We start from the raw sequence: 72,089 nt of genomic DNA, 5'->3' as shown, positions 1-72,089 counted from the left end.
TAAGAAACTACAGAGGTTTTCAGGAAATTAAGGAAAACTATAGCTTAATCTGGATTAACCTTTGTACTCAAAGATTTTATTTGTCAGATGAAGTTAATCCTCATTTTTATATTCTCTGTCACAGAGCTAAGGAAATTAAATGCAAATCTGTATGTGACACTGAGTGTGGGAGTGAATCTGTGTCAAATGAACTAAATAAGGTGACATAAAGAAGCATTTAGCACAATAACTGGAACTATCGTAAATACTATTTCACTTTCTAGCTGACCATATAAAACCTTGACTCAAAATTAGCATTCATTATATTCAGTGAAATCATGTGTATCTGGCTTATGAAACTTATGATTCAAGGCATAATTAATCAAGCATATCAAATTAGCACATGGATGCTTTCTGAGCTTGTACAGCACAGGAGGCTCTGAGTTAGATGTTAGATCACATCTGTTGGGAAACCTTAGTATGGCTGAGGAGTATGGTAAAGTGCTTTGGTAGTCAAAGCATAAATGGAGATATATGCTAGCTATTGTTTCTACTTGAGGGTAGATAAATATTGACCATTCATACATAGAATAAAACCTGGCCCTGGTATAAAAATTATTCCCAGAAATATATGGATAGTAATGTTTTTCACCCATTTCAAATAGAAGTTAAAATTAGGGAAACAACTTTTTATGTTACTTTCTAGTTAGTTCATATTCTTCACTCTGTACACTTTACAAAGCTAATTTTAAAAATGATATCTTCACAGAACTAAGGTACTGTGATAGTTAATATTAATTGCCGATTTGACAGGACCTATAATCACCCAGGAGACATACCTCTGAATTATGTTTTGAAGAAGTTTCTAAATTGAGTTACTTGGTATTGGAAGACCCACTTTACATATAAATATCTCATGAGCAGTGTTCTACACCAAATAAAAATTGGATGGGTAGATTTTATCTCTCTCTGCTTCCTTTTTGTATATGTAATGTGACCAACTGCCTCACCTTCAGAACCCTGGTGATAAAGTGAATCTCCTTGAATTATAAGCCAAAATAACCCTGCCTCCATTAAGTATTTGATCACAAAACAATAAAAAATGGTATACAGATAGCAAGAGAAAAGGTGTGAGCTTTTAAAACATTGTTTTACTGGCTAATGTTTGCATTAGATGCCATATATATTCCGAGTTAGTTTGCAAGGATTTCCCTAACAAAATATTTGAGAAATGGCTTCAGTAATAGACATTTCATTCTCTCAGTTCCCGAGACTGCAATTCCAAGACCAATTAGTTAGCTGGTTTGACTTTTTATAAGGCCTCTGTCTTTGGCTTGAGGATGGCCACCTTCACAGTGAATCTTCCTTTGGTCTTCTTGCTGTGTACCAGTACACCTAAGGCATCTCTATGTTTCTAACTTTTCTGTTTGTAAGTGAGAAAGTTGGATTGTACTATGGCAAATCCTAATAACCTTGTTTATTTTCATGAAGCACCTATCAAACACCCTGCCCTCAAATACAGTAACATTCTTTGGTTCTGGAGTCAACAGGACCATCATGTATCTCAGACCATAAAATTTTCATTACATTTATTTTTTGCAACAGTACAATAGTAAACTGCTTTATATCATCTTTAAAAAACACACTATATGCCCATCTTTAAATTTCTAAACATTTTATACTCATCAGTTTGATTATAGTGATCACTATCACTGTTCTTCATTATTTATGTACTGATCACTGCTTTCCGGCTGTGGCACTAAATACTTTACATGAATTAAGGTATCTAAAGGGTGGCAATCAAGTGAGCTAGCTACTGCTATAGTTTCTGTGCTGCTGAGGAAAGAGATTAAGATTTGTCCTGATGGGTTGGCGGAGGAAGCCACAGTACAAACCAAGCTCTTGGTTTGCTTAAGAGCCTCCTGGAATTTGATCATAAGTGCTACAAACTGCACTAGGAACAGGAGAAGGCTTCACTCCCTCTTCATACTTGGATCTCAGACATGCCAGGGCCATGCACTCATCTTGTTTCTACCATTGTTGCTTTTGGTACAGCAGAGATTTGAAGGGCACTTTTAGCAAATGGATGATGTGAAGTTTGTCCATTTTAATAGTTATTATGCGGGGAGGAATAAGGAGATATTAGATAAATAACTTGGTGGTGTGTCTATTAAACAACAATTCAGAGTAGGTAGAGGAAGCACATAACCTATCAGTAACAGTTTTCTTGATCTTGAAACCAGGGTGCTTGAGATGTGTTTAAATCAACCTGAGTTAAGAGAGTGAACACATGAACACAGTGCTCAAAGCTTTCTGGTGAACTGATGATAAATTCAAAAACAAAAATGAAACTAAGAATGCATTCCATTTCTGGTCTAGTTACTTTTGTATGTATCTATCTCAGTTTAGAGTGAAATGACCCACGGGAGTTTATCTGCTAGACATACATGGTATTGCATATTTCTTTTAAAATGGTTCTGAGGGTTTCCTCAAAAAACAAAACCACAACACACATCTTTTCTTTTCTGGCAGTTGGATGTTTATTCAAAACAGGCAGTTTAAAAGCAATTGGGATAATTTCAGAAAGGCCACAGCAGGGTCTTTAACTTATAAGAAGTAGAGTATACTGGGCAAGCTGCTTGCCTGCTATCATCTGCTCAGATGTTGGAGAAGAACTCTGTGCATCATTCCCCTAGCACTTACTCTCATACTTTGACAACTTTCAGATTTAACTCTCAATGGAAAGTCCTGAGGTCTTGGTGTACCTTCCTATTACAATCCATTCCCTCTTTGTGTCCTTCCCTAGGCCATCTGGTTGCCACTGTGCATAAATGGGTTTCTAGATGCTTTATCAAAGCACAGATAAAAGTAGTCTTGAGAATCACAAATGGTTTCTGGTGTTGCCAATTAAAAATCAGGTACATCCTGGTGAAATATTTTGCTCCTGTTTTTATTATAACTGTGTTACATATTGCATTAACAGGCTTTCCTTCCATACTTAAAAAATAGGTAAGAGATTTTAAAGGTATTTTTTAAGATACTTTTTATATGATAATAGTCAAAGAATTCTCAATAGGTATTTTCAAAATGCATATACATTAGATTTATATTTTTATTTCCTATTTATTTTTTTCTGTGTGTAATACTGAGTCTGTTACTCTATATATTATTATCTATATACATTAATATGTATTTCATTTTATTATCAACAACATAGAAACACTAATTCCAAATTATTTCAATGGTTGTCTGGAAAACACATTACTTTGGAAAGAAATTTGAGGTTTTCTGCTGAAAGATCTTATAATTGATATTATTTTGTTTCCAGCAAGAGAATATGAAAAGAAAATTATTTTCAAAGAGTATGCTCTACTCCTCAAGTATAATTGTGTTTCCAGGAACGTGTCTCTAGTTCAGTTCTATATGTAAAAGAATCTACAAAAGACTGAGCTGCTCTTGTCTAAGGTCAAAATAACCAATTATGAGCATTTTTTCATCTTTGAAATGGGGTAATGTGGAAGCCCTGGCAAGATATTATGTCTTGGCAGACTGGATGATGGAGTGTACATATGCTCAAAGGGTCCCTGAGGGCAAGGTGAGCAGCTAGAAACCAGGGCAGCACACTCTCCATACTTAGGGAAGCCGCTGCTCTCCATTCTTCCTTGAGCTTTGCAATCTGAATAGTTATGATAATATGTGGTTCATCTCTGTGGTAAAGGATGGAGAACTCTTCTCATTTTGATAAGAGAACACCAAAGGAATCTCTTCTTTTAATTTCATGTTTCTCTGATGATGAAGTCCAGGGAAGTGTTCAGTGCTACTCTGTGCTTTCATTCAGGCAAAGCTCCTCTTATCCAGGCTGGGTAGGTAATAGATTTTGCACTATCAGTGGGAAACTATGTGGAGATAATTACGTAAATAAATACATGCCACCCTAAAGCAAGGCATTGAACAACATCTCTTAATTATTGGAAAATTTCCCTACAAATAAATTGGATACTAGACTGCCATATTGTTTTCAGCAGAACCCTTGTAGAAATAGCTATGGTCCCTACCATTTGACACAAAACTAGATGGCTAATAGGGGATATTCCTGCTCCAAATTGTATGACTATATAGGATGGCATGGTAGGCTATGTATGTAGAATGTCCACAAAGAATGATCAAATGGCATTTATTCATATTAAAAAGATACTTCCAGTAGAGATTTTATGAAATACTTTGTGTAAGAACCAAACTCAGCAAGTGAGTGGAAAGTTGAACAGAATTAAAGAGCTCTGAAATATGTCTGATTATCATTATTATTATTATTATTATTATTACTATTATTATTATTATTGTGCCACTGAGGATTGATCCCACAGTTTTGTACAAGCTAGATATATGCTCTGACTGAACTGTGTCCTCAGCCCTAAAAAGATATCAAGAAATGATAGCAAATTTTGGTGTATGTATGTGAATTTGTGTGTCTGTGAGCATGTGTACATATAGCCTTCTTACTTCCAAGGCCTATTTCAATATGTATAATACACACTGAAACTTACAAGATATATATTTTAAATTCATAGGCCAAGCCCCAAGACATTATTCCTTAAGGATGTTATGTATATTATGTGGTTCACTTTCCCTCTGGTAAAATTAGTGTAATTATTTCATTTGTCTTAACACCCAAATCTCTCTGCTCTCTGGTAGTTAGACCCATGAAGGCATAATTACTAACTGGGACAGTCACAGTCCTGATACAGTTGTCCAGTGAAGATGCAGTAAAACTGCCCTGCAAACCACTCTTCAGCACTGTCTCCCATATAGTCCCTTTAAAGAAAAGAAAAAAGAAAATCATAAATACTTTCTCATTCATCAAATCATCAAATAAGTTGGTTGAAGACTATTTTTCTTGGGAATGAATATTATCTCTTTTTGCACATTACTTCTTCCAAGTATTATCTCTTCACATCTCCAAAATCCAGTTCCCAATGCCATTCTCAGCCTTAATGCAGTGGGGAGGGGCTTAGTCCTGCCTCAACTTAATGGGCCAAGCTTTGTTAACTCCCCATGGGAGCCCTTACCTTTTGGGAGGAGTGGATGTGGGGTGGGCTGCGGGGGAGTTAAGGGGATGCAGGAGGAGGGGTGGGAGGGAGAACTGTGATTGGAATGTAAAATAAACTTTTAAAAAAGGGGAAAAAGACTAGCAACCATTTATAGGGATCAATCAGATCCCACATTCTCTGCTTTATAAAGTCTGATGTAGAAACATTTAAAGCATGTTGACAGGAAAATGAATAGTAGTGCATTGAAATTGTTTTTCAATTACAAAAAAAGTTTCCTTTCAAATAATTCAAATTTATTTATGTAATTAAACTTCGGGGTTGAGTATGAAAATTAAAAAAAAATAAATTAACCCATAGTAGACAATCTACACAGAAGATTTGAACTTTGATCCCTGTTGCAAAGCTCCCTGAAGTTCAAAAGTCTGTTTTACACTCAGACTGTGTTCTGGTCCCTCAGCAAAGGCTCTGCCCTTCGATTGCTTTCTGATGTCAAGCACTAAGAATGGAAAGGAAGGAACACCAAGCAAAATGTTCCCACAAGGGCTGAGTTTTCTACTGCTTTTACCATGTGGCCTTAGGTATTGATTTACAGTCCACTGTAGTACCCCAGAGCAAAAGGGAACACTGGTGATTAAGTCAATAGTTGCACATCCTAAAATAGTGCTGCCTGGCTACAAAGGAGGCCCCTTTCATTTTCCTCTGTCTCCCTGCAAATGCAGATGCAGACACTGACCTCTGACCTTTCTTCAAATTTTCTAGCTACAGCTGTTATTTTTCTTTCTCTGGGCCTTTAGCTGTTGATAGACTGATAAGATTCATTAAATTGTGTGTGCAAGTTTCCTTTAAACAAACATGAAATGATTTATACCCCAAGCCTTACTTATAAAAGTTTTTATTGAGGCCAGAATGAAAGGGAATGTTCTCATTAGGGCCTTCCCAGTAAGGACCTAGGCAATTGACCACACTAATAAGGCAAAGCCATGTTTTTGAAGGATTTTATATTCAAGTGTAGAATTTTCCATTGTATAGCTCTCAAGAATATAAGCAAATTGAGTCAGAAATCTCCTCTTTGTATTCCATTAGAGTCATTACTGAAATGGGGCCACAAAAGGTAATAGCAATAAAACCAAATACCTTGAGGAGTGTATGCAAATTCTATGCTAATATATGGTAATTCAAGTACTGTGTTCAGTGGCCATAAAAATACTAAATACAGCTAATTAAGGGTAGGTAAGTTGCTGTGCTTTCTACTCCAGAGCTACATGTGAGAGGTAGTATATTACTATAATTACAGCAGTCCCGCCTTCGGCAGCACATCCAGCATTTTAACAGAATTTCTCATTCTGTCATTATTTGTCCATTTCACCCAATATAATCACTGCTTCTTTTCTCTACCTCAGGCCTCGGGTCCAGGAAGTTACTGAGAAACTAAAAGAGAAATTAAATCCTTAGCCTCAAAGAAAACAAACACTTTCCTCTCTAGAAACCTTAGACATGTCATGCCCACTTAAAACTCCTCTTAGGATAAGTGCCCCCCACTGGGAGAACTGGGCTCAGCAATCAGCCACATGGAAAACCGCATTGGTAAAGGAGCCAGAAATAACCTACAAGATGCATTGAATTCTCCCTGATAGTTCAATGTAGAGGTTCACTGTTTGAGTGCAACAACATTTGGGTATGAGCACTATAGAAGTCTATCTGACTATAAAAAAAAATATTTGGTATTCCTTATCTAAGTAAAGTTATATGCATATATTTACTATTGGAATGGTACTTTAAAGAATACACTTTTTGATATATCTATATCTATATATATATAGATAGATAGATAGATATATATACATATGTGTGTGTGTGTGTGTGTGTGTGTGTGTGTGTGTGTGTGTGTGTGTGTGTAACCCCTATGAGACTTAAAAGTTAATCAAATTCAGCTGAAAATCCCCCTCAAGCTACTCTGTATTTTGTTCTTGATGTTGATATACTAGTTTGAGTCATTTACTGTGGATGCTATAACAAATTGCCACAAAGTGAGTGGCTTCAAACAAAGATTTCTTGCTTCATAGCTCTAAGGGTCAGAAGTGTAACATAGACCTCAATGGCAAGAATGAAAGTTTCACAGAGCTACCTTCCCCTTAGAGCTCCTGAAAGGGAACCTGTCTGTTTCTTCTACTTCTCTAATTCTAGACCCCGCCTACTGTCCTGGGCTTCTGCTGCTTTCTCCCATGTTGCAAGTCAGCAAGAGTGAGCTCAATACTACCTACATGGCAGTAGAACTTATCTTTGACCTTATCTTCCACCTACCTCTTTCTTTCATGAAGGAAATTAGGATTACACTAAGTACACCACAATGGTACAGAAATTTCCCTTCCTTACAATCACATGTTGAACAACTTTATTGTCATCAGCAACTTTAATTCCCTTTGCTTGAAGCATAACAAAACAACATTAGGAGAGGGAACCATTGATCTGCCGATTTTTCTGGCACAGGTATGGTATGTGGAAAACAAATTTAGATATGGACAAACCATGGGCATATCTTTAATTATTTGCTAGTTTGTCTCAGGAAATGAATACTTGTCAAAGAGTTTAATGAGTGGTAAAATAAAAACAAAATCTTTGTGAACCATTTATAGCGAAAGGGAGGAGAACCAAATTCAACAATGAACAATCAGTAAAACATTGTAAAGAAAACAGGAATGTATTAGAATGTTGAAGAATAAGTATATTTCTGCAAGAACAGTAGCAAATTGGAATTGAAGGAAATGTCAAAGTATGGGGTGCATGGTAGGAGTCACAGAGAATCTAATGTTCTAAAGTTAAGTAGGTGTAAGGCCAATCAGGCTCTGATAAGAACATGAAAGTGTCAGGAGCTCAGTGAGAAATGATCTATAAATTTTGAACAGTGTGAGAAGTGACGTGTATATGGAAGCTAGGATAACTATAACATGGAAGAGAGTTTAAGATGGAGTCATCAATAATTATCCAGGATATATAGCAGATGACAAACAGGTCTCAAAGACAGAGAATTCTGAAATTTGAACTAACCTCACTACAGTAAGGGGAGAGAGGAAAAGATGTAACTGAAGGCCATGGAGAGATGGAACTAAATAGATTTGCCTAGTGACTGAATGGCGAGTCTCAGGAGAAAATGAGTCAAAAGTCCTTCGGGGTTTCTGCCTTGGAAAAGTGGTTCAACTGTGGTGCCATGAAGAAGAATTAATGTTACAGGAAAGTAAGTACTAGTGGACAAAGTAGAACATTGTTTCTTCCCTGACTGCATTAATTTTGAGTTCTTAGGAAAGAATATTGAGGGTACACTTCATAAAAACCAAATTGAAAAGAAAAGACATAGAGAACTGGTTTTATTTTAAGCTTAAAATTACTTCACCTGCTTTACAATATTAGCTTGATTAGGTGGGCAGTTTCTTCTCAGCAGGGTCGTGCGCACAGCCTTCTGTGGCTGTAGACAGATGGTGGACATGAGCACAATGGCACAGGACGAACTGATCCATGTCTAGAAGCAAAAAGCTGAGGGATGCACTAAATAGCAAGGGCAAATAGAAGTGCCTGTGTTGTCTGTGTGGAGCAGAGAGGAGCTGCCAAAGATATGCACAAGAGTATTACAAATTACTCTGAAAGGACAGAGTTTGTAGATATTTCCCCATTTCTTTGTAACACATGGTCTTCAGGTTGAAAGTGGTCATTACAAGACTACAAACAAGGTAAAGATTCAGGACCAGAAGACAGCTCAGCCTATTAAAGCACATGCCACTAAACCTGATCACCTGAGTTTAATCCCTTTTCTCACATGGTGGAAGGAGATAACACATTTCCTTGGGCTGTTCTCTGACTTCCCTATGCATGCCTGATGTAGCATGCCTCACCATGTGTGGACACACACACACAAAAAAAAAAAATGAAAAAAGAATCTCCATGTAAAACACAAGTGGGAGGTGTTTGAAAACTCTCCTTACTTTAAATGTGTTCTACTTTTCCAGTACAATATTAACTTCCAGGTCTCATCACAGAACCACCAGGGAACAGCCGGTGAAGTCTTGGAAGAATGGCATCTTCCAATGCCAAAGATTTGAAGGTGAAAAGATAACAGTTTCATTATTTTCCATTTGAACCCTCTCAAAGTAATTTCATTGATGTTTTAATTTCAGGGAACAGATGATTTAGAGAAAGATAATAAATTGAAACTAGATAGAATTGAATAGATATTTCGATTTTGAGACAGTAAACAAAGTAAACTGTACAGCAGGCAAAGTCAAATCCTACACTGAGGTTCACAACACCCAGAGAGGAAGGAATTGAAGGAACAACTTTACTGAAAAGTTTCAAGATGGACTCTGTTTCAATACAAGTTACCAGCTAGTATTTTTCATCACCTTAAGCCAAGAAATGTGCTTGCAGATGTCCTAATTTGAGTATCCAAATGACCTCATAGAATTGAAGAACATTGACAACTCTGGAGAGCTGTGAGCAGGAAATCAGGTGGATCCCCAAGACTCACTAGCCAGCCACTCTAGCTGACCTAATTCTAGGTTCAGTGAGAGAGACCTGGCCCCTCCCTAGTGTACATATATATATATATATATATATATGTATATATATATTTATATATATACATATATATATATATATATATATATATATATATATATATATGTGTGTGTGTGTGTGTGTGTGTGTGTGTGTGTGTGTGTGTGTGTTGATATATAATACATTAATACATCATGGAAAACAATAGAGAAAGTTACCTGACATAGATCTTTGGCCTTATATGAATGTGCTCTGGGAGGAACACCTGCACAATCAGAGAGAGAGAGAGAGAGAAAGAGAGAAAGAGAGAGAGAGAGAGATCAGAGAGAGAGACAGAGACAGAGAGACAGACAGACAGACAGACAGAGACAGAGACAGAGAAACAGAGATGACGGAGATACTGGCAATCCTGTGGTGTGAGTGAGTGAAATTTGAAATTACTGGGGTTGACATTAAAATGGACAAGTAGTGGGAAGGCAAAGTAACCCAAGTTAAAGGCCAACAGTCTGGTCCAGGCCTTCATACCTCTCCACACACAAATGAACAAGTTGTAGTTGTAGCATTTGAACTGAATCTTTTCCTTTCCTCCTGATATTTTTCATCTGTCCTGGTTTGGGGTTATGGAGATGGAAAGAAACAGATGAGCCTGTTCACCTCTACATTTCACTGATATCATTTCCAGAGTAAAGTCACAGTACTATGGTAGTTGGAATAATATAGGCCCCCATAGACTTATAGGGAGTGGAACTATTATGAGGGGGGCCTTGTTGGAGGAGGTGTGGCTTTGTTGGAGGAGGTGTATCACCAAGGGGTAGGCTTTGAGTTCTCAGATGCTGAGAACTCAGTAGCTCACAGTTTCACTTCCTGCTGCCTAAATATCTAAATTTAGAACTCTGAACTCCTTCTCCAGCACCATGTTTGCCTGCATGCCACCTTGCTTCACACCATGATGATAATAGACTAAACCTCTGAAACTGTAAGCCAGCCCCAGTGAAATGTTTTCCTTTATAAGAGTTGCTGTGGTCATGGTGTTTCTTCACAGAAATAAAACCGTAAGACAGAAGTTGGTACCAGGGACTGGGGGATTTCTGTGATGGGCCTGACCATGCTTGTGTTTGGAAAAATGTGGACTTTGGGACTTTAGATCAGGAAAGTAGTTGACTACTTTAAATGTGGCTTAATAGGTCATGCTAGTAGGAACAAACAGTGGTGCTGATTTGAACTGTGGGAGCCTAGCGCAAGACATTTTAGAGGATAAGAAAGTTAATATACGGCCTAGAGACTCTTCTTGTGATATTTTGGTGAAGAATATGGCTGCTTTCTGCTCTTGTCCACAAAATATGCCTGAGGCTAAATTGAAGAGTTAGGCATTAATAGCATTGGCAAAGGAAATTTCAAAACTGCCTAGTATTGATTCTGTCATGTGATCATTAGTGTTCACTCTTATGAAGATATATAAGGAAAAGAGGAAAGTAAGCAAGGAAAAATACAGTTCAAGGAGAAAAGGGGCACCAGCAAATGAAATGGAGCTAAAACCAGTAGTCAAGCAGATAAACAGATTAATGAAAATCCTGAGGTTAAATGAAATAAAAGGAATGGTGACATCAGGGTAAGATCCCCCAGCTAAGCTTCCATCTTGTGAAAAGGAATTAAAGAAAGTTCATTGCTGGTCATGATGGTACCTATTTTTAATCCCAGCCCTCCAGAGGCAAAGGCATGTGGATTTCTGTCTTCATGGCCAGCCTGGTCTACAAAGTAAGTTCCAGGACAGCCAAGCTTAGGCAGTGAGGAAAACCATCAAAAACAAAAGGCTAATGGAGATGTAATTACAGAGGGAGCCATATTCCAGGTGTAGCAAGCTGCAGAACTTGGCAGCTTCACCCATGTGGTTCTAGCTTTAGGTCAAAGATAGAAGAAAGGGGCTATAGAATCTCCCTCTGACCAAGGAGAGCTGCTGAGGCCAGGCATGTGTAAGGGGTGTCCCTCAGTGAAGGCCTAGGGACGCTATTGTGTGAAGCGGTGAAGGTGAAGAATTGCCTTAGAGACCCCAAAATGTTGGGAGACCCGAACGTGTTGGAGATGCGAGAGCTATGGGACACCCACCAAAGAGGGATTGGAACCATCCCAGGATATGGAAGTATGCTGCAGATAACAGAATTGAAAGGAATTGGTGATGTGAAGAGTGCTTTGACATCAAACATGGAGGTACAGAGCTTGAAGTTTGCCCAGCTGGTTTCCATCTTGCTTTAGTCCAATACTTCCTCACTATGCTCAGTTTCTTCCGTTTTGGAATGTTAATGTATATCCTGTGCCATTGTATGTGGGAAATACGTGATCTGCTTTTTCATTTTGATTTTACAGGGGATTACACTTAAGAGTTTGCATGAGTCTCAGAAGAAACCTTGAATGACTTTTAAATAAGTTTGAGACTGTTATAGACTATTGGGACATTTGAATTTGGATTAAATGTCTTTTGCATTATAATATGGCTATAAGCCTGTAGGGGCCACGGAGTGGAATGTGATGGTTTGAATAAAAATGGTCTACCTAGGCCCATAGGGAGGGACACTATTAGAAGGTATGGTCTTGTTGCAGTAGGTCTGACTTTGTTCCAGAAAGTTCACCACAGGGGGCTGGGATTTGAGGTCTCAGATACTCAAGCCAGGCCAGTGGCTTACAATTTCACTTTCTGGTGACTGCAGATCAAGATGTAGAATTCTCAGCTCTTTCTCTAGTGCCTTGTCTGCTTGCATGCCACCATACTTTACACCATGATGATAATGGACTAAACCTTTGAACTGCAAGCTAGCCTCAGTTAAATCTTTTCCTTTATAAGAGTTGCAGTGGTCATGGTGTCTCTTCACAGCAATAGAAACCCTAACTAAGACACCAGAGTATAGCTATAGTACTAATTTCCCTTATGAAACCCAAAGTACAGTAGGACAGGACTCATGCTGCTCTGTAGTCTGCACCTACCCTGAAAGGCAGTAAAAAGGAACAATCCTGTTAAGCTTGTGGGATTTTCCAATGTCCATGTTTTTGTTTCCCATCGAAACAAGTAACATCAAGCTGTCTAAAATAAAAAACAAGCCACTTATTAGACATCATCATTTAGTTTGTGACCATTGTTTTCTACTGATCTAATCTTATTTCTATCCCTTTGATGTCATATGAGTTTACATTCTTCCTGAGCAAGGTCTGTGTGACAGTGTGACATTTCTTGGTGCCCAAGCCTCTCCCCACAGTGCTGTTATTCTTCCTGTCTTTCTGATATGTCATGTCCTCCCATCTTTCTAAACTCTACCTGAAAAGGTAGATCCCTCCCTCTTGCTCCATAGAAGTGGCCTTTTCTACCTTCATTCTGCCACTGTGCCTTGATTGCTGCATTTATATGGTTGTAATTATCCTCGTGTCTATCATTGTCTTTCTGGGTCTTTTAGAGTCAATTGAGTATGAGAAAAATCAGTGGAAGAACTTGACATTGAGCTGTGTATTGGTGATGCCTGTAATATGACAGAACAGGTGAATGGTTTTGAAGGGATCAGCTCCCCTTTTCAGCAGCCACGACAGTAACACGTGCTTGTCATAACCTTGCCTTGGTCACTTAGAGGTCAGATGCCTGCCTCATGACAAGGAACCAATCAGAAGTTAGCTGGTGGTGCTATGTATTACGACCCTGGGTTTACTTTACGACAAGCACACAGCAATGACGCACAGAGCATAGCAACCACCCTGGAAGGGTCTATGGGCCATAACAACCAGTTGGCCAATCAACACAGGGCAAGCCCTCCAAGCCTGGAGGGCACACCAATCCTGAGCCTGTGCGTACCCCTAGACACTCCCCTTACGCTGCCTTACAAGATCTCTCAGGAGCCCTACAGAGCTGTCTTTGCTAGCCATCCGCCATGGCGGGTGGGTGAATGACCCAAACTAAAATGGGATTAGCCCTTTAAGAAAAACAATAAAGCCTCATGCAGTTTGCAGCAAGCTCTCGAATCCGCCTGGTGATTGGGGTGACCACGGTCGTGGCCTGGGACCCCAGATACTGGAGTTTTCCGGGGGTCTAACAGTTTCATCCTGCTTTTTGAACTTTTCTTAGTTTGAATATCTTAAGATAGATAACACACACACATAGTACCATAAAAACAAAAGCAAAACTGTTCCTGTAGGAAAAGGAGCTATGTGTGTACTTTCCATACAAAACATATCTGTATGCTTCTAACTATATATGCATGTATAATATGCACACATATAATCTGTATGTCTAAAAAAGACATACACATGTCTCTTTTGTGCATGGTTTAATAATGAAGATTCATGCATTAAGATGATGCATCATAGTTTCATGAACCTAGATGGTACAATATATAGTCCACTCTTGAGCTATATGGTTTATATACTTTTGTATATCCATATAGAAATTATTTTTCCTCTCTTTTCCTCTCCTCTCTTCTCTTTTATTCTCTACCCTTCCCACCTCTCTCTTTATTACTCCTGCCATCCCATGTATGTTGTGTTATAACTTCTTGTTCATGGAACTGTGACAAATCAAACATGAATTTAAATGAAGTACAAGAGAAAATGACGTAATCAAGTTCTGGGGAGATAACTCAGTGATAAAAGTGACTACCCCATAAACATGAGGACGTGAGTTTGGTATCTATCCCCTACTCAATAAAGGTTTAGAGGTATGTATGTATGATTTCAGTGTTGCAAAGCAGACAGGATCCCTGAGGTTCTATGATGGGGTTGTGAGCTCCAGGTTCATTGACCCTCAAAAAGATAAGAGAAAGTGAATGAAGAAGACCTCTGATTTATACCAGGCATGCAGATGCACATGCAAACACACACACACACACACACACACACACACGCACAGAGAGAGAGAGAGAGAGAGAGAGAGAGAGAGAGAGAGAGAGAGAGACAGTACAACCATGCTGCTGGCATAAAACAGCATAGAGAATTAGATTCTGCAACAAGTGATTTTTAAAAATTAGAAAGTGTCCTCTCTAAAGAAACAATAAAATGTGTAATAAGTAAATATATAGTAACACCATCCATCATTTATCACTATTATCAGCTATTATATAATCCAAGTAACTGTGAGTGCTATACTTCTATTAAGCTAGTAATACAGTGCATTTACTTCCACTAACATACCAGAAACCCACAAGTAACATGTCATACTACAATGTCATTATGATAGTACTATCACTGGGTGATAGGAACTTTTCAATTCCATTATAACCCTCTGTTATTGTGCATTATTGATTAAAATACCATGTGTTTATAGACACACACACACACACACGCACGCACGCACGCACGCACGCACGCACGCACACACACACACACACACACACACACACACTGGGGGCAGTGTAGGAAGAAACAGTAATGATGTGGATTTTTAATTCCAGGCATTACATGATTCTCTCATTTCCATTTGGAGTAGAGGTAACTAGCAGTCCTGTACCTAGATAAAGACAAAGGACAAGGACAGCTCGCTGTGATGTGATGATGATGAAGCTGTTAACAATCTGCAGTAAGACAAGGGGAAGGAAATAAAAAGTATGCAGGGCTTTCAACCTTCCCTGTCCCCTACAACAGCAAGGCATCTTGGAAGATGCTGGTGTGTGTGCGCGCGCGCGTGTGAGCGTGCGCGTGCGCGTGCGCGTGCGCATGTGCGTGTGTGCGTATGTGTGCGTGTGTGTGTGCGTGTGTGTGTGTGTGCGTGTGTGTATGTGTGTGCGTATGCGTGTGAGTGTGTGTGTGTGCGCGTGTGCGTGTGTGTGTGAGTGTGCATGTGCGTGTGCGTGTGAGTGTGCGTGTGTGTGTGCGCGTGTGCGTATGCGTGTGTGTGAGTGTGCGTGCGCGTGCGCATGTGAGTGTGCGTGTGCGTGTGCGTGTGCGTGTGTGTGTGTGTGTGTGTGTGTGTGTGTGTGTGTGTATGAGAGAGAGAGAGAGAGAGAGACAGACAGACAGACAGACAGAGCATGAGCGCACACCCCCATGTTTATATGTGTATGTAAAATGGAAGGTTAGTTGAAACTGAGACAGCCTCCATGAAATCATCACTCAAGAAAGGATTAGACTTTGCCCTGACACAGATGTTTTGGGGTCACCCATATTCCTGCAAGTAACTCCTCATCTGTTCTATGTAAATACAATAAACTCATTGCTGCACCAAATTAGACTCTCTTGGAACTCTTGCTTTGGTCTTTCTTGGTCCTTTATTTCTGATAAATATGCATTTGTCCATGTCTCCAAAGGAAAAGTTACACAACGGATCCATACAGGTACATACACTTATTTCCTCTCAGACTCCATTCTACCCAGCCACAAGACCCTAGCTGTTTAAGCAAGGATTATTATAAAATTCAGGGAGTGAAATTTTACTAGGATCCTGTAACTCATCAGGAGGTCTGCAAATAATAGTTTAGGAGTTTTATCGTCTGTAAGTGACCTTTGCTTCCAAGGTCTCCTTCAAACAACAGGCAGGTATCATCCTACACAGCCTTCCATTTATCTACTTGGAGTGAGCTGACCCCACTGGAAATCGAATGTTGCTGCAGATATTGATCCAAGCACATAGACCCCAGTAAGGCTTTCTTTGTGTGGAATTTACAGAAGAGCCTGATGGATGGAGCTCTGAAGCACAGAGACATCCACAGAGCTGCTGCTTTCCTCAGTAGGATGACAGATAAAAAACCCTTGAGCCACTTGTGTCCAGGCAAAGGAACAGTGCCACTGTGATGCCTCGGAAATCATTGCACTGGGCACAGCTCTTCGATGCTCAGTCCCCTGTCTTGCTTTGACCCTTCATGAAATGTGACCAGTTATTCATGACCTTCACGTGCTGTGCTGGGATTCTGTTCTCCCTTGGCTCCATCTCTCTGGCCTTCAGCTATACTGAACTTGCTAAGCATGGGACTCTGCTTTAGGAAAAAAAAATCGAACTGAATGGACTGTTGTTTGCTTTCTGGCCTTCAAACACCAAGGCACTGTTGTGCTCTTTAAAATTGTAAATTATGTCTGTTTAAGAAAATGTCAGTGTTTTTTAAAACAGAATAACAGAGCTGGAAAAGACTGGGCTGAGCTATTTGTTGCCAAAATTTCATGCAGGAAAAATGATGTATTCATCATCATGGGCACAGGCAAGGAGGGTTCTAGAGACTCTTGCACAATGCATCCTCAGTTCTTCTGCAGAGTGTGGTGGATTTGTTTTCATCCTCACCAAATTATCTGAGTAATATTAAAGCTCATAAACTTTGAACCAGGGAAATTTCATCACCAATAATTAAAAACTAAGACATGTCTCCAAGAATTCAATCGACATTTTTTATTATTTTTCCCAGAAGAAATAAGCATACTTCAGATAATGGTTGCACTGACTACCTAAAATTATATTTCTTGGCATAAGGAGGGAAGAAGTCTGTTGTGAATGTTCAGAAGCTACTTCAAGTGCTCTCAACTTTTACCTCATAAATAGGCTGGTTGGATGACTTTGAGTAGAGGAGGGTAAATATCTGTGGATGACATGTTAAGTGGTAGACCACCACTGCACTGGTAAACATGCTACTTAGACACCTATAATTTCATGTCTGCAGGAGGGCCCAGAAGGTGTGGGAAGGGAAGGATGAAGGCACTTGCTGAAAACCAGACTCTGATTTTCATGGACTTCCTGGCTTGTCAAGAACCTTGATTAATCCATGTATTCTTGGTAAAATGCAATAAAAAAACATAACTATTTTGTTCGTAGAGTAAAGTGAAGTCTGTAAAACAAGAGTTTTTACTTTATAACATTAACAATGCCTTGCAAGAGTACATTGAAAGAGCATCTTTTCCCAGGAAAGCATAGTGTACTTGTCCTCTGGATAACCATTCTAAGTAGGAATGTTTGCCTGAACTTCCCTTCCTTGGACTCCGTTCACATTAAGCAGCTCCTGGCATGAATACTAGGAAACCTGCCTGGCTTTCTAGTAATAACTATGATATTTTCTCCTCTGAGAGTTTGAGACCATTATTCCATGAATTCTGCTTTATCATTTCCAGAAGTAGGAATGGATGCTTTTTTTCCATTTAAACATTACTGGTTTTAGTGGGCTAGAAATGCTAGTCACGGGGAATTTTAAAAAGGAAAAATAAAAACGAAGAAAGGAGGTAGATGTTTGCTTTCATTTTCCCTTAATGTTTTCAAAGGTAGAAGTACCCTGAGCTTTCCAGATTGTATGGCAAGCTCTATGCTGTGAGACATGATGGAATGCTTATTTAATCTTTTCAAGGAAAAAAAAATAACTATTCCTGCTCTCTAATCTGATTCTCACTCACAGCAGAGGGTCTTTTGAATGTCAGGCTTCTGTGACTATGGGCAAACTTGCTGCTTTACTTAAGAATATGGGCCCCAGATGTGCACATTTGCTCACATTCTGCTGGGCAAAACTACTGGTAGACTGACTCTACTTATAAGCAGAGGTGCTGGGAGGAAGTTCTACCTGCCTCATCTCATTTCTAGAGAAATGTAAAAGTGTAGGGACATCATACCCTAATAGAAAGGTTCCTTGCTCATTTGAAGTGTGTGTCACTGCATGTGACTTCACCTTGAGTGTTCATCTCTGCCATCACTGAGCCTTTGGTGGGCAAAGGAAGATGACCACAGAAATTGAACCCCAAAGACTAGGGGGTAATAAGAGCTTAAGTAAGTCCCTCATTTTCTTTTATTCTTTAATTCTCTATGCTTTCTAAGACAACAGTGTTGGCAGAAGACAGCAATTAGCCTGGGGGAGGTGACTACTGTGACAGTGGAGAATTATGTAAAGGGGTGCAATCCAACACAGCAAAGTCATTGCAGTGGTGTCAGGGAGAGGGTTTAGGTCAATGGATATTTTTTGTTTTAGATTTTCTGTAATTTTTCTTATACATATGCTTGTGACAACTGCAGCATCAGCAAAAGTCCTCTGGGCATGGCTTAGTATTTAGCTTTACTCATAAATAATCTATTGTAAAAACAAAGAAAAAATGCAAAGTGTTTGTGCATTCATATATGTATATTCTCTCTCTCTCTCTCTCTCTCTCTCTCTCTCTCTCTCTCTCCAATATAGATTACTTTGAAATTCTAATAAAGTAAAAGTAGTTAATGTTTTATAATCTGTTTCATAGGTAACATCTTCTTCAATGTTGACGAGTCTGGAAGTTGCCTTATTCTTTTGCAAATACGCTTTCATCCCCATAGTGACTCTTTGATTTAAGTATGAGTGCCCCTACTTTATTGAGGAGAAGAAACAAAGAGTTAGATATTTCAGTAAAGTGAAGATGAGACTAGGACTGGGTTGTTAACTCTTGTGATAAAGTTTTATGTATTTCAGGCTGCCTTCTGGCTTTTGATACAGATGAAGCTGAAGCTGGCTTTGAACTCTGATCTTTCTGCCTCCATTTCAATATTTGTATGATTTTTTTCTCTTCAAAATTGACTGTGGCATGGTTTGCTGCGATTGATTAAACTGCATTCATTTAGACTTTTGACTGAAATAGTTAAACTTGTTTATTTTATCTGTATTCAACCAAAAGCTTGTTAGTGGTAGCATAAACTAGCCTTCTGGGTCATTGATGAAATTGTAATATGATTAAGTTGGAAAGTTTTCTCTTTATAACCTGTTAATGCCTGAAAATTCTTCAAACAGAAGAGTAAAAGCATGCAACAAAGAAAAATGAAGAAATTTGCAAAATCCAGAGGTACAAATACAATATAATATACCAAAAGGTCAAAGTTAGTGGACTCAGGTTTCTGGCCTATTTTAGGAAGTTGTCCTGCAATCATTTCCTAAGGAGACCTGAACTTACCCCAGGTAGGGCCCAGTGAAAACCAAAAAAATAACTCTACCATAATGAAGCTTGCTGGCATTCCTTATAGTATCAAGACAACCTACTGGAAACTAAACCTAAGGAAAAGTTCTCTCACAGAACTCATTTGGGGAGTGATAGAGTCTCATGAGCTTCTCCTAGCTAGCAACCATAAACTGCCTGTATATCAAGAGTCCTCCTCCACTATATGACAGAAAGGTCATGATCCTACACTGTTCAGGTCACCTTCAGGTAATCACAGTTGCTGAGAGTTTAAGAGGGCAATGACCATGACATGCCCAGAGAACAGAACTCCATAAAAGAAAATCCTGTGTAGACGTAGGGAAATTTTCCCCCAGGAATATTGTGGCTATTATTCACAAATTGGATTTATCAGGCCAAAGCAATAGATTGATTTTGATCAGCTCTGCAGTTATCAGAGCTGTCCTTTCCTATGAGCAGATTAGTTTCCAGACTCCCCTTAGACACTTGTAGCCCTGGAAGCTCAGCCTCATTTTAGAAAGTGGTATAGTATTTAAATTATGAATATCTTCTTGTATATATTGAATCATCTATAGATTATTTGTGGTATTTAGTACAATGCAAATACCATATAAAGAGTCACTACATTGTGTTGTTCATTACCTTCATGCCAAGGAAAGCTAAGATCTGTAGAAGTTCAATACTGATACAGTGTTTGCTCCTAATGTTTGACCTATTGTTAGTTGACTCCATAGGCAGGGTAGAAGTAGATAAGAAGGACAAGTTTCTAATAGGTTATACCTTCTTACTTGGAAAGGTTTGAAGGTCTATTTTTATGTTTTCATGCTTTTCTTTCATGTGTATTTGTCTTTGGAGTTAAGGAAGAAGTCTTTTCTACTTGAAAATTATCTTAGTTTCTTTTCTTGTTGGTGTGATAAAACACTGACAAAAACAACTTGAAGGAGAAAGATTATTTTATCTCACATGTCAAGGTACAAAGGGGAAGTCAAGGCAACAAGACCTTGATGTAGCTGGTCACTATACAATCAAAGCCATGCATGCTTTTATGGTGTTTCCCTGGCTTCTTCATTTCATGGAATCCAGAGTTTTCTGCTAAAGAAATGGTTGTCCCCCATCAGAATGTGTCTTCCCATGCCATTAAGGAAAGCTAGAATATCCTCAGCAGGCATGCCAAGAGACCCATCCCCTAGGTAAGGCTAGATTCTGTAAAGTTGACAATAGTAATTATCATAAACTCCCTCCAGAGTGCCCTCACACAGGTACACACACACAAAAAAATAAATAAATAAATAAATAAAATAAAAGCTTGAGCCTATTATCTGATTTCTGATCAGCAAACACACTACTACACAGTTCCATCCCCAATCTCACCTTGAAAACTAATCCCTTACCACTCACTTTTTGCCCTGATCATAATCTAAACATGCTTGAACAATGATAATTCTGACAATTCTATCAGACTAATACATATTTAATGTTTTGATAATTTTAGTTTTATTGCAACATATTTTATTGTATTGGTCTACCCTTCAAATACTATTCCTCTTCTTTCAGCAAATAGAAATCTCATCTCTTTTAAAATTTCACTGAGAAGGAAATAATTCGCTTTTAAATGAATAACTTAGGTTTCTGGAGAACTGAGACATGATGGAGTATGACTGTGCAGTGAGAAATTACTGTGAAAGGAAGAAAAAGGCAAAGGAGATTGGTAAGTGATGGCTACAGAAAGGGGGTGGGCACAGACTAGTACATCTGCAGTCTATATCCCCCAACCATCAAAACAACTCTGTTTCTCCAGGAAGCTCTGAAAATACTGAGAAATTAAACAGGTAAAAGTGCACTCCTTCAATTGTCATTCAGGACTGGGCAAGTCACTCTTAAAATAGGTGGATCTCAGGGTGCCATTAGGATTCAAAGCTTTATGGTCCTCTCTGTGAGATGATTTGTGTACCCAATGGAAACCAGAATATCTAAGCAACTTGGATGTTGCTGAGCCAACATCCTTCTTACTATTCTGATTTATGAAAGAGAGCATATTAGAATGTTTTTAGTATTTTAGATATTTCTATTCTGTTTTTATATGATAGAATAATCCACAGCAGAAAGATGTTTTGCCAGTCTGCTAGTAGGAGTGTATTATCCACTGCTTCCAAGAGTCTATGAAAATAAGTGAATATTAAGAGTGATCATAGCAATAGGAGTGACTTGGCTGGTTATCTTCACTATTGCCACTTCTGCAAACTTTATATTCTTTTTTTACTTTAGAGAAAAACACATATATTCAAATATGGATGCAGAAATAAATGAGCTCATCCAGGTAAATAAAACTCCAATTTTTCACAGTATACAAATACATTTGTGCAATAAATGCACACACACATATATTCCTTTTTAGAAATGCAGTTTTCTATTATTTGAAAGGTGGAAATTTTTATATATTTCCACATAGAGAAAACTGTAGACCCTTAACACATTTTTTTTTCTTAAAGAAAAAAATGTGTTTAAAAGATAATCTTGAAATTCGCAGGCAAATGGATTGAACTAGAAGAAACCATCCTCAGTGAGTTAAAACAATCACAAAAAGATAAACATGGTATGTATTCACTCATTTTTGAGTTTTAGACATAGAGCAAAGGATATGATCCACACTGCCTATGATCCACACTGCCAGAGGAGCCAGGAAACAAGGAGGACCCCAAGAGAAGATTGCATAGTCCCTCGAAGAAGGGGATGGGGACAAGAACCCCTGACCAAATTGAAGCCCGGGGACAGGGAGAGGAAGGAGAGTCTTCATCCAGTTGCTGTTCGAAGCAGAAACAGACACCCACGGCTAAGCACGGAACCACACTACTGGAATTCAATTGTGGAGAGGGAGGAGGGTTGAGCAAAGGAGCCAAGACAGGGGTGGAGAGACCTGCAGAAACAATGGACCTGAGCTACTGATAGAATGGAGACCCTAGTCATAAAGCTGGGGAAACAGCATTGAACCAAACCCAGCCCTCTGAATGTGGCTACTAGCTAGGAGTCCAAGACAGTCTATGGGTCCTCTAAGAGCAGAGCCAGTCTTTATCCCTAGAGCACAAATGGACTTTGGGAGCCCATTTCCTATGGAGGGATACTATTGCAGCCCAGATACAGCAAGGAGGGCCTAGGCCCTCCTCCAAACAATATGCCAGACTTTGAAGGTCCTTGGTGGAGGGCCTCACTATCCCTGGGGAGGAGTCAGAGGTGGGTTGGGTGCGGAATATGAGAGGATGGGAGGGCGAGAGAATGGGGGAATGGATATCTAAATATGAGTAATTAAAAATAATTAAAAAATAAAATAAAAATAAAGATAATTGCCTGAACTCCCAGAAAAATAAATAAATAAATAAATTTCATGTGGATATTTCACATCAGCCCTCCAAACTGGACTATGAGACCCTTTCCTATGCTTCAACTGGTCACTGTGTTTATTTTAAAACCCATACAACAAGTGGCAAATAAGTATGCTAATTAGGACCTTCCAAAAACTTTCAGCTTCCCTCCATGTTAGGAAATATTAAAAACAGATTATACTCTCCCTTTCTGTTTCAGTTATCATCATTAATAAGATAGACTTGCTGTGTTCCCAGGCAGCAAATATTCTGTTAGTGTTTCAGATATCAAGATTATCAAATTTTATCCAGAATAGAAAATGAAATAGACCCGACAGATTTTACTTCTAGCTTCCCATTTGCTTGAAACATCAAAATGATACTAAGCACACAGTTACTATGTTATGGTGACTTTATAGAGGCTGTCTCTAGAGAAGGTCCCTTCAAACATGCCATCTTCATAACTAGTCAGGCTATATAGAAGCTGTTAAGTTTAAAATATCTCTCAGGACTATGATATTTTCAAAATGTCAAAGTAAAATTCTGCTCTGGAAAAGACATGAAAAACAAGCTTCCCAAGGCAAATTCCCCTGTGTGGTGATATCTTGCTTGTACACATAAAGCCTGTCAGAAGGTCAGAAAATGGAGCTTGGCACTACCTAACCATAGAGGTCTGGAGGTCTGTGCAGACAGACAGGAAGTGCAATAGCTGGGTGGAAATAGGATATAAGCAGGGAGAAACAAGACTTACTCTCTTGTCTGCTGAGATGTTAAGGAGATAAGGTGTGGCCGTGGGTGGCTCCTTCTCTCTGATCTCTCAGCATTATCCTCTATATCTGACTCTGGGTTTTTATTACTTAGACCAATTAAGAACTCCTTTAACACCCCTGTTATTTTAATCTGTATGATCTCTACATTCCTGCTGTACCACCTCATGCTATCAACCTAGTGAGATTCCCACCGGGTAGGAAATTGCTTAAGATAACATGGTGTTTTCAACTATCCTGAGAAATAAATGAAATCCTTTGGTTTTCACATATGCATCCGTTGGGACTTGCCAATATCTCCTTTCTCAGGGCAACTTGATACTGTATTTTATTGAATGAGATTCCCACTGTTTATCCCAGTCTGTCCTGGAATTCATTATGTAGACCAACTTAGTCTCCAACTCATAGAGGTTGATCTGCCTCTGCCTCCCAGAACTGCATCATCATACTCAGATAGACCCAGTATATTTTTTAAAGCATAAAAATCTAATTTTTCCTCATTCTCATTTATCAAAAGCCTTATAATATTATTAAGAACAGAGCCATGATGAATACAAGTAAAGGTTATTAGAAAGACTAGGAGGGACTGTGAGGACAGAAGATCCCTTTTGTACTTAGTGAGGGAAAGGACATTTCCCAAAAGAATCATAATGTGATGTGCATGGATCTGCTTAAAACAATGAAAATAATTCTGACTTTATTCTTTAATTTTTTGTTTTTGTTATATCAAGTAAAACTACCTTTTAATTTTTTTAATTTACACTCTACTGTATGTCTGGCAATATGATTTACATGACAATCTTCAATATAATGGAAAGTTTTGATACAGATTTAAACAGAAGAGCAGAGGAATTTCAGATTCCAAAATGCCCCCAAACCTCCCCAGCTACCACAATATTTAAAAGAAATCACTTTTTCTAAGTGCATCATGTGTTCACCATGTAAACATTGCGACATGTGTTTAGTGACTAGTTATGCCTAATTCCCATTGACAATGGCAATGGAATTAAGCAAGCCTGACTTTTACAACAGTCACTCCAAAAGAACAACATATTCTGGACTCTTTTGGAATGAAAACATGGTTCTTGATACTTCAGTAAACAGAAAATAGAATTCACATATTCACTATGGACGATAGAAACTCTGAGTACAAAAGAAGTTAGCCATATATCCTTTAGATATGAGGATCCTAGCACATAATATGTTCATTGTATATATGAAAATAGGTGTAAGTATGAGTATAGCCAAAATTTTAAAAAGGAAACTGAGAGAGGGTAGTATTATTTAGGTCATGATACAGGATGAAATCTGGCAATAGTTCTGAATTCCAAATATTATTCTGAGAATAAGTGTGTGGGAAATGTCATTGTTAAGTGGGCATACAATTCTGTTTGCAAGCACAGCTTTATTTTTGTGTTCTAGTTTAACACTAGGGCTTTGGGCTTTCTCTAGGAGTAGGATACACTATTCCCTTCTGTTTCAAACACCTCAAGCAGGAAGACTGGGCAGAAACCATGCTGACAACATATATATATGTGACCTGACCTATTCTTCAGGTATAACAAGTTGGTCTTTAATGACTGAGAATTTCCCAGAAAAAAAGAAAGTTAACTCAATTGACATAGAATAATGTACACTTTTGTCTTTTGTAAAGCTCAGGCTCAACGATACATTTAGTATTTAGTAAGAGAAGTAAAGACAGAAGTGATGGTCCCCTGGTATATTGCCTTGTTCCGGGTTAATAGATGCTGGCTTTAGAGCCTGCACAGATACTATTTTGTTTGGCCTCTTATCTCAGGGTGCTTGACAGTTGGAAGGGTTTTAAAATATACTGGAAATTTACTCCTGACACAGCTGTTATAATTTGGGTTCAGACCAATAATGAAAAATCAGTGTATTTTGCTCAACTTTTTTCAGAGATCTAAGAAAGCAAATTCTAATAAGAAAGAAAATGATATTTTCAAAATACCTATGTATATTTGGCATAATGTGCTTTCACATATAAAATAAGCGCTGTTACCATGGACAGATGTGTGTTGTCTGTTTCCTTCTTATAATAGGTTAAAGAGGGAGGAAAAGATAGGAGATACAAAGAAAAAGAAGACAGGAAAGAAGAGAAAATATTTGAAAGTTACTCAAGTATACTTAGAAAATGAAAGTCTAGATTGACTCACATTTACATAAATTAGCATACTGCCCTTTGTCCATTTGGTAGTTCTGACACGCACTCTGCCAGGCATGCACTGAGAGCTGGACAAATGACAGAAATGACTCCTGCCTTACAAAGCAATGTTTTAAAACCCGTAAAAGAGCCACTACCCTGAATACTTAATACTCAAAAAATGAGTTCCACTAAGTGCCATCCAATCCCCATTATCCATACAGCTGTCTTGGTGTTTCCTTCTGCATCTAGCAGTTATAAATTGGCTAAATGTTCCAGGCTTTGGGCTATACAGCCGAAGTTGGGTCACACAATCAAAGAGTGTAGTCAGATTTGGAGAGAAAAGCAAAGAGAAAGCCTCAACAGAGCTGTCGTTATTTTCTAAAGCCAACTGGCTCTCAGAAACTACTGACATCTTTGGTCAGATGCTAAGCATGTGATGTGGAATAACCAAGGCTGGCACCCTTCACAGAAAGGAGCATCGTGGGCCTCTACTGTGCAGGTGTTCCTCTTCCCAAGTGTCTTCCAAACAGCAAGCCACTCTCTGAAGGGATTATACACAGTTGCCTCTTAGTTTAAATGGGACACTTATGGAAACACAGGATGCCTTGTTGCTAAACTTAGTAGCTCTTGTTACCGCCCGTCGCCTGGTTTGCAAATGAGAGAAGCAGATGCAAGTGATGCAGGCTGTCCAATTCTTGTTTTTCTGCTTATTTAAATTGATGCCCAAACTTTTGACATTGTAAGGACACAGTTCTCACATGATATATGACAAGAGGTGCAAAACAAAAAGCAATGTCATCCCCAGTGCCCAGATCACAGATATTGTGGACATGAATTATTACATAGCAAATGGTGCCAAATCTCCTCCTTAGACAAACTGACTAATTTCCAGTTCCGCCATCAAACAGAGCAAGAAGTATAGTGTTCAACGGCTTGTTTCACTGATGTCATGTACGTTGACTCCTCTTATGTGTTCCACCTGTTTTCTGGTATACCAACTGTCTTCTAGATGACACTTGGGAAGGATCACATTCCTAACATGACAGCTTGTAAAACAGAACCCATGACTATTCTACATCTCTGGCTCCATTCTGTTCTCCTAAACTTTTTTTTTGGGGGGGGGATAGGGGCAAGGGCTTGTTTTGCTTTTCACAGTGGTGAAGTTGGGATGATTTTTTATTTAGATTTTTCTATGAATCAAATGAGATAAAATGCACTTAAGGCCTTTAAATATGAAGCCTAGGCCCTGTCCCAAATGATGTGACAGACTTTGATGAACCACCATGGAAGGCCTCACGCTCCCTGTGGAGTGGATGGGGGATGGGATGAGGGCTGGTGGAGGGCATGGGAGGATGGGAAGGAGAGAGAACTGGGATTCATATAAAAAGTAAGATTGTTTCTAAATTAAATAAATTAAAATAATTAAAAAATAAATATGAAGCAACAGTGCATAGTCTTCTCAGTGACCATGGTTTTGGTTTTATTTGAATAAACTATATAAAGCATATTTTCAGTTCCTTTAGAATTTATCCTGTTGGCAAACAGTCAGAATTTCAAAGTGAGAATGTAAAATCTTGCTCAAGGATCCATTTTACCTTGCTGTTTGATCAGGGTCTCTGCATACGGTTGGTCTCAGTCTTCATCCTAGTTTTGCATTTTTATTTTCTTTCTACATTTATAAAACATGGCCAGCAATACAGTTTTGATCATAAGGGTGGTCCTGAGTAGTCCATGCCTTATAATCGATGCCTATTATAATTTTGTGTGCCTTGAGGTTTTTCTAAGTATGAGAAACATTGAAAACATTGAGAGTAAGGTAAAAATGTAACCTGCCCAAGGCCTCTACTCACAAAATGATCCTTGTTAATATTCTAATTGAGTGTCTTAGGTTTTAAATAGCATTTGTTCTTAGAACTCTTGCCTGAGAATCTATAATGCTTATTTCTTACAGATCTAGTATGACTGGAATCCTTTCTATTTTTACCTTCTTGTTCCTAGCAAACCACTTCCCATGATTCATTTTTATTGGCAATCAAATAAGTGCTGCACTAATGGCATGTAGAATTTAATCAATTAATGGAGTTCAATAGGCCATTTCCACTTGCAATATTTTGTGAGGTTAATTTTGCAAACACTTGACTACTCTGAGAGACTCCACAGCCACAGCAACTGAAATTCTGGCATATCCTTAACCTCAGTTGATGAGACAAGGAAAGATTGATGGATACAGAATCTTTGCTTCACCAGATGTCAGTGGACACATTGCTGATTCTCTATTGACTTGGAATCTTTATTTGAGATTCACATTAGAAGTTGGTTTTCAAAATACTGTTGTTGAATAAAAGTATTCTCTCTGCCATCTGTCCTGTGTCAGGCACCCCAGCCTCAGGTGAGTCTGGGAGCATGTCCCCCCACACTCCCTCATCAAACCCTGCTCACTTTTGCCTGACGCTCCCCAGACAAGAGTGGGCCTGCACAGCCCGGAAAGCCTACCCAGAGTCCAGACACACCTCACCGTTGTCCAACAACCACTCTGCCATCTGGCTGCTGCCAGAGGCTGAGCCCTCCACCTGACACCAGAGAGAGAGAGAGAGACCCCACCTGCACTCACTGGTAGAAGGGATTGGAAGAAGAAAGAATAAGAACACACTAAACAACAGAAAGACCAATATGACACCACCAGAATCTAGGGACTCCACACCAGCAAGATCTGAAAAGCCCAACACAGAAGATAAAGAAAAGATGGACCTCAAAAATTATCTTAGGAAGATGACAGAGACCTTTAAAGAGGAAACAAGACAATCCCTTAAAGAAATAGAAGAAAAAACAAGCAAAAAATTACATGAAATGGAGGGAAAGACAAACAAAAAAGTTCAAGAAGTGAACAAATCTCTCAAAGACTCAAAGAAAGCCAGGAAAAACAAACAAACAAGTGAAGGAAGCACTCGAAACAGTGAAAGGCATGAAAGCTGAAATAGACACAATAAAGAAAATACAGAACAAGTGGATGCTGGAAATAGAAAGGCTGGATAAATGATCAGGAACTAAAGATGTGAGTAAACCAACAGAATTCAAGAGATGGAAGAGAGAATCTCGGTTGTTGAAGACTCGCTAGAGGATATACAGACATCGACCAAAGAAAATCTCAAGTCCAACAAATCCCTATCACAAAATATCCAGGAAATATGGGACACCGTGAAAAGGCCAAATGTAAGAATAATAGGTATAGAAGAACATGCAGAAATACAGATCAAATGTACAGAAAACATATTCAACACAATCATAGAAGAAAACTATTTATGTCTAAATTGCATGTGCATATTCTATGGTGCTTGTGCAGGTTAGAGGACAACTTGTGGGTCCTAATTTTCTTATTCTACCATGTGGGTCCTGGATATTGAGCTCTGATGGTATGGCTTGGTGGCAAGTGACTTAAAGCCACTGAGTTATTTTACTTACTGTACAATAAGGGATCTTCTGGAGGCATTACCATCCCTGACTTCAAGCTCTATTATAGAGCCATAGTTCTGAAAACAGCTTGGTTTTGGAACAAAAATTGACAGATAGACCAATGGAATCAATTTGAAAACTCTAATAACCCACACACCTATGAACACCTTATTTTTGACAAAGATGCTAAATCTATACAATGAAAGAAAGATAGCATCTTCAACAAATGGTGTTGGCACAACTGAATTCGGATATGCAGAAGATTGCAGATCCATATCTGCCACCATACACATAACTTAAGTGCAAATGGATCAAAGATCTCAACATAAATCCAACCACAGTGAATCTTCTAGAAGAGAAATTGGGGATACCCTTGAACAAATTGGCACAGGAGACAGCTTCCTGAATATTACACCAGAAGCACAGACATTGAGATCTGCATTTAATAAATAGGACCTCTTGAAACTGAGAAGCTTCTGCAAGGCAAAGGACACAGTCAGTAAGACAAAATGACAGCCCACAGAATGGGAAAAGATCTTCACCAACCCCACTTCTGACAGAGGGCTGATTTCCAAAATATACAAGGATCTCAAGAAGCTAGCCACCAAAACAGCAAACAGTGAAATTAAAAAGTGGGGTGCAGAACTAAATAGAGAATTCTCAACAGAGGAATCTGAAATGGCTGAAAGACACTTAAGAAATTGCTCAAAATCCTTGGCCATCAGAGAAATGCAACTTAAAACAACTCTGAGATACCATCTTACACTGGCCAGAATGGCTAAAATAAAAAACACCAATGACAATCTATGCTGGAGACAATGTGGAGAAAAAGGAACACTACTCCACTGCTGGAGTGAAAACTTCTAAGACCACCTTAGAAATCAGTATGGCAGTTGCCCAGAAAAATGGGAATCAGTCTACCTCTAGATTCAGCAATTCCTCTCTTGGGCGTATACCCAAATTTTGCATGGCCAAACAACAAGGACATATGTTCAACTATGTTCATAGCAGCATTGTTTGTAATAGCTAGAACCTGGAAGCAACATAGATACCCCTCAACTGAAGAATGAATTGAAAAAAATGTGGTACATTTATACAATGGAGTACTACTCAGCAAAAAAAAAAAAAAAAAAAAAAAAAAAAAAAGCAATGGAATCTTGAAATTCATAGGCAAATGGATGGAACTAGTAGAAACCATCTTGAGGGAGGTAACCCAGTCACAAAAAGACAAACATGGTATGTACTCACTCATATATGAATTTTAAACATAGAGCAAAGGATTACCAGCCTACAATCCTCTTCACCAAAGAAACTAGGAAATAAGGAGGACTCTAAGGGAAAAATGCATGGACCCCAGGAATGGGAAGGGGCACGAACTCCTGAGCTAATTGGGAGCATGAGAGTAGGAGAGAAGGAGCTGCCAGAATAAGAGGAGAAGAGGCAAGGAGAGGAGAGGAGGAAATGGAAGAGCAGAAGCATTGAGTTGGGGGGGGAAGAATAGAGGAGAGCAGGATGAGAGATATCATATTATAGGAAGCCATTATAGGTCTGAGGAGAGATCTGGTACTAGGGAGCTTTCCAGAGACCTACAAGGATGACACAAACTGACAATCTAGGCAATGGTGGAGAGGATCACTTAAATTCCCTTCCCCTATAACGAGACTGATGACTACTTTTTATGCCATCATAGAGCCCTCATCCAGTGCCTGATGGAAGTAGAGGCAGACACCCACAGATATACACTGAACTGAAATCTGGTACTTAGTTGCATAGGGAGGAATGAAGATCAAAGTGGTCAGTACCAGGCTGGTGAAACCCACAGAAATAGTTTGCCTGTAAAATGGGGAGCACATTTACCCCAGACTGCTGTCTGGGAGGCCACTACAGAACTGATCAAGACCCCTGAACATGGATGTCAATTAAGAGGCCTCTGCACTCTATGGGGCTCCTGGTAGTGGATTAGTATTTTTCCCTAGTGTCAGAAGGGACTTAGTTTGCCCATCCCACATGAAGGAATGCACTCTCCAACTGGACATATGGGGGAGGGCCTAGGCTGGGCACAGGATGATGTGGTGGACTTTGGGGAGCCCCCAAGTCAAGGGCTCTACACTTCCGGGAGGATGGATGGGGTAGGGCGAGGGGGGAGGCGGAAGTGGTGGGGGAAGGGGAGTGAGAGAGAGAAAGCAAGCATGTTACTAATTTGAACTAATAAAAAAATAAAAAATAAAAGTATTCATTTTCTGACATTATCATGTATGCCTTCTTTTATTTATTTATCGATGGATTGATTGATTCTTTTCAAGACAGGGTTTCTCTGTGGCTTTCAAGGTTGTCCTGGAACTAGCTCTTGTAGACTAAGCTGGTCTCAAACTCATAGATATCTGCCAGCCTTTGCCTCCCGAGTACTGGGTTTAAAGGCATGTACTACCTACTGCCCTCTTATGTCCCTGAGAATAAACTATTTATGTCTAAATTCATCCAAATATAAAATAATATTAATACAACTATAAAAACAAGTGCCAGCATAAAGAAACTAGGGGTATATATGTTCATTTGCAGATCTGTTTCTACTTCATGGATTGTGCAACTGTTACTTAATGTAAGGAATGCCTTGAAGAAAAACAGCAAATCAGGTCACAGACTGTGAAATATAGCACCTTAGTTAATATTAGGTTATAAAACATTTTGAACATCCTTCAAGATATTTTGGCTGATAATTCTAGATATCTTCTGAATCTTAAGAATTTTAATAATCAAAGGAACATACTTTCTTAAGCTCCTCCACTAGTAAATGGGACTTCTTTGAGTCTTAAGCATGTTTCCAATACACTTGGTAGAGCTTTCATCTATTTTATCTATTTTGTTTTAACAAAACAGGGTATCAAAAGAGTCATTGGAAAATGACAAAGCTTTTAAAGTAATTACATTATCAGAAACACTTTATGCTTGGATGAAAGTGGACAGAGTTCAAAATGAAGGGGATTTTTTTAGGTCTTAAGACTTCTACTGATAGGAAAGTGGCTGATACAGTTAAGCATTGGTGAATGTAGGTTAGTTGTTATAGAAAAGGTGGGAGAGCTCAGAGAATGGAGCTCACAAGCAGTGCAGGGACTAATCTAGGCACCATGCCTGAGCTATAATCTAGGAACTGTTTCATTTACTCTGAATGAATCATGAATTGCTTTTGGACCATTGGTTACTATATGCCATTTGTAGTCTCTCTTTTAGAAAAAAGTTACACTCATTTGGTGGTGGTGGTAGTGGTGTCAGTGGTGGTGGTGGTGGTAGGGTGTGTGTGTGTGTGTGTGTGTGCGCTTATACATGTGCATATTCTATGGTGCTTGTGCAGGTTAGAGGACAACTTGTGGGTCCTAATTTTCTTATTCTACCATGTGGGTCCTGGATATTGAGCTCTGATGGTATGGCTTGGTGGCAAGTGACTTAAAGTCACTGAGTTATTTTACTTACAGTTCATACCCTGGTTTGGATGTTATTTATTGGGGGTTGAATGGACAGATACTTTTTCTAGCTAGCTCACAGTTCTTTGGACCAAGAAGAATTACATCTTCGGAGGCTCATCAGTGCTGGGAAGAAACCTAGGGAATGCATTAGCTGTTTTTCTAATTATTGTGATCAACTATCTGATAGGAGGCAACTCAAGGGAAGAATAGGGAGTTTCTTTAAGAAGTTTATAGTTTAAGGGAATGCAGCAGCCTTCATTGCTTTGAAGTCCTACTCCATGGGTACAGGACCACAAAAGTTTCCTCCTCCCTTCTCACATCTTGGTTTGATGGGAAGCAGAGAAGTGGTTGGAAGTAGGATTAAGATATTATAAGCTTCAAAGCCCATCCCAGGGAACCTCTTCCTCCATCCAGGCTCTACCCCCCAACGGTTCCAAAATCTCCAAATTCAGTGCTACCAGCTGAGAGTCATGTACTCAAACACTCTAACATGTGTGGGACATTTCATCTTCAAATCACAACAGGTACGGAGAACAAACCTTCCACTGTGTTCAAAAGAGAGGAGTTTTACAAAACTGAGAAGAAAGAAGTCTGGATCATTGAGAGCCAGAGATAGGTTAGCTTCCCTACAGGAAAAGGCCATGTGGTGAAGATGCTGGACTATAGCTGGCAACCACTGAACTTTTGCTTACAACTGGCAGGACATGAACATGTCAGCCAACTGAAGGAGCCATTAACAGAGTAGAAACTCTAGCACCAGCTGGGACACCCAACTGACACCACACAAAAGCCAAGTTCAGCCCAGATAATGTCCTTATGAACAAACAAGCTGTTCTTCTTTAACCTACTAGGTTTCAGTATAGCCTATTATGCATAAGAAAATTAAATTTTATCAGAAAAACAGATTATCGTGCCTCCTCCAAACTTCCACTCCCATTCAATTTATGTGGCAGATGAAGTTACCTTTCATATTCCTTGATGGGGAATGTACTACTATGTATGTTTATCTTATTGATTATTGAATATAATACTGTTTGGCCAATGAGACAGCAAGTTAGACGGAACTAGGAGTCAAAGAGGATTCTGGGAAATGTAGTAGAGAAGTGCTGATCCAGGCAGGAAGTGACATAGCAAGGAGACTCATATTTAAGCGAAAGAGAAACAGGAAGGGCCCTCTTTTCCCCTCGGCTCCTGCTCCAGCGGCACGAAGTGATCCACCAGCTAGGAGGGATGCCAATAAGGCATCCAATAAGATAAGTCTTATAAAATATATAGTATGATAATTGAGTATGATAAAATATAATGTATGATAATTGAGACTGAGCTAACAGATGAGAATCCTAGTCATTGGCCAAGCAGCATTGTAACTAATACAAGTCTCTCTGTGTATTCATTTGGGCCCTAACTTGGGCAGGCAGCTGTTGTAAAGCTCACAGGTGGCAATGGGGCTCAGGCAGCTTTTGGCAGAAAGATTTATCATAACAATTCCTCCTATCATTTTTTATGCATGTGTTTTTTCTAGGTTATAGTGCTCAAGTTTTCTCTCTATATTTTCTCACTTTATATTTCTCATTGGTGACATTAATTTATAGATGCAATTATTGGCATTAATTCTTGTCTGCCTTTTTATAATGTTTCTAGATTCTGTTTTCATAATCTTCTCCTTATAGACACCATTAAAATGGATCTTAGTGAAAAATGCTAGAATCATCCTGATAGGGCTGAGGCTGAGCAAGCATCTTGGCCACTGAGGTTTCTGTTCTTACTTTTCTAGTCTCAGAGACAGTTAGAATGATGCCAAGGAGGTGATTATACCTCTGTATAATCCTGCCACAGTAGACAGTCCTCTGGAATCTGCCCAGCTCCTGCCTCAGACAACTGGGGGCTGATTCTTTTCTTATTGCTTTATTTTAAAGCCAACTAAAACTTCCAGTTCTCCTTTTAGATCAAGTGGCTATATCATTATCGTGTTATTTTAGGGTACTTACTTCAACACTGAGGTAAGATTTATTTTTCAATAAATTATAAGCTGCTCATGGGAACAAGAGAAACTCTTCACCTTTAACAAATTCCAGACTAAGCAAGCATTCTTCCTGCTCTGTTTTATCTTCTAACAATATTCCTGAGTAAGTCACATAAAGTGCATTGCACGGGAGAAACTTTCTGTGCTCTTCAGTTCTGCATCATTTATTCATACATTCATATATTCACTTATATAACCATCCTTTCATTAATTTTATGCTACTTTTTCCTAAATAGCTCTGTAGTAAATGCTAGGATAAATACAAAAATAGAGAATAATGTCCCCAAAATCTTGAGCTTTTGAAAATTAAATTGACTACAAGGATGGTTTTCAACTTAATTGCCTTATATTTGAAGGTTGAAATATATAAATATATAAAGTGCAAATTTCAAGATGTAGCTACTTGTATAAAAGATCTAGGTATTAATAAATCAATCAAGCAAATGAAATGCTTCGAGGATGCTGAACCCAGGAAGATCACAGAACTCCAGGGAATTCTATGTTCTGCATTGGGATATGTTTTGCTGAGTTCAAGTATCTTTTTAATTTTCTCCTTTTATTAAACAGATTCATTTCTCACACAATATAATCTAAATATAGTTCTCCTTCCCTTTACTCCCCCCAGTTCTTCCCCACATCCTCTCCTATCCAGATCCAATCCCTTTCTGTCTCTCCTTAAAAAAAAAAAAGGCTTCTAAGAAATAACAATAAAACACAACAAAATGAAATATAATAAGATAAAACAAAACCATCAGTTGGAGAAGACAAGCCAACAGAATAATAAAAGAGCCCCAAGAGAAGACACAAGAATCAGAGATCCACTTGTTTACACATTCTCATAAAAGTACTAAATTGAAAACTATAGTATGTATGCAGAAGACCTAGTGCAGGCCCTGTGATTGCTACTTCAGTCGTATATTCATATGAGTTTTGCTTAGTTGTTTTAGAGGTCCTGCCCTTGCTGTACTGGTGTCCTCTGATCCCTCTAACTTCCCAAATTCTCTGCTTCCACTTCCTCATTGTTCCCTGAGCTCTGAAGGGGAGGATTTGATGGGGGCATCTCATTCAGAGCTGTATATTTCAAGGTCTCATTCTCTGTGTAATGTCTGGCTATGGGTCTTCATATTTTTTCCCATTAGCTGCAGCGGGAACCTTTTCTAATGATGGCTAAATAAGGGTCTGATCTATGTATATAGCCAAATATCATTAAGAGTCATTTATTGTTACTTTTTTGTTGTTTTTACACAAGTAGCAATTGGCCTTACCTTAGATCTCTAGGCAATCTATTCTCTGCCTCTTGGTCACCCATCAATGTCAGGTATTAAGTCCATGGCAGAGAGTAGGTCTTAATTCAAATCAGATATCACTCAGTTATTGGCACGAGGTTTGTGCCACCATTGCACTAGCATATTTTGAAAGCAGGGCATATTGCAGATCAAAAGTTTTATAGTTCTGTTGGTGTTTACATTTATCTTTTGGTAGCCTGAAGAGTACCTTCCTCTACCAAAAACACTAGAACATGGGGGTCAAGTTTCTATGTAGATACCAGATCTACGTCTCCATGTCTAATGAGTTGTTTGGGTATTTATTGTCTTTAGCAATGTGGCCTTCCTGTCAGTTTGTGGAGAACAACCTATTGCCTTGGCCCCATTCTGGGTTATTTGGGGCCAACAACAATAATCTACCTCATTATTTGGGGACTTCAGTCTGAAAGACAGAACAAAGACCAGGCCTGCTGGACCAAAACAACACCTCAGTGTACTGCTGCTTGTGAAAACAACAACAACAACAAACTTCCACTTATTCATATGTAAATTCTGTCAAGGGAATGGAAGTGTTTTGGTTTTGTGTGTCTGTATAGTAATCTACAGTAAAATAAAGGTTTTAAAATATCATTCCATTTTTATTTTGAGATTATAATACAATTACATTTCTTTCTTCCCTTTTCTCCTTTGAAACTGTACCATACACCCCTCTCCACACTTCTTTAATTTCATGACTTCTTTTGTCACTAATTGATACTGCATGCAAACACATACACATAATATAACAACATATATATATATATATATATATATATATAATATGTGTTATATATAATATATAAGTTATATATATATATATATATAATTCATGTTATTGTTAAACATAATGTTACTTATATGTATGCTTTCAGGGATGACTGGCACTGGACAACAGCTTGGTCTATTCTTCCATGGGGAAGACAATCTCTTCTGTTCTCAATTTTCCTTAGTTACATATTGTTCTTTGTGTAGGGTGAATATCTCTTAAACTTTTTTGTTGTAAGCTTTAACATGTCTACTGGTGTCTTCCTTGTTTAGCTCATATTTGGAACTATCATTCTTTTATTATTTTTCATGATGATTCAAGGGAATCTCCAGGGGCTAGCTTATCCAGTGGCAGTTTTGTTTATCTGCCTTAGATATGGTTGTAGCTGACACAGAGTGTGGGGTGATTTGATGTCTATCTTAATTGTCAGCTTGTTGAACTCTAAAATCACCTGGAAGATGGACCTCTGGCCATGGCTGAAGGGAATTGTCTTTGTTAGATTAGTTGTGATGGGAAGACTGGCCATTGTGAGTGATATCATTCCATTGGCTTGGATTCTACACTGTGTAAAAAGCAGAAAGCACTCTCGCCATTCTCTCCTTCAATACAGTAATGGTATGACTAAACACCTTCCTGCTACTGACTTCATGCAATGAGAAAGTAATTAAGACAGTTGACATGTCTGGGACCCCCATTCTGTCTCTTAGTTGACCTTGTTGGTTTTCCTACAGTTATCTGGAATTTCCACAGGTTTCTGGAATTCAGCTTTTCCATGTGTTATTTCTACATGGTCACAGCACATGATTTCCCAACTGTGTTGCTATATATCATATGTGGAAGTCAGGCCTCACACAAATGTAAAAGCAGAAGAAACCACTGGTACTTCTTAGATCTTAGTTCTGAGGTTGGGACAGCAACTCTTTCTCCGAATTCTATTAATCAAAATAGCTTCCTTATTTATGGAGAAGACTATCCAAAGGATATGAATATCAGAATCCATCCACATCGTGGAACAGATCACTAAAGTGAAATGCAACATTTAGTCTTGTCAGCCAGAGTCACAAGTTTAAAAACACAGCAGTGGAACACAGTTATCTCCTGCAAATCATAGCAGTACAGAAGCAAAGATCGCCCTGGAGTGATCAAAGCCAGGTCTCCCAAAGACAGACTAAGTGGAAACAAAAGTGCCCTTGAGGAGAAAAGGCTCTTTCTGCTGTCATCTTGAACACCACTTGTTTTTATTGAAGTCAGTCTTTGGGGCATCAGAGTAGAAAACACAATTTCTCTACTGCTGTCAATTACATTGTATAGTAAAGCAGACTCTAGATCTAGAGAATGTGCTTTCCTGCAACATTACTATTATTCATCTTGGTTTTATCAAATGAAAGCAAGTAAGGATGTGCAGTCCTAGCAGAGTCTTGTGTACTGTAGCAGTGATGCTAAGCCTTACACAAGACATGTCTCTGAAGCAATCCCCTACACCAGAATTCCACAATTTACCTCTTGACTTCTGTTTCCTAGGTGTCTCCATGGGCATCTTAAAAATGAAGGAAAGGACCACACTCATGTTGACATCTTAGTTACCTTTAGGGCACAGCGCTGAGGATGTGAAAACTTTATTTTCCATAAGGCTTGTATAATAATTGTCTTACATGGTTAATTTATGTAGTCCCATTGTGTGATTATAAAAGAAAAGCAGAAGCATTCACCCTTCTCATTCATTTTACTCTCACTGGCTCTGGGATGCACTTAGTGTTTTTCATAGAATAGATGTAGGAGAAATTGCTTCAAAAATAAAAAATAGAAGTAAAGAGCCACATGTGTTCTTTAATTTTTATTGTATGTTATATATTCCTTTAGCTTTCTCTAACCCTTCTGACCTCCATGTAGGACTGCTTTTAGGTTCACTCTAATGATATTCTCAAATTCTATCTTCGTGTCACATCAAATGTTGTATACTCCATTTGCCCTGTGTGCACTGTAGTCACAGCATGTGAGACAACACATCTGAAGGGCAACAATCCTCCTGTGTTTCCACATCAAGAGATTTATTTCAACAAAATGACCAGGATACCTTTCATACTCTCAGTAGTCATACCTCTTTTATTATGTCTTCATTTGATCCATAGATAAGTGTATTTGTTTTCAACATATAAAATGATTAAGGGAGAGACAGACAGTTATGCAGATAGAAGAATTCATTTTTGTTGTTATTGTTCCCTGGTATGAAGAAATTAGGCATAAAATGTCCAAATTTGTGTGTGTGTGTGTGTGTGTGTGTGTGTGTAGAAGTCTCTTTGTTACTTTAGTTCATAACATTTTTAGAATAGCTTACAAGGAAGAATACTTCTTTCACATTGGTTCATGAGAGAATTATTCTGAATTTGCAGCTTTGGTCTATGTGATCACATTTCTTCATTAAAAAGGTGACTCTCCTGTTTGCCTGAAAATTCTGAGATAGGTCAAGACTTAGTCTCTCGCCTTTCTTACCCCACTTTTATTAACTGCCTTGTTAATCATCTCAAGCCCTACTCAGGTTGCAGCCAGATGGGAACAATCACTATTTCATATGGGGAGCAAATAATACAGACCCAATCCATTAGTCTTAAATCAGAGCTCTAACCTTGATAGGCACTGGGGAATTACTTTGCCATGCGCAACTTGCACATAAGATACACACACAAACACACACACACACACACACACACACACACACACAGAGAGAGAGAGAGAGAGAGAGAGAGAGAGAGAGAGAGAGAGAGAGAGAGGGGGGGGGGGAATGTTTGGCTTTCAAGCTAGAGGTAGCTCTGGACTTTTCCCTAATGAGAGAGGTCTGGTTTCAAGTGAAGTAAGGTCACAGGTCACTGTTGAATCTGAAGATCTAAGTGGGCCAGTGTATTTGGCAGACACAGACTGTTAAAGAAAACAAAAATAAAGTGAGAAGGGCGATAAGCACATATCAAAATCTCAATAACTGTTTGGTTTCATTCCTTTAAACATTCAGGAATCTTCTAATCATCTTCAGCTAAAACTGTTTACAGCTCATGGTGTTAGAGCAAATGGTGTTCTGACATGTGGCCTTGCTTTAACTTGATACACAGTAACAGACTGTGGGGAAAGTGCTATTTATTCCCTTAGCAAGCCTCTGTATCCGATGAGTGTAGTCAGAGAGCTGCCAGGATCCAAGCTTGTGCTTAACAGGCATAGTCAACTACTCTAGAATTCTGGACAGTGCTGATTGGCTTCTGCTTTGTGAATCATCCCTTAAAACTTTCATTGTATGTCAATTTCAATTGGTCCTTCCTCAAGTAGGGATGTCTAGTTCTTATAATGAATAGAAACAGTACTTCCATCTGCAGAGGAAGGCCCTTGCTGAGTTAATGCTCAAATCCAAAGCATAAAAATTAGAAGACCAGGCACTTTCCCATATCTTCCTTGTCTCTCTTTATTTGCTTTTATATTTTTCTCCAATGTTGTTTTCTGCCCAAAGTGAGATTGCTCTAAAAATCTTTAGAATTGAATTGTTTCACTTAGGAGGAAAATATGAAATGATTGCACATGGTCTGTAAATCATGGTTAATATTAGTGAAGTGGTCCAGTGAAAAGAAAAGGAAAGCATAGAGGGACATAATGTATTCTTTTTAAATAATATTTTCATTAATTTTTGTGAATTTCTTGCAATGAATTTTAATCATATTCATTCCTATATCCTCCCCCTAACTCCTCTCAGAACCATGCCCACCCCCCTAATCCATCCCCTAGGCTTTTTTCTTGGCTAACTAAGGCTTCTTGGAAAACATAATCATCTTTGTAAAGTAACTCCAATTAAATTATTTCATGTGAATATATGTATGAAGCTTACAAAATATTAGCTTTTCATATAGCTTTCTCAATAGTATTTAGTCATCCTTCCATTCCCCCTCTGCCATATCGCCATTCCTCTTGTTGCTTAAATTCCCCTCTTATTGTTTCTCTTTCCCCTCCCTATCACTTGTGTTCTACTATTCACCCCCCCTTATGCTGTTTATTTCTTCCTCTTCTCCAACCAATGATCTCTTTGTGGTTTCCTAAAGTCTCACAATACAGTCTTCATAGAAAAATTTTGCATGGGTAAAAATGTGTGGAATATACAGAAATTTACAGCTATTAGGCATCATCTGAAACAAAAAGTCATATTTTTTACATAATAATAATAAAAAAATCTTCACATTGATTCTGGCTCCACTGGACAGTTGTGGTTGTAATGTAGTCTAACTGTGACTGGTGGCCCTAGGAAGGCTTCCTCCAATTTACTACCTGTTCTTGTTTCTTTTCTGTTGCTTTGGGAAAAGACCTTAAGAAAAAGTAACTTTTGATAGAGAGGCTTTATTTACTTTCCATTATAGTAGCTACACTCATTACATATTTAGTCAAGAGCAGAGAGAAATTAATGCATTCATGCTTTCTTTCTCCACTCTCATACAGTTCAAGAACCAAATCTGGAAAATGGAGACCCCAAATGTAGACCACCTCTTCCCATATCAATGAACACAATGGAGGCAATCTTCCACAGATACACCCACAGTCAACCTGATCTAGACAATCGCTCTCTGAGCCTCTTCCTAACTGAATCTAGATTGTGTCTAATTGACTATTAAAAATGACCATCACACTGCCTTTGACTCTTTTTCAATCCAAGTTAGTCCCTTGACTCTTAGTACAAAAGTGAGCAGAATGTTCCCCACTGTGAGCAGAATGTTCCCTATTTGTCTTACCAAGGAAAAACCATTGGGAAGAACTTCCTGACTAGGGTAAGGTGTTGAGTTGTTTTTACTCCAAGTGCTTGGGATCAGAATCCTTTCAGATTATTGCCTTTTGAAGGATATCGTGTAATATTTTCTTAGGCATTACCAGTTGAGCAAACTTATATCCAAATTCTGAAGTCTAAGATGCTTCAAATCTGAAATGATTTGAATATAATTCTGGTTTTCAGATGATTCGATTATTCAAACACTTGGATTTTCAGGTTTGTGAGATTGGGATCTGATGGGGAATGTACTATGTATGTTTATCTTATTGTTTGTTAAATAAAATACTGTTTGTCCAATGAGACAGAAAGTAGATGGGACTAGGAGTCAAAGAGGATTCTGGGAAATGTAGTAGAAGTGCTGATCCAGACAGGAAGTGACATAGCAAGGAGACTCATATTTAAGTGAAGGAGAAACAGGAAGGGTCCCTCTTTTCCCCTTCCTCCTCCAGCGGCAGGATGTGATCCACCAGCCAGGAGGGACGCCAACAAGGCGTCTGATAAGTCTTATAAAATATATAGATTTATGATAAATACGACTGAGCTAACAGATGAGAAATCCTAGTCATTGGCCAAGCAGCATTGAACCTAATACAAGTTTCTGCGTATTTATTTGAGCCTAACTCAGGCAGGTGGCTAGCGTAAAGCTCACACGTGGCAGTGGGGCTCAGGCGGCATTTGGCAGAAAGATTTATCATAACAGAATGGTGTCAGAAGTGAGATGACTCCATGCCCCAAGGTTTCCAGAAAAAGAGATAAACCTGCCGCCCGCCACAGCCTGCCCTGTCAGGCCACTGAGAGGCATTGGAACAGCTTCCATATGCTTGCGCCGTCCAGGCGCTCTTGGACATAGCACTCAGCACTTCTGAGATGATAAAGACAGATCCAGATAAACAAAAACTTCTAAAGGTTTACACTACATTTAAAAATATATGTGGGCTTGTGAGAGAAAAAGTAACAGGAGGAAATAGAGTAACCAGTTGTGGTGGCCAACGCCGGTAGGATTTGCTGAAGGAAGCAGAGGCAGGTGGATTTCCACAGAGAAACCCTGTCTCAGAAAAGAAGAAACAAAAGGAAGTAAAAGTAGCATAGTAAAAAAGCCACCTAGAGATGAAAAATACACAGAGAATCTGGATACTAAATGCCATACTGTTGTGTTTAAATTGTTTGATTGCCGAGGAAAGAATTACTGCTGCTAAAATACATTTGATTATAAATACTGCTAAAATAATCCAACTTCTACATTTTAAAAAATGCTTTGACTTCAAAATTTAAGTCTAAGGACAGGCTACTTAGAAATAAAGGTTTTGCTTGTATTTCCACAGAAAATTAAAAGCTGTGGATTCCTTCCAGACTAATATGGTTTGATCAAGCAAGACCCCCTGAAGCTGAGATGATACAGCCTTACAGACTACAAAAACAAGGACTTGGTCAGATTTCTATGTTTTATCATGATCCCTATGGTATATGAACATCGTCCCCAATCAGCAGGAAGCAGTTTAGAAAGAACAACGCCCATATTCCCAAATATTGTTTATAAATATTTGTTTTCATTTAAATGGGGTTAGTTATAAATGATAATGAGCATAGGCAATCTCTTTTTAAAGAAAGAAAAGGGGAATAGTATATAGGAATGAGTACTTTGCATTGGTATCGATTTTCATTTATTGATACAACTCTAAGGTCAATTTTGTGGTAGGTATATGTCTCCTCTTGTGTAGGTATTGTGTTTATACAGATCTTTTACCTATAATAGTCAGAACTTATAATTAGGTTAGTTAGGTTTTCTAGATATAGAGATATATTTGAGATGGATAGGTATTCTTCAAACCTTTCAAAGACCTACAGAAATATGGCATTTAAATGGTTTAGGGTTTTTCTTGGCAATGAGACACAACTGTTCCTGGCACACCAATTACATCAGAAAGGAGGATGGGCATTGAAGAAACTCGTTATGGAGTTTGCTTTCAACATTAGCAAGATTAGTTTGATTTTGTAACCTTTTTTTTCCTTTCCTCTCCTAATGCCTTCATTCACTTTTTCTCTTATGTAATTTTGAAGTTTGGACATATCCTTGCTTATGAAGAATAGAAAAAATATTTATTATACTGAAGAATTCTTTATTACATTTTAAAGTTATTTACTACCTAACAGGCAGTGGGATATTTGATATGCTTTTTGGATTTTGAATTTGAATTTTACAATAAATCCTCTTTATATTTGTAACTGAAAGCATCGTGTGTTTTCATTTTGAAAAGTGAACAAACATTCAGTTCCTTTCTCCTGGCTAAGTGAGAAGCTAGGTTCTTGACTTTTCAGATTGCATTATGTGTAGGTAATCAATGACCTGTTTGCTTCATTACTTACTTTCAAAGCCCTCTCAGCTTCCAGCTCTAAATTAATGAATAGCCTTGTCCCAACTCACAGGGGATCAAATATTTACACTCTTCCTTTTCACTTCAGCAATCCTCCCTTATCTAGGATTTTTATTTTACAAAAAAAAGAAAAAATGGTCTTATATTGACACTTAGACTCGCTGACATATTTAGCCTGTTTAAGAACAAGGCCATTGAACGTAAAATAATTTGAGAGAAAAACCACCAATTTTCTTAGACTCAGATGCTTCACATGGTGTCTGAGAGGGGACTATTTTTTTAGTAAAGGTTTTAACTCACTGTATACAGTGTAAGATGTTTTCTACATTTCTATTGATACCAAATAAATGAAACACAAAGTAGAAAAGGAAGTAAAATTTTGGCTGAAAATTGCAGTTTTTATTTATTTCAAAAAATTAAATCATACTCCCAAAGTAGCCATAGAGCATCCACTGTAGCAGTCAAAAATGAGATGACTATAATCCAGCATAGTAAATTAAATACATGGGATTACATAAGATAGGGGCCTCAGTCAAGAAAGAGAAATACTTTTTTCCTATTTGATTCAACTTATTTTTTGTTTTGCATATATATTTAAATGTTACCATTGTTTCAGAATGCTTGCTTACCTTGTGTCAAAACAAAATCCCGTTCATTTCAGTATGAATTGCTTTCATTGTAAAACTAAAGCCACTTCATTTTAGTGGCTTAATAATCATTTCAATTTCTGAAATGTACCAGGTCCAGACTAACCTTTCGGGTCTTCATTACAAATGAATGTATCACACGTGTGTTGGAATAGCACAGACATGAACTTCTGAGCTATCTCAGATTATGTCTAAACAATGTGAAGAACTCTAGTATGTTAACACCATACATTCAAATTCTGTATTTTCCTTGTATTTCTATATAGTATAGTATTTAATAGGTTGAGATAGTCACACAATATGAAATCCTTTTGTCACATGATGAGATTAACACAAATGAGACAGTTGGAAGAATACATATAGATTTTATGTAAATATGTAGTCTATGGTTGTTGATGTCACATATAGATTTAGTTAGATGAAATAGCTTGCTCCTAACTTAATGAAGTTAAACTTCTATTTTGATCTTAAAGTAATTTTGTGTAAAGGGTCACCAGTATATTTCTAGTCTAGAAATCAAAAGCCCCAGTTCCTTTTTTGGAATGACAGCGATTCTAGAAATTCAGCTTACTTACTTGTTCTCAATCCATTCCCATTTAAAATAATATAAGTAGGTTTTCATTAAGACAGAATAGCAAGGTCTATGAAGATGACTCAGGATCAATAGTTCTTGATAAGCAAACATGAGGACATGAGTTCAAATCCGTAGAATCCAAGTAAAAACTGGGCTTGGCCTTATATGTCTCCCATATCCCAGTGGTGTGGTGGGAGTGTCAGAGAACAGAGGATCAGTGGGTCTTTCTGGTTACCAACTAGCACCAGGCTCAGTAGAACATCCTATCTCAATGAATAATAAGGGGACTGATAGAACAGAATACCTGGTGTTCTTGCCTCTTCATACACATCTTGTGTGTACACAAACAAAAATAAATTTAAAAACTAAAAGTAAATAGGGAAACAGGGAAGAAAAATACAGAAACTAACAAATAAAAACCCACCTAAACTAAACTAAACTAAACTCAGAGGTCAGGAAGAAAGTGTATTACTCAGCGACCATGTATAATGTTTGAGTTTATGCTCACTGTGTGGGAGATACTTCTAGCATGTTATTTTAGACACATGTGAATAGATTTTCTGAGATTTGTGCTTTGGCTGGCCAGGTTACAGTTGGGTGAGCTAAACTTGTGGTTTTCTAGAAGTACCAACACAAGAACAAATGACCATGCCAGAAGATGTGAACTTCATTTAGAGAAAATATCTTGTATCTGTGGAGTTGATGTCTTAGTTCATACAAAGCTGAGAAATAGGAAACGTGATTTTTCTGTATCTCCTGATTAACTTTGAAATTCATTATAGTCGACATGAAAATTTTATATTCTATCAATAATGCAACTCTCATAAAGGCATGTTTACATGTATAACCTCAGACTGCAGATAATCATCTGGTAGGAGCAAAAGATGAAATAACAATCAAAACGATACACAGGATGAGAATTATCATGTCTCATATCTCTCTAACATGACCTAAGGTTTCTGAACCAAATCACACTCTACAGAATATGAGACTGGGTCAATAAATACAAAACTAAGCCAACCAGGAAACAATATATAAATAATACAACTTTTCCACAAATTCATTAAAAATTCTTATCAGTTCATATTACAATAGTTCTAGAAGTCTACCTAGTAATACTTTTCTGTCCTTGTTTGTTTGTTTATTCAACAATGTTTGAGAGCTAGCCATGTACCAGCTCTTTCACATAGAATAGGAACCTAGAGTGTATTATGAACACACTTTTCTTCCAGTTGCTGCAGAATACTGGCTCCAGGATGCTGTGTGAACACCAAAATTCACGTATGTTGCATTATTTTTTTTAAAACATTAGAGTTTTTGCATATAAGCCATACACTTTATCCTGATACTTTATATCATCTCCCAGTCACTCACAGGCCTGGACATAAAGTAAATGTGTTATATTGAAGGCCATGACATAAGTCAATGTTAGTGCAATGCACAAGATATTATGAAAATGTGGGGAAAGTTCAGAGAGAAGCTGACAGAAGAAAACTGTGAAAACATTATGTCAAAATAAGAGTCAAGAGAAAGGAATAAAGGAAGATATTCCAGGCTTCAGGAACTCACCATAAAAGGCTAACAATTTATTTAAAAGAATGACATGAGAATCTATCTATCCATCCATCCATCCGTCTTTTTCTTTCTTCCCACTTTTCTTAAAAATAGATTCCTTTCTCATACAATAAATCTTTGTTAAAGTTTTCCCACGTCCTCTCCCATCCAGATCCACTACATTTCTGTCTCTCATTAAAAAACAACAGGTTTATAAAAAATAATAACCAAACATGAGAAAATAAAATGTAATAAGATAAAAGAAAAATATGTCATCAAATTTGGAAAGGTAAAACAAGAGGAGGAAAAGAGCTCATGAGAAGGCACAAAAATCAGAGACTCACTTGTTCATGTACTTAAGAGCCACTAGGATGCATTAACATGCCTACATAGGCATTTGCACAATAAAGATTAATCATATGGACACTAAATTCTCCATGTTCAATCTAGGTAGGGATCACTTAACTTAAAGCCTTCCTTCAATTTTGAGCAGTTAGTGCTTTCTCTTTCTTTTATAATTATAAAAGATTGTTTCATTAAATATAACAGAAGAAAATAATACAACAGATGCAAACTATGAAGTCTTATTACCTTAGCTGCTCACAAATTAAGAGTATTTCCCTGATGCATGAAGGTGGTGGATTTAAAACCATATGTGGTGGTATAGACCTGTAATTCCTCCAGTCATTGGATTACAAGATCAATGACAGCAATAGTTGGTTTTAATATGATAGTAGTTTTATAACTTATATCCATATTTTGTTTGGCTGAGAAATCTGAATTTTTATAAAAGTATCCCAATACATCTAATTGATTCTGTCAGATGTCCATCTTTCCATCCCTCCATCCCCTCATTCTTCCCTTCTCTTCTATATCCTTTCTTATTCCTCTTTATCTTCTTAAATTATGATCAGTCACTGTAGTTATACCAGGTTCATTCATAAATAATGTCACCAGACTCAGAAAAGCCTACTTTGGGTAGAATATTGTCTCCCAGGGGAAGTATTTGCACAGTGGACTGCATTGGAGTAGTCTGTATTAGTAAAGTGCTCTTGAGTAAATTGTCTTTCTAAGAGTTTCCTATTTAAGGGGTTAGAAAACTACATATTATACTTGATGAATTTACAAAGCAGTAAATGAAACTACCTTATGTCAAAAACATCCTCCCAAAAGCCTCAAAAATATCTAAGCCAACAGTTGTCAGATATCAGTCCACAAGACTCACACCAAAGACTTGCTGTAGTTCAGCACCATGATTCTCTTTTTGATCAGCCCGTGGTAAGGCCAGAGTGTCTAGGAACTTCCAGGATCTGGTGATCCTTATGGAGATGACCTAGAAACCTAAGCTGTTACAAAGTGGTCTCACTTCTCAGGCTGCAGCTGTTTCCTGTGGTTTCTGTTGGATCCAAACTTCTGAGACACCAATGGCAGAGCTAAAGTGCACTGAGTGTGATTTGCACACAGCACCGTTCAGGTTTTCTGAAGTGCACATATTGGCAACAGGAAAGCTGGATGTAAAGCTCACATAAGGAGAGAATACACTCTCAAATAAACTACTTATGAAACTTCATGTTTTCAAAGATGTTGAATTTTTTTTCAATATTGGGAATTGTCAATGTTATCTTTTCACAAGTGCCCTCAACAGAGCACTGAGAAGGGTCCTCCTTCAATCAGTCAGCTTTTCACACATTAAAGGGGTAATTCTAGATGAATGGAAGGAAGGCACTCAAGCCTCTGCATCCTTCAAATATGACAGGCTCTGCTCTAAGTAGTTAAATGCAACACACACTGGGCAGACTCAACTAGAAAATTTGAATATAAGTGAAATAGATTTTAAGACTCTCTGCAAATCCAGTTGACACCATCCTGGCTTCTGGAGAGCTCAGAAAATCAGATTAAATATGGAAACAAGCCTGTTCCAAAATGGTGTATAGAAAGTGTGAATGGTGTGGACAAATTTTGTGGTATCCAGTAGAACTCTGCTTGCTTACCATGAGAGAGTGTTGCCAGGAGGGCAGAGAAACAGAGTGCCTATAGATGTATGGAAAATTTTGACTTCCATAGATTGTTTATGTGTGTGTATATGAAACAGACTAAAAGCCAGAAAAACCAGGCCTTAGAAGTAATATTCTCTCCCAAGCAGTTATGTATACTCTTAAGTAAAAATAAAAGATGAGTCAGCTTCAAGCCATTCCCAGGACTTGGATCAACTGTCAAGGTCCTGCCAAGACCCACACCAGGAAATCCCTGCTAACTTTTCTTGAAGGTATAAGCATGTGTCTGTCAGGCTGCATGGCTCTTGGTTGCCCCCTGCAGGGGCAAGCATTGGAAGCCTTGTTTGAGGAAGACTGCAGAGACTTGCAGACCTTAGAAAGATGTACAGACGTATGGCAATAAATTTCAAAGCCTGTCTGCCTCTTTAAGGGCCCATCCATTGTGGGTGATTTAACCAGCAGGCGATATTTTCAGGAACCAACTTTAGTGCCTCAGATGTGAAGGGGAGTTGCTGACTTGGGAAAATGGAGTAATTCAGGTCTGGGACCCACAGAAGGATGGTCATTATTTTTCCCTTCCCCTTCATAGGAAGGCTACAGCTTTGGGGGTGTGATCCTGTGATAAATCACATTGAAACGAAACAGCATGTGTAAGCACACATACACAAACCCTTCTCATTTTTATACATTTAGTACTTATGTGGGTGGAACTAATGAAAAGCAGATTGGTCAAAGCAAGCTACAAAATCAATTTGCAAGCACTTTCCCACTCAGAGTTTTGACAATGCATAGTTCTTCTCTGTTATGTGAGGGTCTCACAGTGATCTTTCAAATGAGTTTTTCTTTATGGAGGAAATGAAGACACTTTCTGTGGGTCATACACAATAATAAAAGTCACCTATTTCTTCAAATCAATGCTCCCCATGGCTTACAGTCTCAAGGCCAATGTGAAAGAACTTTTATAGTTCTTTTCCATGAGGCTTTTGCTGGGAAATAGAAATGGTCAGCTGAAAAAGGAGGCATGTTCCTTAGAGTGCATCCATAAATTAATATTGATCAACTCCTGAGGTATTTTATAACATCATGATGACCTCACACTTTGTCATTTCTTCCCACATGACTATAGCTGGAATCTGGGAAGTTTGCTATATAAATACACATTCAAAGGCAAGACAAAGGTGGACTGGGGAGCTGGCTCAGTCAGTGAAGAGCTTTTCAAGGTCCTTCTGAGAGCCGAGTTCAATCTCCAGAAGTCACATTAAGTAAAGGATTATGGCACGCCCATTGTAATCCCTGTATTAGAGACATGAGAATAGGTGAACTCTTAGGGACAGACAGACTAGCCCACTTCGTGAGAGACTCAGTCTCAGAAAGACATAGATGGACCTGAGGGACAATAGCCAAGGCTTTTCTCAGTTTTCTATAAGCATGTGCACACATGTACATCCACATCTACACACATACAAGTATGTACTCACAGAAGAGAGACTGAACAAAGAATGTGATCAGATGAATGCACATTTTGTATCACCACATTTACAGAAGCAAGTTTAGAAGGAATATGGGAAACATCCTAGAAATAAATGTAAATATATACTTGTGCTTGTTGAATACATATGAAAGCATGACCAGTCAGTTGACTATGACTGTTATGATATTTGTGGGCAAAGGTAGCATTCATGTATAGATCAATATGTCACATTGTTGGTTTATTCACTGTAGGCATGAGGAAAACTGACTGATAAACCACCACTTTGGAGCACAGTTTCCTTGTGAATAACAAAGTTGAGTGATATTAGCATTTCAAAGTATATTCTATACGAACACAAATTTCATTGACTATATACCTGGAGCCCTTGAAAGAGTTCTGCCGTGAAACAGCTGTGACAAAATCTATGCAAGTCACTTGAACCTCTTTATCATCACCAAACTTTTCAGGCTTCTGTAAAACAAGGGGCAATGGTAGTTTCCAAGAGGTGACATAATTAGCCATTTCCCTGTGACAAGCACTCTTTTTTACAAGGTATTATTATACAAACACTGGATATGGTTATCGCTCATGCCTTTTGTAGCTGTAAAATTATAGGAACTACACTTGACAAGACAGGTTGCTGGGGGATTGTGGAATGAAAGCAGACAGCTAACCATGCACTGTGGACCACAATAGCTTTGGTTTTCCTTTCTAAATTATCACAGAAAATTGCTTCTCTATTACTTTTTTATGTTCCTAAAGAAACATAAAGAGGAAAAGGACACCATTATTAAAACGAGAAATGACCAGATATTTTTAAGACATTGCAAGTGCACCTGATGTTAAATGAGTAGGATCCAATGGATGAGTCATGAGCTCTCTACTCCTTCGTTAAAGGCAGCATGTTAGCTAACTATAAAATTTAGACTTTTTCCTATTTTCAACTCCACACACTACATGCCAAGCTAGGTAGGTCTACAGCACTTTGGTTCTTCACAGCTACTGTAGAAAAAGTGAAGGATAGAAAGGTGAGCTGGAGACTACAAGAGTTAAAGCACAATGTAGAAAAGCTAAATGAGAAAGAATTTGCCTTCCGCATTCTAATATACCCAAACCAAAAAGGGAAAAACACTTCTTTATCAAGATACAAGGAAGAAACAAACTTTCTTCCTTAATTCTCCAAACATTTAGTACCATGCCTTAGCCTAAATCTCTCTTTACCTGCTCTTGAGCATTAAGAACAACCACAGTTTAGACCAAGTCTCTTGTTATTTAGAAAAGACATCAATGCCTAAGACTAAACATCCTATAGTAGCCATACCTTAGATCTTTAGGTCTTACAACTATAACCTTGGAAGAGTATGGATACTTTTGAACTGTCTGACCTTAATCCAAGATGAAGAGAAGCCCTTTTTATGGACACCTACACAAAATGCGAGCGCTCGCGCACGCGCGCGCACACACACACACACACACACACACACACACACACACACACACACACACAAACACAATTTCTTCCATGTTTTTTCAATAGCATTTTTTCTTCTTTCCAAGTACTTAACAACATCATAGTAGAGATGTGTAATGTGGTGTCTTAAGCAACCTTCTCTTGTATCAGAGTTGAGGTAATAATGGGTCTGTTTTCTGTGTTTCAGAGCATTCTACCCTAATCAAAATGAATCATATTTCTTCTCAGTGTAAAAGCTAACATCAATAATGGAGTGTTCTCATTCTTTATGTTTAAAATAATTGAAATTTAAATCAGTAAAATATACCTTCAATATTCTTTGTCATACTGTTTTCTGCTTCAAATTACAGGTATTTCAGGGCAGCTGAGAAATAGTTCCAGTAGTCTTTTTGCTGTTTCCCTTAGGGTTTTTTTTTAATGTTCTTAGGATTTTTTTCCTTGAATGTTATATTGCTGTAGAGCACTGAAGTTTTGCTTTCATGGAAACATCACAGCCATAATTATGTATTTCTATGTGCAATCATCTTTAATGGCTCTCTCTAGAATTAGAATGTCAGTTCTAAGAGTATCTGCTTTGTTTACTCCCTTGACCCCTTAGGCTAGCACCAAACCTGTCATATAGTAGGATTTAATAGATATTTATTGACAAATGTCTGAGAAAACTTTCCAGAGTTGATTTTTTTCTCACATAGAAGTTTTTGTTTTTCTGTTCTCAGGATCTTACTTTGTTCATACAAGATAGTTAGGCTGATCCATGGGAAACATGTGTGATTAGTGTAAAAACTCTATTTCCTCTCCTTCCATCCTGCCAGTTCTCCGCAAACACAGGACAGGCACAGAACTAAAGCATGTGTGGGGTTCTGAATACAAAGCACATGTAACTATGACAATCAGAATCATGTTGTTGTGTGTAGCTTTTTTATGGTTGTGATTTATCCCCCGGCTGCCTGAGCTGGGTGTCTGGGGGAGTGTTGTACTTGTAATTAGACAGTGAAACAGATGTGAGGCTGTCATTGTAAATGATGTTTCTATTGTAATGCTTCTCATTGCTCATCATTTCTATCTCACCTATTGAAATTCTCACTGGAAAGATCTGGCCATCAGGTAATATTCCGAAGACAGCCTGCCTTCAGTACCAGCCTGAAATAACTCCTGCTTCATAACACTTTTAACACAGACCCTGAAAGAGACCACCTGGACGGGAAGCCTGGGAGGAAAGAGATGTGAGTTTCAATGCTCTTTATTTCTTCTGTTTGGAAACCAAGTATTGGATATATACTTGACATGTTCAATGCTATGCTCCTAAGTTTTATAGAATTTACTCAGCTTGTCATTTTAACCTCTAGCAGAGGAGAAAGGAGACCTTCATCCTAAACAGCTATCACCTGGCTCAGAGATAGCTGCTGCTAGTCGAAGCAAGCACACAAATGTGCATAAGTTCCATGCTAGGCAGTAATATGTGAAGCACCCCTCAATACTCCTCAGAGCACAGTTCACACAAGCTGTGCTGCTAGACGCTGACACGATTTGGTTTACTTACGTTTTGCTGATGCCAACACTTGCACACTAGGAAGGACAGGACAATGGTGGTTTTAATAAGGTTTTTTTTTTTTCAGATAAGTGATACTAAGCCTCAAACATTCTAGACCCTACAAATTAGAAGAAGCTGACTCTGCAATCTTTGCTCTAGAGAAAGATGTGCTGCCTAGGAACTGATGTAAGATCAGACTTGGACCTTTCTGCCCAGCCCAGGCTTAGCAGGACACTGAGGGGTTCAAAGTGATTACAATCTTCACTGCTGGAGAATGTTGGTCAAGACAGTTGATGATGAAAAGTCAGAGGGAAAAGTGTGGAATGCCTCAGGGATTTAAGTGTCATCCTTATACTGCTGTCATGTTAACCTCCATAGCCTTCTAGTTTTGGTGCAAGTACTGCTGTTAGGATTAGTGAGAGGATGGTATTGGTGAAGAACAAAGCATGTGAAAATAGAGGATATTAGAAGTAGTTTCAGCCCATTTGATCTGTTCTTCTGCATGCTTTATACTGGCTCCACAGTCATCTTGAAAAATGTATAAGCATAGACTTCAGGGGGTGAAATTAGAAATTCATTGAGTCTTGATACTTATGTCTAAATGAGGATATCTGAAAGCAAATGGATATCTTTCATAGCCCCAGTATCTACCAGGAGGACAGAGACTCAGCCTATACTGTGTCTGTCCTCAGAACTATCACAGTGTGTGGTCCAGGCTAGCAAGCAGCACTTTATTATAATTAAACCACCAAACATGTTAGTACAGTTACTCAACAGTTGAAAGTTCACTGATAGTTTGGAACCATCAAATCAGTTTGATGCAGACTCTGGTTCAGTAAAACTTTTAACAGTACTGGACCTTCTCTTGGCTGCAAGGTGAGGCTACAGACAAGGTTTTCTGACCTTGAGGAAGAAATACTTCTCTGTCTGGTTTCAGTGTCACCAGTGGAAGTGATTGTCAGTATCCAAAGAAAATGGTCTCCTTTGAATAGAACCCTGCTCTATTCCTCATGCCTACAGTGAAAAAAATGTCTCTCTGTGAACAAGTGAAACTATAATGAGACAGGAAATTCAGGAAATGAATTGCAGACATGTACCAGACAAACCGGCTTTGATGTGCCTTTGGAGAGCTTGTGTCAATAAGATGATGGCCAAACTTGTTTGATAAAACACACAGAGACACAAATTTCAACTTCTCATTTAAAAGCTGCATAAATACATGTACACACACACACACACACACACACACACACACACACACACACACACACACACCTTTGATCAGTTAATGGAATTCCCCAGTAAAACACATTTTCATCTCCAAATGGTTGTTAGTCAAGTTTGTCACCTTTTCCTTCACATTCCTTCATAATGGCCTTTTGGGTTCATGGAATCACTCTCCACTCGACTTCAAAGACAGATGTGTGTTTATTATCCCTATTGAGCTCAGAAGAAAGAAAGGCTTTTCAAAAGAGCCTTGCAAATTTACACAGAATACCTATCATTGCATAGGAGAATGACCATGTGCAAGATCAGACCTGTAAAATCACATTCATTGAGAGAGAGATGATCTCCATTACAGGCACCTCCAGGCTTGTATATCCATTAGGGGCAAGTGTCACCCTCTGATGAACAGCCATTCATCACATGAAGTTTAATTAATAGTAAATGATGAGACTTCTTTAGATTTCTATATATACACTTACAGAACAATTCTCTAGACCCTAAGTCATTCTATAATATACACAAAACTTCATGAAGCCAAGCTCCTAATGTCTCCAAACTGTTCACACTGAAATCTCTACCCCACAGTTCTCCAACAAAGTAGTTTAATCATGGTGTGACAATAACAAAGAAAGTAAAGGTTGTGTTGAAAGAGTGCTGTAAGGAACACAGGCATGGTGGCTCACACTTGTATGGCACTTCTAAGATAGGATTGCTACAAGTCAAGTCGGAGGCCAGCCTAGGGTATATAGAGAGCAAAACCAAAACAACAGTACAATACCCCATAATGGTATAATGACTGTGAAAGAATAAGAAGGCCTAATTCCTGGTTCCAAACCACTTCTCCGAAACAATATAGCTCAAAAGAGGAGAAGCATTATCTTCTATTGGAGTCTCGAGGAGAAGTTTATTTAAATATGTACCACTTAGGACTGAAATCACAGCTGAGAGCAGCTGATTATTCAGGAATGTGCTTTTGTCTCCTATTCCATACTCTGCTTTGAATAGCCCTGAACACTTTTTGAAAGAAACAACATGGTGTCTATCTAGCTTGTTCCACCCATCCGGTCAACTTTGCTGCCATCAAAACTATATTGATGTGCTGGGAACAAAAGTACAGTGAAGTAACAAATGTCAAGAAAGGCTTTCAGATGTTGATCCAACAAAAACAGTCACAAGTCAGTGGGGATTCAAAACTTTCTACAGAGCAAGCCTGGAAGGAACCAAAGCTCACCTCTGAGAGCTTTAATCACACGTTGTCCCACACAGATAGCATGTTCCACTGTAGGAAAACGTTTCACATGCACCAAATGTCCACTTATCCCTAAATCAAAAATTGAAGAAACACACACACACACACACAAACTCACACACACACAACTAAAACCCACCCTCAAGCCAAAAATGAAAACAAATAATTAACAAACAAAAGAACAGACCAAAGAAACAAAAATCAGAGGGAAAAGAAAACCTGCTTCCTGAAAGCTGTCTTTACAAATAGGTCATCCCAGCCTGGCTAAGTCAAGGCCCCTTTATCACTTACCAGTTTCGATTCTGTGGATTCATGCTTATTTGTCCTCAATGGCTAGAAATTTCCTCCTTCAGGTCATCTGGGTTATTAAAGACATAGTCAATCCTGGCTAATCTACTACCCAATGTTCTTGACAACACACCTTCAGTAGAGTGCTAAAATACCATCCTACATGACAGTGTGTAACATCTAGGAAGCCTCTTAACTCTGTGCACATCAGCCAGCTGGAAATTCTCATCTCCAAAAATCTTTCTAATTTTGAATATTTATAATCATTAAGCAAAGTTGTTAAATTGTGTGAATGTTGTGGTGTGTTTTAAATCACTCTCCATAGAAGAATCCCTCAGAATTTTCTCTATCACAGAAGACATTGTGATCAAAGCAGCATCTATCTATCCATCCTTATCCACATGATAAAAAGGAATGAAAACTAACAACATAGAAGATACAATGCAAATTGGCTTCTTATAACACAAAGTGAACTGGAGTTTGGGTAGTGTTTATTTCACATGAAGTTCAGTTTCTTGGGGTCATATTTTACAAATGAGATACTCTGTCCTTGGCTAGAGAATCTATAGCTGCTTACAAATATTAAGCCATTAATATTCTTGGTCTCCTTAGGGTGAATGAGTAGAGAGCATATTGTTTAAAAAAAATCCAGAAGAAACATAGAAAAACTGTGTCTGCCACTCCTCAGGATAGCTTCAGTGATAAAGTATCTCATACAGCATTGCATCGAGTTATTACTCATTAATCTTCTTGGTTATTTTTCACCAGATAACTTTTCTTTAGCATATACCAAATTTATGTACTAAAAATAATGGGGATTTTCAGTACAAGAAATGACATTGTGTGCTTTACTTATGTAAAGCCCTTGGGAGACTTGCAGATTAACCCTTATCAGTAAAAGAAAATGTATGAAATCCTTAGGCAATAGTATAATTAGGTACCTGTAAGCGATCACTGGACACATAATATTGCAGATGGCTTAAAGAATTTTTAGACAAACTCTGGCGGTTGCCTGACCCAGGGACAGTTATGTGATGAATTAGATTGCAGTTTTGCTGTATCTAGAAAAATATTATTCAAAAAACATCAAAAGACTGACTAATGTATAAGATGTTGAAATAACCAACTATATAGGGAGAGGATTTTGAAAGTAAAGCAGAGTGTAGTAGTAGAACTGAAAGGGGCCGAGTCATTATGCAGGAGTGGTTGGTACACCCTATAATAATATAATTCATGTTATGCATTGTCTAGCTGAACACAGATACTTAGGTTGTCAACATGTGCAGCCATTTGGTCAAACTAGAGTGCCAAAACTTCATGTACCACATAGACATATTTTTTATTGAGTGACAAATTGCATAACTTTTAAAATATCTTCAAAGAGTGTTTCTCAGAATAGCCTTGCTTCATTCTTCCAGCATCTTTCACTTCACTACACGTCAATCAATAGATCATTCAATCAATCACCAATCAGTCAATCTGAATGAGGCATTATAAACATGTCAGAGCCTTTCTATTTCATCAAATTGTGAAATTCAAAAGTAAAGGAGGTGTAAGAAAAGAGTATGCATGTGTAGTTAATAATATTTTTTTACAAACAAGAAAAAATTTTAAATATATGTGTATTTCTTTGTTTCTGCATAATTTTATGTGTATCATGTGCATACAGTTGTCCAAAAGGTCAGAGTAGGGCATCAGAGACATTGAAAATAAACCCTTACTTCCTAATCCATTTCTCCAACTCCTAACACAAACTGACATAATAGAAGTTAGCAGTACAAAGTGCTATGACCAGTGCATAATATAAGACATATTTACAGTTGTTGAGAAGTAGAGCTGTGTTTCATATTAACATAGGTTACTTTCCAAAAGCAGGGCTTTACTGATATACATACACTGATATGTATTTACTGATATACATTTATAGACAGAGTTACAAACATCTGTATACACACAGATGTCCTTTTATGATATGAATATAAACTACTGATTGCTTTTAGCATTATCAAAATTTGGTAGATTTTGGAGACACACATGAGCATGATTGCTACCTGACATTTTCTCCTATGTAGCAATTAACAGGCAATTTGAACAATTTCTGGTAGTAATTCAACAAGAAAACAATGGTAGAAAAATAAACTCAGGTTGATGTGTGCATCAGTTACTGGTTGCTTTTCAGCTCCCACCTAGCACTCTTTCCCTCTTCTATGTGAAACTGTGGATCCACAGATGACTTTTATTTCACCATTTGCCTCTTCATGGAGACAACATTTTCTTCACATGGATCTTGATACAGGGAGTAGTAGATCTTTATACTAGCCTCTGGGGTATATTTTCCTCCAGTATTTGCAGGACCAACTTCTTTCACCCATACAAAGATACTTACTGTTGCCTCTTCAGTGATTTGAGTCCCTAATTCAGGGTCCTTCTTGTAGACAAGCATGAGAGCCCACACTTTTAAAAAGTTTTATATGAGTGCTTTATCTGCAGCCATGACTTTATGCCAGGAGACAACATCAGATCCCATTTTCCATGGTTGTGACCAAACTACCATGTGGCTGCTGGGAATTGAACTCAGTACATCCTGAAGAGCATCCAGTGCTTTTAGCCATTGAGCCATCTCTCCATTCCAGTGAGTGCCTCTTCTAAATTTCCAAATTTTTATATAATCCATTTTGCCCCTTTGTTCTCTGGTCCCACAGTGTAGAAAGTTGCCTCCTACAGTTAAAACCTCCATGGCAGTGGTTTTCAACCTGTGTGTCATGACCCCTTGGGGGTCAAATGATTCTTTCACAGAAGTCATGTAAGACCATCTGAAAACACACACACACACACACACACACACACACACACACACACACACACACACATATATATATATATATATATATGTGTATATAATGATCTGTAACAGTACGAAAATTATAGTCATGAATTAGCCAGGAAATAATTTTATGATTGGTGGTCACCATAACACAAGGAACTATATTAAAGGGTTACAGCATTAGGAAGGTTGAAAATCACTGCTCTATAATATCTTAGGACGTAGCAAAAATGATTAGCAATTTATATGTTCAATTGGAACACACTCCACAGGGTTTCTTAAAAGCTTTTCTCTTGAGAGGACATGTCATGCAAGAAATTTGCATGACCTCAAGTATATAGGTGCACAAAAGAGCTATACAAATCAAACATTTATTGATAACAAATCACAACAAAATTTATTTCACAATAGTTCTTTGGGACAAGGTTACCACTTATTAAAGCTTAAATCCAACTTGCCTATGAGTGAGATGAGTGCTTGTTTATTTTTAAATATTTAAATCATGGCTGAATATTTGATATTGCAGAGGTAATTAAAAATTTTTGCCTTATTATGTCTCTGTGAGAACAGAAAACTTTGTATATACAATAAAATATTGTCAGTTCATCACAAACTGTGGTCTTGTGTCTGAACCAATATACCTCAGACAGGTCTCATGGTTGTATTGTGTAACAGGATACACAGCTCACTGTGTATGTTTTGTGTTCAGAACCAAGGATGGAGGAAAGTTGTAGAATACAACACAGGTGAATGCTGTTAGAAGTACCTTGGATGTGTGGCACATTTGCTTCTGAATTGCTGGTCATTGTACATTCATAAACTATCTACTATTAGCACATTTTTACTACTCTCCCATATTTAGTTATATGATGCCTGCTGGGTTTCTACCCACAGTTTTACAAAGCTATAGGATAGTGGTTGCTGGATTTCTGAGACAATACTGTTTCTGAATTCTTGATCCTTCTGCCTTCAACTCATGAGTGTGAGAAGTACAGGTCTGCACCACTACACCCAGGTTAGAGATCTCTTTTCACCCCTTGGTTGTTGGTCAAGAAGTATCTATTTAACAGTGTTTTAAAATGTTAAATTCATTCCAGGACCTGGTGCATAAAGTCTATTTTTACATAATCAAGTAAACTTTCTATTTGAAAGCATTTTAAATTAGCAAAAGCATGCAAATAAGAGAATGATGAAGACTATACTCAAAGTAGGAAAGCAAAGAAAATAACAATGGTAGATTAAAGCCACCCCTCCAAAAAATGCTAACAAATCATCTGACCTAGTTAGTAGATTTGTAATATTAAAAAAGAAACAAAAAGTTTTATTTACCAAGAAGAAATCATAAGTAACCAAGAGAAAGAGAACTTAATTGCTCCTACTAAACCCAGAACAACCTGTAACAAGAATATTTACAAACAAGAATGCCTGCCATGGAGACCAGTGCCTGCATCAGATAAAAGAACAACTTAAAACCAAACTGCATCTTAGTTAAGGAAGGCCACAGGTCTATAGAGTGTTTTCCTTCACTATTCTCTAATGATATGAAACAGACCTTATGGACATTGGAAATATGGACTCAGATTACATCTCTGTACAGCTCTGGATTCTTTTCCTTTAAAAGGAACTGTTTGGGGTTACAAAGGTATAAAAATAAAAACATATAAGGATGAGAAAAAGGAGTACAAAGAGAAACTCATTATTTTTATGGCATCATTTGACAGGAACCCATTAGGGACATAACTACTGGGAACAGTGCTTGGGCATGACAGTCCATTAGGCAACTTATTTTTGGATGCTCATTAGGAAGCAGCTTTGCCTAATGCACTGTTTTCCCTACCTGGTACACAAGAAAAGCTTTCAAAGTCAGTTTGTTACTGCAAGAGCGATCATAGTTTTGACTACAATCTCTGGAGACTTCATCAGCTTCCTTTCTTTCCATCACAACTCACTTTTGTAAGACATTAAAACTTTGTCAATATTCCTGGATTCTGTATCTCAGAAGATATTGTTAAATCCAGTTCATGCTTGCCTCTGCTACTCATGAACAGTTACAGCAGACTTGATCATTGTGGCTGACACTAAAACATTTTCACTCTTACCATGTGCAAACACTTTGGCAGCCTGTTCTATGGAAAGCAAGAATTTCTGATTACATTGTTTGACTTCTTTCGTAGTTACTACATTTGTGATCAAATGAACAGGCAAGAAGCTACATAAGGGGGAAAAGGTTGATTTTGGCTTTCAGTTCTAGAGGATGCAGCTACCAAGAGTATGAGGCGGCAGGTCATATTGCACTTGTATTCAAGAAGGAGAGATATATGAGAACCTCCAAAACAGGGTTATCTAAACAGTTACCCACTCTTGTCCTCATTGGACAAATAATAATTATCTTAGACTACATACCAAGAATATCTGTTGTTTTTTTTTTCATCTTCCTTCTTCATGTCTACAAATCTTACAATGCACTGGTCAAGTGTTGGGTACCAATGAATACTTGCTGAATCAATAGACCACTTCTTAATTAAAAAATATCAAAGAAGTTGTTGATGCTTATTGCTTATCTTTACCATAGCCTCTCCTCCAAGAAGTACAGCATGGAAGAAAGTTTATGCATGTCCAACAGTTGCTGGTTGGATCCTGTATCTATCCAAGCACTAAGAGGCAAAGGCACACTTCACTCAAATAAATCCACAAAGAATGTAATCTTAATCCTCAGTAAAAATGTTGGTTTAGGTGTAGCAGCAGAATTTCAGAGTCAGCCACAGTATATCCCTCACTGGCTGAAAAGTCCCTGCCTTGTTCCTCTATAAATAGAGGACAAGCAGAGAAAAGTTTCTAGAGACTCCAGCAGATGGTATATCATTATGTAACTGCACTCCTAAGAACAAAAGTCTGGTTTTGGTGGTGCACACCGGAAGGATTTGCTGAAGGACACAGAGAAAGAAAAATCACAAGTTCAAAGACAGCCTAGGCTACACATTGCCGGGTGTTGGTGGTGCATGCTTTTAATCCCACCCAATCTCTGTGAGTTCGAGACCAGCCTGGTCTACAAGAGCTAGTTCCAAGACAGCTTCCAAAGCCACAGAGAAACCATGTCTTGAAAAACCAAAAACAAACAAACAAACAAACAAACAAAAGAACAACAGATGCCAGGTGTAAGCAAAAGGGTTTTTGAAGAATAGTTTGGGTAGGAGACTTATGTAGAACAAACACACAGCCTTGCACCTTTGAATCCTTTATCTTTTAGATAATGAAAATAGAATATTTAAGAAGAAAATTCAGTATCTAAATGGTATTTTAAAAGTACAAGTTGTATTTCCATATCTCATTGTTAAACAATTAATAGTGAAAATTTAAAGAGACATCCTGAGACTACAATGATGGCTCCTTTGTTGAGAGCTTTTGATGCTCTGAAGATCTGAATTTAGTTCCCAGCACCAATGTGGGGTGCCTTACAACTGTCTATAACTGCTCTAGGGGATCTGACACATTCTTCTGGCTTCTGTGAGCATATGAAGAAACATTAAATACACTCATATAGACACATGCATACATAAATAAAAATTAATCTAAAAATAAGGAAGCAAATGCAGAAATACCCAGTCCCTTGTAACCCAACATTACTGTCTCTTCTGAGCAGAATTTACCACTACATTTTGCACGTGGCTTCACAGGGATTAGGTAGAGAAATGTGAAAGAGAAGGTTTCCACCTTAGAGTCACATTATGAAATCAGTTTTAGAAACTTGCCATGTGATCACTCAGCTTGAACATGAATTGTGAGTTGAGAAATTGATGTCTGGGTGTTCCAACAATGGCACAGGAAATAATTAAACTTGATCCATAACCAAAATCATGCAAAATTGGCAATGTTAATTGGGCTATTCTGCCCTCAAAGTTTTCCTGAAAACAGAGGTTAATGATAAATTCACCCACCAGTGACAAAATCTCTTCCTTGTGGTAGAACAAACATGAATTGTAACCACATTATGATGGGAAAAAAGAAACAGTTTGGGTGATTAATGTGTGTGGTCCAGCTTGAAAGTGGGTGAATGGGGAAATTAATGATCTTTCCAGTGCTTTTTAATCGTTCTCTAGTTCTGGAAAAAGAGCTGGTTCCTGAGGCTGAAGTACTAAAATAAGAAAAAGCACAACAAGGATCCTTATTGTTGTAGCCATGGTCATCTAAAGGAAAATAAGAGAGAGAGAGAGAGAGAGAGAGAGAGAGAGAGAGAGAGAGAGAGAGGAGAGAGAGAAATGATGGGGTTATATATATAATTGGACAATTCTATCATTGTATATTTATTTACATATATATATATATATATATATATATATATATATATATATATATAAAATTTATTACATTGGCTTACAGGATATAGCCCAGGTAGTCCAATGATGACTGCCTCCTGATAGAAAGGACAAGAATTCCACTGTTGTTCAGTCCATGAGTCTCCATGTCTCAGGAGTAACAATCTGGTGCTGGTGTCCTGGAAGATTCCTGGAGAGCTGTTGTCCTCAGTCTGTTCTGGAATCCAGAATTAGGTTCTAATCCTAGCAGATGAATGCCTGAGTAACAGGATATAAGAACTTTCCAGATAAAGTGGGTGAAAGATTATAAACAGCTCCCTTCTTTCATTTCCTTTTATTATGTGGATTTCCATGAAAAGTTATGGCCAAAATATAGTGTGGGTCTTCATACTGCAAATGATACATCAAGAAAATATCTCACAGGAATGCCCAAATGCTTGAGGTTTCATTTATTCTAGATATAGTCAAGTTTATAACCAAAATTATCCATCACATTTATTAAAATATTTCTTGTAAAGATGGAAAAATAATATGATTTCAGTGGTATGTCTGCAATGACCTATGTGTGGCTATATATTGATATTTGCACAGAAAAATAAGCTAAAGACAGATAAATTATAGAAATACTTTTCAAAGCCCAACAATTGGTAAACAACAAAAGAAATCTTGTTCTTTAAGAAGCATCAGCATGCAGCTTATTGAGTCTTTGACACCATTTTGAGTGAGTTGTGAATAAACACTAATTTAATCTTCTTTACAGTGCTATGCAGCATGAGTATTGTGATCCCCACTTCATTGTAGACCCATGGGTATTAATTAATCTTTAAGAAAATCATAAAACATGTATGGTCTGCACAAATACTGAACAATGACTACTACTGAAACCTATACTATGATGGATTTCTACAAAAAAGAGAGGAGAATATTATTGGGAACCAACATCATAAACTGTGCTAAGTGTTGACATTAATCTTCAAAACAACACATGAATAGGTACAGAACTTACTTTAGAGTCCCTGCCTCACTCACTCATTCATCATCTGGCTTTAATTCTTCTCTATGGTGAGGATCATAAACAGAAAAAAGGAAGGGAAACTGGACTACAATGACTTAAAATGTTGTCATCCATGATGTGATGGAGACATTGTTCACTACGGAGATGGCTCTTGTAATGGAACTGAAAGTTGGAGTTGCTTTTGATTAGTCTTCCAGTATTACCAAGAAGAAGTGTGTGAGTGTGTGTGTGTGTGTGTGTGTGTGTGTGTGTGTGTGTGTGTACATGCACATGGGCATGCAAGTGTGTTGAGTGTGGATTGCTATCTGACATCATTCAGCAAAGATTCTAGGAAACAACAGATGATGTTTGTCCTTAGCTCCATCAGTGTATGTTTAAAATCCCCCATGGTGATCTTAAGTAGTCATGGGTTAACGTGTTTTCTGTTGTGCAGAGCAAGGACAGCTTCCACCAGCATCAATATGATACTGTGGTACACTTTTATGCACAGGGTTGACTGCTTGGAGAAGACAGAGAAACTGAAATCCTCTATGGAAGAAGAGTAAATGGGTGCTGTGTAATAGTTTCCTCTGAGAAGAACATCCATCTTGAAGGGGCATTCCTTAAAATATAGGAAGTCTAAAGGGAGGTGAAATGTTCCACCCTGAAGGGAACCTGTTAAGTTCTGGAAGTAAACAGCCCAATAGCTTCTAGAAATCACTTAAAGTGACTAGATTCATTAGTTGCCTCCCTCTCCAAGACTATATAACCAGAAGGGAATGCTGCAATGCTCTCTTTGCACAGAAGATCTACCTAGAAGAAGCATAGACCAGCTGAGCTGCCTGGAAGAAGCCCAGACTATATGAGCTGCCTACAAGAAGCACATTCTAATTAATTTGTTGAGCTGCCTTCAAAGAGTAGTGTGCTACAGGTTCCCAAGTTCCAGGAGCCATTATCACTACTAGTATGGGCCTGATCATGCAGCTATCTTTGAGTTATTTCTGCTCCTGTAAGTAAATCCTCACTCATAATTCTTTATGTAACCCAAATACAAGTCAGTGGTTCACCCATAAAATTGGACTTTGGTGGTATGCTGACTTCGATCTATTTTGGATGAATTGATCTTTTGTTCATCTCTCTGTAGGAATTGTGTCAAACAATAATGGTCATGATCAAACCACCACATGTACATATATAGAAACATCCCAGTGAAACCCATTAATCTGTGTAGCTGGCATGTGCCAAAAATGTAAATGAAGCAAAGTAAGTGACTGGCAGTGACTAAACACTGTCTGAATATAAAGCAAAGTCTATAGGATTTCACCAACATTCTTTTGGCTGCTACCCAAACAGTCTATTCTCATTAGGATCAATATATTATTACAAAATGAATGTTCTTGGCAACTGCAGTAAAGAAAGCTCCCTTCCCTGTCCTCCTCCATCTTTTCTGACATCTTAAGTATACACTTTATGAAACTAAGCTTGCTATGACATATGTTGGAGTGAAATCCTAGATCTCTGATTCTGGGGGGCAATTGGTTATGTCTTAGTTGATACTCACTAGCTGTTGATACTCATTGTCATCTCGGCTTTGCCTCCCAGTCACCTAGGAGACACACATCAGGGTGTGCTTGTGAGGCTATTATTACCAGAAAAGTTTAGCTGGGCAGAGAAGACCCACCCTGTATTTCAATAATGGCATCACATGGCTGGGGTTAACAGACTCCATAAAAGAAGGAAGAGAGCTGACTATGGGTCAGGAATCTCTCCTGCCACCATGTTTACTCCAGCCACCATGAGCTGGTTTCCTTATGGATGTAGCAGACAAAAAAAAATCTAAAACTGTTTTTTTTTATTTTATTGTTATATGAGATTTTTGTTTCTTTTCTTTTTTAGAAAGATTTATTTATTTATATGTTGGTTTTGAAGCTTTTTTTATTCTCTTGTATATTATATCCTGACCACAGTTTCCCCTGCCTCCACTACTCTCATTCCCCTACCTCCTCTCACCCCCAGATCCACTCCTCCTACTTTTCCCTTCAGAAAAGAACAGCCTGCCCAGGGATATCAACATATCACCTCGTAACAAATTTGAATAAAACGAGGCACCCTCATATCAAGGCTGGATACAGCAATTGCAGTATGAGGAAAGGGTTCCAAGAGTGGGTTCTGCAGGCTCTGTGATTGTTTCCTCAGTCTCTGTGAACCTCTATGAGACATGCTTAGTTGATGCTGTAGGCTGTGTTCTCATGGTGTACTTGATCCCTCTGGTTCCTATAATCCCTCCTCTCCCTCTTCTGAAGGGTTCACCAACCTCTGCCTAATGATTGACTGTGGGTCTTGAAGTGGAGAGGGTGGAGGGATAGAGTCCTGAGATAGACAAGGTGAATTGGGGGCATTTCAGGGGCAATGTGGAACTTAGTGCAGTGGAAACTCTCTGGAATCTACGAGGGTGACCCTAGTGAAGACTCCTAGTAACGAGGGATATAGAACCTGAAAAAACCATCTTTTTGAAGCAGGCAAGACTTCCAGTGGTAGTACTAGGACATCAAACCAGTCATAAAATCTTCAACCTACAATTTGTTCTGCCTGTAAGATGTGATAGGGTAATAGTGGCTCAGATATTATAGGAGTGGCCAAATAATTACTGATCCAACTAGTGGTCCATACCAAGAGAGGGAGTCTGACACTACCTGGATGGCCATAAACCAGAGGCTGAATAGACCAGAGACCAGAGAACTAGAACAGGACTGGCAAAACAACAAAATATAGTCAATGAAATGGTCCCTAATGGGTATATATATATATATATATATATATATATATATATATATATATATTCTTCTATACTCATAGATAGAGCTTAACACAATTGTCTCCAGAGAGGTTCTTTTTTTGCTATAATAACATGAAAAATAACTGATATACAGTCTGCTAGTGTTTGAGACATTGGAGTCTGTGCTCCAGGAGACTGGATTTCCAATGTCTAGTGTATTAATTACTTTTTGTTGCAATGACAAAATACCTGCAGGATCAAGGCAACTTACAGGAACAAGAGTTTTATTTTGGCTTAAGGTTACAGAGGGATAGGAATACATCATGATTGCAAGTGACAGGCATGGTGGCTGCAGCAGGTTGATGAAAGCATGTCTTTAACCATAAGCACAAATCAGAAAAAGCTAGCTGGGAGTAGGAGGGAACATTAATCTCAATGTCTGCCCCTCTGACATACTGTAATAAGACTACATCTCCTAAACCTCTGCAAACAGTGTCACCAACTTGGGACCAAGTATCAAATGCCTAAGTTGGGGAAAACTGTTCACTCAAACACCAGTGCTGGTTCTTTCTTGTTTTTTGTCTCTGGAAATTTTCATGACTTACATTACAAACCAGCTGGATACAGCATGTTTGCAGAGTGACTAAAATAGCTTTTTACAATATGGAGCTCTGGCTTCCAATGCAAAATCAAGATGTATTCTGCCTTGTAGTAGATCATGGTAATGGACCCTTTCTTTATGATGTCTCAGGTCAAATTACTGGCCTCATTGAGCTCTGTTCAGCAGAATTGATGCAATCCAAGTACTATCAGAATGCAGCAACAGTCTGTAAAATGTGTGTATTTGTGTGTTAAAATTCCCTTTTGAACTTATAAACCCCGAATACAATTAAAATGTTGTGTATAACTTCAATGTTATATGAAGTTCCTAGCCTATAAAAGACACATATGCAGATCCATCAAAAGTCTGATTGATCTATAATACGCATCCCGCTTCCCAATAGGTTTTTGGTTCATAAATATATTGATCTGCTGAATAGCAAGTTAAGCTATTCCTCCTGGGTCAAGTTGGTGTCTGTCTTAATTTCTCACTGGTAACTTAGAGTATTTAGAGGATATAAAGCCACAGAGGCAGGTAGCGATTACTATTGCTCTGTGATTCAGAAAAACAATACTCCAAGAAAGCTTTATATTCAACATTACTGATTTCACAGTTATTAGGAATTAAAAATACCTGTAAATCTTTCAGATAATTAAGCATAGAACATTAAAAGAAACTATGATTATAATGTTTCAAATAGCTCTCTCCTTTCTCTTTTCCTCTTCCCCTTATATAGTATGTTGGGCATCTGCTTGCTTTTTGGTACATTGGGCAGTGGTTGTTGGTCCTAGAAGATATGAATTGCAATATCACACTGCTAAATTCTCTGAATATATGCAAGCTGCTTTATCAAAAGTGTGACTTTCATATCTACATTTGTATAGAAAGAATTTATAAGCAAGATATTGCAAGGTACAGATAATGCATCTCATTTTTCTCCCTTGTTGCTCACTGCATAGACCTAAATAGGTACCAGCATTTCTTTCTATTATGGTTGCAAAAAGCAAGCAAAGCATTATGCTACTAAAACTGGGGTCTGACTTAAAGCATCTTGATGTTCAGCAGTTGAAAGTTTGTCCTCCACTAGGGCTAACTCAAGAGCCACAAGAATAAGAGCTAAACCACAGCCCACTATCAGTTCAGTGCTCTTCCATTTATTTTCTTCTAGGTTTTGATTAGGGAAATGTGAAATTTGTCTTAAAACATATGAAATTTGTCCATCTGTTGTTCTGTGTACATTTTCTTTACTAGATTAAGTGACATTACATATACAAACAAGAATCCAACAAACACTTCCTCCCCACAGAATATAGAGACAACTCGACCAGAACACCAGTTCTTTGTAACTTTACACCAATCAGAAGAACCAACTCTAAAGCACCTTGTAATTTAAAAGTCCCACATAGAACTGATCCACAGTAATGCCAATTTTTCAGGGTCTAAAGTACTTTTTTGCTGAGTTAAAATGTCCTGCATTTGATAAGGTACTTAATAATAAAGTAAAATCAGACATCTCTATTACTAGGTACAAATATAAATATACATTATGTTTCACTTATTAATATTCAATATCATTATTTGAGTGCTATCTATAAACATGTTGATAAGCCACATAATTCTGTAAATAATATTAATTATTACTTATTATGTATTACAAATTTTTAGGTATGGCATTTGATTATATATTTATATGAAGTTTGAATTTCTGTATGCAAGGATATATTATGTGTTCTAGTTTGATTTCTGTTTCTATGATAAAACACTCTGACTACAAAGCAACTAAGGGGAGGAAAAGAATTTATTTGGCTTATACTTCTACGTCACAATCTGTCAATAAGGGAAGTCAGGCCAAAACTCAAACCGGAAGTTAAAGGCACACCTGTTTGCTATTCTGTACATCAATATCACTAACAGGGAACTCACTCACAGCCTAGGAAGTACATCAAAAACCAGAGAAGAATGATAATTGATAGCTTGCTTGCAGATTCATTCCTAGGTGGCTTTCTCACACAGCGTATGGATCATGTGATGCCTGGGGAATGATGTCACCTACAGTGGGACAGTCCTCTCTCTACCAATTAACATGCAAGGTAGTTCTCCTGCATAAATGTGCCCACAGGCCAATGTGATCAGGGCAATTCTTCAACAGAGTATTCCTTTGCACTTTAGTCTAGGCAATGTCACTTGAAACTTAAAGCTAACTAAGACAATGTTCGTGTGTGTGTGTGTGTGTGTGTGTGTGTGTGTGTGTGTGTGTGTGTTCACATTTGTGAGGGTCCAAGATTGAGTGTCTTATTTCCCTGATGGCTAAGGATGTTGAACACTTTCTTAAATGTCTTTCAGCCATTTTAGATTCCTCTATTGAGAATTGTCTGTTTAGTTCTTTACCCCACTTTGTAACTGGGTTGTTTGGTGTTTTGGAGACTAGCTTATTGAGTTCTTTGTATATTTTGGAGATCAGATGTGGGGTTGGTGAATATCTTTTCCCAGTCTGTGGGCTGCCATTTGTTTTGTCTTGCTGACTGTCTCCTTTGCCTTACAGAAGCTTCTCAGTTTCAGGAGGTCCCATTTATCAATTGTTGACCTCAGTGTCTGTGCTACTGGTGTAATGTTCAGGAAGTGGTCTCCTGTACCAATTAATTCAAGGGTATTTCCCACTTTGTCTTCTAATAGGTTCAATGTAGCTGGATTTATGTTGAGATCTTTGATCCATTTTGACTTAAGTTTTGTGCAAGGCGATAGGCTTGGGTCTAACTGCAGTCTTCTCCATGTGTGCAACCAGTTATGCCAGCACCATTTGTTGAAGATGTTCTCTTTGTTCCATCATATAAATTTGGATTGTTTGTCAAAAAATCAGGTGTTCATAGGTGTGTGGGGTAATATCAGGGTTTTCAATTCTATTCCATTGATCTACCAGTCTATTTTTGTGCCAATACCAAGCTGTTTTCAGGACTATAGCTCTGTAATAGACCTTGAAGTAAGGGATGGTGATGCCTCCAGAAGTTCCTTTATTGTATAGGGATGTTTTGGCTATCCTGAGTCTTTTGTTTCTCCATATAAAGTTGAGAATTGTTCTTTCAACTTCTGTGAAGAATTGTGTTGGGATTTTGATAGGGATTGCATTGAAATTATAGATTGCTTTTTGCAAGATTGCCATTTTTAATATGTTGATCCTACCTATCCAAGAGCTTTTTTTCTGGTATTTTCTTTAATTTCTTTCTTTAGACACTCAAAATTCTTATGGTACAGGTCTTTCACATTTTTGGTTAGTGTTACCCCAAGGTATTTTATGTTGTTTGTGGCAATTGTAAAGGGTGATGTTTCTCTGATTTCTTTCTCAACCAATGTATCATCGGTGTATAGTAGCACTATGGATTTTTTTTTTTTTGAGTTAAACTTGTATCCCGCCACTTTGCTGAAGGTGTTTATCAGCTGTAGGAGTTCCCTGGTTGAGTTTTTCGGGTAACTAATGTTGACTATCATATCATCTGCAAATACTGAGAGTTTGACTTCTTCCTTTCCGATTTGTATTCCCTTGATCTCCTCTTGTTGTCTTATGGCTCTAGCTAGAACTTCAAGGACAATATTGAAGAGGTATGGAGAGAGTGGACAGCCTTGTCTTGTCCCCGATTTTAGAGGAATTGGATCGAGTTTCTCTCCATTTGATGTTGGCTGTTGGCTTGCTGTATATTGCTTTTATTATGTTGAGGTATGTTCCTGTTATCCCTGATTTCTCCAAGACCTTTATCATGAAGGGGTGTTGGATTTTGTCAAAGGCTTTTTTGGCATCTAGTGAGATGATCATTTTTTTTTCCTCAATCTGTTTATATGGTGGATTACATTGATGGGTTTTCATATGTTGAACCATACTTGCATCCCTGGGATGAAGCCTACTTGATCATGGTGGATGATTTCTCTGACAGGATCTTGTATTCGATTTGCTAGGATTTTATTGAGAATTTTTGCATCAATGTTCATGAGGGATATTAGTCTGTAGTTCTCTTTCTTAGTTGTGTCTTTGTGTGGCTTGGGTATCAATGTTATTGTAGCCTCGTAAAAAGAGTTTGGCAATGTCCCTTCTGCTTCTATTTTGTGCAACAATTTGAGGAGTATTGGTATTAGCACTTCTTTAAATTTCTGGTAGAATTCTGCAGTGAATCCATCTGGCCCCAGGCTTTTTTTTTTTTGGTTGGGAGACTTTTGATGACTGCTTCTATTTCCTTAGAGGTTATAGGTCTATTTAAGTTGCTTATCTGTTCTTGATTCAATTTTGGTAAGTGATAACTGTCCAGAAAATTGTCCATTTCCTTTAAATTTTCCAATTTTGTGGAGTACAGGTTTTCAAAGTACGACCTGAAGATTCTCTGGATTTCTTCAGTGTCCGTTGATATGTCCCCCTTTTCATTTCTGATTTTGTTAATTAGCATGTTCTTTCTCTGCCTTTTGGTTAATTTGGATAACAGTTTGTCTATCTTGTAGATTTTCTCAAAGAAACAACTCTTTGTTATATTGATTCTTTGAATTGTTTTCTTTGTTTCAACTTTATCGATTTCTGCCCTCAGTTTGATTATTTCCTAGCATCTGCTCCTTTGTGGTGAATTTGCTTCCATTTTTTTCTAGAGCTTTCAGCTGTGATGTCAGATCTCTGGTGTGGCTATTTTCTAGTTTTTTCATGTGAGCACTTAGAGCTATGAACTTTCCTCTTAGT

At 38.1% G+C, this 72,089-nt stretch overlaps 1 long non-coding RNA gene across 1 annotated transcript; it reads left to right on the top strand.

The window, feature by feature from the left end:
- Nucleotides 1–43,350: 43,350 nt before the first annotated feature.
- Nucleotides 43,351–65,101, top strand: LOC118238609. Its single transcript, XR_004769367.1, has 2 exons — nt 43,351–52,801; nt 64,516–65,101. It is a non-coding gene; the product is annotated as an uncharacterized LOC118238609 (long non-coding RNA).
- Nucleotides 65,102–72,089: the final 6,988 nt, after the last annotated feature.

The sequence above is a fragment of the Cricetulus griseus genome, chromosome 3, assembly GCF_003668045.3.
Source record: "Cricetulus griseus strain 17A/GY chromosome 3, alternate assembly CriGri-PICRH-1.0, whole genome shotgun sequence".
Classification (NCBI taxonomy): domain Eukaryota; kingdom Metazoa; phylum Chordata; class Mammalia; order Rodentia; family Cricetidae; genus Cricetulus; species Cricetulus griseus.
This window is presented reverse-complemented; position numbering and strand designations above follow the sequence as displayed.